The following is a 72,089-nucleotide window of genomic DNA, read 5'->3' as shown; positions in this document are numbered from 1 at the left end:
CTGGAACAACATATGTGAATTTGCTCCCTACCAGTTCAGAAGTGAAACAATACAGAAACAGAAATAAGAGCAAAAAAGATTATACAAATATTTTAGCAGTATAATTCACTTGAGTTTATAATGAGCACTTGCATCATGGCTATCATTCTAAGTATCAGCAGCCTAAACACTTAATTTTCTAATGTGAAAGTAATTTGCTCTAATGTTAGAACAGAATTTCAAGATGGAGTATCTTAGTTTCACATCAGTTCTCAGACATATTTCTGAGACCTTTCTCTCTTTGAATAATATTTTAAGCTATTATTTATTGATTGCTAATTATATGCTCAATATACCTTCACAGGTATCTTCATGGAATTTCTACAATGTAGGTTTTATTATATGTATTTTATGATTGAGAAAAGAAGAAGAAAAGTTACATAAATTGCCTCAAAACCACATAATAAATGGTATAGTAGAGATGGGAAGCTGCATCTCCCAGCATTCAAAACACAGGTTTTTAATCATTATTTTATTCTGTCTTAAGTAAGTAAGTGAAGTCGCTCAGTCATGTCTGACTCTTTGCGACCCCATGGACTGTAGCCTACCAGGTTCCTCTGTCCATGGGATTTTCCAGGCAATAGTACTGGAGTGGATTGCCATTTCCTTCTCCAGCGGATCTTCCCAACCCAGGGATTGAACCCGGGTCTCCCACATTGTAGACAGATGCTTTACCGTCTGAGCCTTGAACCCATTGGAGGAGGTGAGCTCACAGTCTTTTTATTCTGCTATCTTGGACAGTCCTCTCCCCTGCCTTGTAAAAAGAACAGTATCACATATTTCTGCACAATATCCATACTGTGCAGAACTCAGATTTCCTACTTCATTTCTTTTCTGTTTTTTAAGACAGAAAGAAATGTTACTGCATTTAAAAGAGACAAAACTTGCCATCTTGTTTTCTAAATTATATATTTTTCATGAAATTATGAACCAACTTCATATCAAAGTTGAAGAAACTATAAGCTTAAGTGTTTTAGAATTTAGAAATGTCTTTAGACATTTATGTCTAATGTCTAAATGTCTTTAGAATTTCTATTTATTCTTAATTTGTTTTCATTTAAAATATTAATAAAATGATGTACTCTGTAAGAACTTTATTTTTTAATATAAATTTATTTATTTTGATTGGAGGCTAATTACTTTACAATATTGTAGTGGTTTTGCCATACATCAACATAAATCCGCCATGGGTGTACATGTGTTGCCCATCCTGAACCCCCTTCCCACCTCCCTCCCCATACCATCCCTCTGGGTCATCCCAGTGCACCAGCCCCAAGCATCCTGTATCATACATTGAACCTGGACTGGCGATTTGTTTCACATATGATATTATACATGTTTCAGTGACATTCTCCCAAATCATCCCACCCTTGCCCTCTCCCACAGAGTCCAAAAGACTGTTCTATGTAAGAACTTTAAATGGTAAATTTTTAATAAAAAGGAAAAGACTAAGATCACCAAGCATGTCTCCACCAGAGACAGCTACTGTCACTATTTGGTGACAATAATGTCTCCAGCATCTTTGTTGTGCATGTATGCAGAAATATTCATATACACACATTCATATAAACATATGTATTTTTGGATTTTGTGAAAGAAAATTTTATTTAATTTCTCTTTCATTTTTTGTTAAATTCATATAAGCCCACTGGCTAAAAGAGAAAAATTTAGAAACTAATCTGGAAACTAATCTTGAATCTATTTTCCCTCAAGGTTTTAATTTCCTCTTGATTAGTACCAGTCACTCTTCCAAAACTGTTTCTTTTTATATGAAGTAAAGTTAGCAAAGAGACTGATTAGACAGAGCAAAAATCTCCAACTTTGGCTTCTACTGAATGTAATCAATGCTTGACTGTAACTTGGTATTCTAGAAGTTCAATCAGGTCATAGATAACATATTACATAATTGCTAATATGGTGGTCAGTGTAGGGTCAAAATTTACAAAAAAATGTCTGATTTTTTAAGGCTGAGAAGAAGTTGAACATTTATGAATATCTCTAATCCGCATTCAGATATTATACCTTATCTTCCTTCTTATTTAGAGACATTCTCACTTGTAGGTTCAATTTAAGATAGATTCTGAAGTCAATTCTGCTCAGTCAGTAGAAACAAGGGTTTATAAGCCAGTAGATCAGGGATTCATCATAATTCTCTGTTCTCGTGTTTGAATTGCACTAGGACTTTTCCTACCCTGATTCAACCCCTATCATGCATCTCCATTCCAAAAGTAGTCCATCTTCTCCTCAAGTCTGAATCTTGTCCTGATTTTCTGTGTGGTACCTCAGGCCTGATTTTCTCTCCACCACTAAAGCTTCACTGCTATCAATAGTTTTATTATCAAATTTCTTTCTATCCATTTATTTCATTTATATCCGTTTGTTCAACACTGAGTTAGTATCTTCAGCAGCAGACACTCCACCAAACATTAATTATACAGTGGTGAGTAATATAAACCAGAATATGTTTACCTATCTCAGGTAAGGCACATTCCCTTTGCAACCAAGATTGGCTATATCAACAATTATTACTGGGAGTTAACTAGCAATTATAATAGCAGTTCCATAATATAACCACACACACACAGACACACACACATGCACACATGTACAGCAAGCACATATGCAATAATTAGAAAATCCCTACACAACTGTTTCCATTTTCAGTTAGATATTGACTTACAGTAACCTCAGTAACCTTTGAATTCAGCCTTCCATTTTATTCAGACCTTATACAGTAACAGAATCATTAGTTTGGTAGTCATTTGGCAATGCAGTTAGCAATGGAATGCATATTAGATATTTGTTACTGAATGTATTTGGTTACATTAAGAAAATAAATTACTTAAGCAAAAATTTAAAAACCTCTACTAGCCCATGTAAAGAAATTATATCTATTATAAATCTTCTGCAGGTGGTAAGATAGGATAGATTCCTGTACCAAGAATCAGTAGCAGACAGGTCAAATCCATAGGTCAAATATTACCGTTGGTGTGCTTTAGCATAGCCCATGAGCTGAAAATCATTTCTATATTTTTATAAGGTTATAAAATAATTCAAAAAAGGATATGTGATGGTGACCATACCTGGTCTGCAAAGCTTAAAATAGTTACTATCCGATCCTTTAGAGAAAAAGTGTGCCAACTCCAGATGAAGACTTTGAATCAAGAGTCTTAACAACTTAGGTATCTTGTGTATCCAAATGCTAATAGGATGCTGTCAAAATCTAAATTAAAAAGTTTAGTCTGCATTTAGAAGTTTATAAATGCAAATTTATTAGAAATAGCAAAATGGATAACAATTCCCTTGTCTGCCTTACTTTTACTTTCAGTATATAAAAATGCTCATCCTGACATCTATTCATTGCTTGTATCTAGCCAAGCTGACTGAATATGTATGGGCACTTAAAAAAAATAATACGTCTTCTAAGTGATTGAAGGATTTTATAACTGTTGGTTTTTCTTGGAAAATTTTAACATGATAACTCAGAGAATCTATTTATACTATGTCATTTCTTTTATTTTTGTTTATATAATATTGATAGTTTAAATGCTTTAATGAATATTTCATTTATTTATTCTTATGGCTCACAGAATGTGGCTAAGGGCCTAGAGAATCATTAACAATAAAAGGCACTCCTTTGCTTTTGTTGTTCCTACGTCAACTTGGCAAAAGCATAATGAAACATATGGGTTTCACCACAGGTATTTAATTTCAACCTACCCAGTTTTTTGACATAGCCAGAAGTAGTAGGGAATTCCAATATTGTAGAGACAGTGATGGAAAACAGATCCTCTTAAGATTACTAAAGCAGAAATATTCACATGTATTACAAACAGGCCTAAAAAATCAATTACTGTTCAGCTTCCCAAGACTTGTTAAACAAACAAACAAACAACAACAACAAAAAAAACAAAACCAAAAAACTGTGCAGTAAATCTTAAGTAATCTTTCTTTACTAAAGTTGATAGAATCTGTAGAATATCTCCAGTCCCCAATATTGGGGCCATGTGTCAATGTATATGGTTCTTGTATTTTTAATAGCCTAACAGTAATTGTCTGGGTTTATTGTGAAACAGGTCCTATCTGGGGTTATTGTGAAAAACATGTGTGATTAACTTCACAATTTTAATAATGCATGTGTACGTGCTCAGTCATGTCTGACTCTTTGTGACTATTTGGATGGTAGCCCACCAGACTCCTTTCTTCATGGGCATTCCCAGGTAAGAATACTGGATCCTGTTGCCACTTCCTGCTCCAGGGTATCTTCCTGATCCAGGGATCAAACCCACCTCTCCTGAGTCTCCTGCATGGCAGGTGGATTCTTTATCCTCCAGGCCACAGGCCACCTTTAATATCTGTGCATGAGTGCATGCTCAGTCATGTCTGAGCAGGTTGCCATTTCCTTCCCCAGAGGTCTTAAATAAAGTCTTTCCCTTTTAAGTTCATCAGTTCAATTTTTCTTTGACAACACAGACATACAAATTCCTACACAAAATGAAAAGGATGATTAAGCAAATATAATTACATTAATTTGGGGGGAAATTGAGCAAAGGGTAAACAAGAATTCTTTGTACTATTAATATTTTGCAATTTCTCTATACTTTTGAGGTTACTTAAAAATAAAATGTTAAATAATCAGGAAAAATGTACATGACATGTTCTATAATATCTAACAAACTATTTAAATAAAAATCTAAATACTCAATTCCAAAAGCACACTTAGGGTACATATTTTAATAGCCATATCTCAAATAATCCAATAGCCACACCAAGTGATTTGTATCCCACAACACTGTAAAATTGCTAAGAAAAGCACTAAGAAATAGTTATAGTATGGAATTACACATAATCATGCTCAAGAGGCTGGAAGCAAGTTTTGTTCTTTTGTACAAACGGAAAATTTCTCTCTACTTGAGGTCCAATTGGCAATGTAAACTATATAAAATATTTTTCATGGAATTCAAAAGTAAAGATCAAAGAACTGTGGTGACTGAAAATTAGAATTGTTCTAATCTTACCAGTTATGTACTCTATTCTCATATTCAAACAATAATTTGTTCTATGATATCTCTAGGGAGTGAACATCTTATTTGTGCATAATTACTCCTAGTAGCAGCATCATGTCCATTCCAAGTTTGGACTTCTGTATTAAAAAGAAATCTTGTTTTCTTACAATTTTTACTCATTAGTCTTTACCCCATCCTCTGAGATCATGAAAGTCACCCATATGTATATCTTTTAAATATTTAAAACAGCATTCATCCATCTTTTTAGGCTTAATATTCCAACCAGTCCTCCTTTATCCACCCTGGCCTCTATATGTTATTTTTTTTTATATTGAATACAATATTCAAATTAAACAGAACAGCTGAGAAATGATCAGACAAGCGCCTAATACTGAAGGTGGCCGAATGAGAGCAGTCACATCCAGCTTCTAGGGACAATGCTGACAGCAAAGCCAGAGGCAAAGTAAGGTGTCCAACATGGGTCATGATGTTGGTGCAAACTGTGGTATCTGCGGTTTGGAACAGTGATTGAGTTATTTTCACCAAACTCATTCTCTGGAGCAATTCTATGGTCCTCACTTCTACCTACTTTCCTTAGCTCCTACTAACTTTTATAAATCTCATGTCTTCACATCTTTAACAAATCTTTCAATCTATTCCTTTGCTGTGTGGATAAGCCAGAGACAGTTTCATTTGCTTAGTTCTAAGAACCCTGACTGATACAGATACTTCTTTTTAACTAATCCCAATTTCTGAACATTTTTTTCCTTCTATGAAAACTATGTGCTGTGTCAAATGCTTTTGTGAGACTTAAGGAAAGAACCTGAACCTCTCTGGACTTAAAGGTTTTACTTATTAATTGAAATTATTTATGCCACCTTAAGAGAAGGCAGTGGAAATCCACTCCAGTACTCTTGCCTGGAAAATCCCATGGATGGAGGAGCCTCATAGGCTGCAGTCCATGGTGTCGATAAAAGTTGGGCACGACTGAGTGACTTCACTTTCACTTTTCACTTTCATGCATTGGAGAAGGAAATGGCAACCCACTCCAATATTCTTGCCTGGAGAATCCCAGAGAGAGAGGAGCCTGGTGGGCTGCCATCTATGGGGTCGCACAGAGTTGGACACAACTGAAGTGACATAGCAGCAGCAGCAAGTCGAGTTGAAGATTTGTTGTTTTTGTTTAGTTGCTAAGTAATGTCCAACTCTTTGAAATCCCATGGACTGTAGCATGCCAGACTCCTCTGTCCTCCATTATCTTCTGGAGTTTGTTCAGATTCATGTACATTGAGTCTGTGATGCTATCTAACCATCTCATCCTCTGCTGTCCCCTTCTCCTTTTGCTTTCTATATTTCCCAGCATCAGGGTCTTTTCCAATGAGTCGGCTCTTCACATCAGGTGGCCAAATTGTGGAGCTGAACATAATAGATACAATAATGAAAGAATCAGCCCTAACACAGAAACTGGAACAGAGTAAAAAGGTAAGAAATAAAGTTATTTCCCTTTTGTACCACACTTCACCTGACTTTCTTGCTTGTCTTTGTCTCTTGCTCATTTCCATTCCTACCTCCTCTTTTCAGATATAATTAATACTTGTTAGGGAGGAGGAAATGAGTGCATAAATCATGATGTAGTTTAAACAATTTCAAGAGAACTGATGTATTTAATCATTTTTGTGAATTAGCAATGTATTTTGTGTTAGCAATGTATGCTAACAAAGCATTTGAGTAGATTTAAGCAAGTTCCTGCAGCCAAAACTAACACATATTAATGTAAGATTTTCTTATAATCAAATTTATGATATTTCTATTAATTTTTTTTTTGGCTTTTGTTATTTATTTTACACTTTGTTATGTGTGAAAGTATGAAAAATATAGAGCCTGAAAACTAAATATTGAAAAATTTTATTACTATTTGTTTTCATGTTTTATGTACTGTTGAACTGGGAAAACTTGATATTGTTTGACTTTTGCATAAGTGTGCTACTCAATGTTTCAGAGATACTTAAGATCCAATGGATTGATTATATAACAACTTGGATTTATCACAAACTTTTCCTACACCGAAATATTTTGAAATTTCTGAAATGTCTCTGAGTTCTAGATTCTACTTTTCAAGTTGCATTTCATTTAATGAGAAATATTTGCTAAATGTTTAAAATACTGTCTGGTTTACTGCTTGTTTGTTTGTTTTTTCCTTCTGTGGCATTTAATTTTCTCATTCCTGCGCAGAAAGCCCTGACAGTGTGTAAGCTTGGCTTGACCATAAACCTTATCACAAATGCAACTCCAAAGAGATCTACCATCTTTCTCATTTGCTATAGGATCTCAATACTAAAGTAGATCTTCATCTCAAGCGAGAAATATACACTTTCTCTTTGCTCTATGAACCTTTTTACAATCATTATCCTTACTTTCAACTGAAAATCAAAGTTTCTCAATTCTTTCTCAATAGGGACCCTTGAATCCAGCTATATGTTTGCATCACTATAACTTTAGTTTGAGCTTTATAAACTATCATATTGACTCTTTCAATATCTTCCTATCTCTTTTCCTCAAGTTTCCAAATCCACACTTCTGTCTTGAGTGGGCAGAGAAGGTAAAAAGTCAAGTTCATGGAAGACTTTGTATGGTTCTATAGATGTTATTTTTTAAATAATGGAGACCATTAAATAAGCTAGATTATCTATGTCATATTGCTGTTACCATCATAGATATTATATCTTTAATTATTATTGATGATATCAACTTTTCTACTATGAAAGTGAAGTGACTGGACTATTTCTAAAACACTCCATGACATTTCACTGTGACTATATCTCAGTTCAGTTCAGTTCAGTCACTCAATCATGTCTGACTCTTTGCGACCTCATGAACTGCAGAATGCCAGGCCTCCCTGTCCATCACCAACTCCTGGAGTTCACCCAAACCCATGTCCATTGATTCAATGATGCCATCCAGCCATCTCATCCTCTGTCATCCCCTTCTCTTCCTGCCCTCAATCTTTCCCAGCATCAGGGTCTTTTCCAATGAGTCAGCTCTTCGCATCAGGTGGCCAAAGTATTGGGGTTTCACCTTCAGCATCAGTCCTCCCAATGAACACCCAGGACTGATCTCCTTTAGGATGGATTGGTTGGATCTCCTTGCAGTCCAAGGGACTCTCAAGAGTCTTCTCCAACACCACACTTCAAAAGCATCAATTCTTCAGCACTCAGCTTTCTTTATAGTCCAACTCTCACACTCTTACATGACCACTGGAAAAACTATAACCTTGACTAGACGGATCTTTGTTGGCAAAGTAATATCTCTGCTTTTTAATATGCTGTCTAGGTTGGTCATAACTTTCCTTCCAAGGAGTAAGCTTCTTTTCATTTCATGGCTGCAATCACCATCTGCAGTGATTTTGAAGCCCCAAAAAATAAAGTCAGCCATTGTTTCCACTATTTCCCCATCTATCTGCCATGAAGTGATAGGACCGGATGCCATGATCTTTGTTTTCTGAATGTTGAGCTTTAAGCCATTTTTTTCACTCTCCCCTTTACTTTCATTAAGAGGCTCTTTAGTTCTTCTTCATTTTCTGCCATAAGGGTGGTGTCATCTGCATATCTGAGGTTATTGATATTTCTCCCGGCAATCTTGATTCCAGCTTGTGCTTCCTCCAGCTCAGCGTTTCTCATGATGTACTCTGCATATAAGTTAAATAAGCAGGGTGACGTATACAGCCTTGACGTACTCCTTTTCCTATTTAGAACCAGTCTTTGTTCCATGTCCAGTTCTAACTGTTGCTTCCTGACCTGCATACAGGTTTCTCAAGAGGCAGGTCAGGTGGTCTGGCATTCCCATCTCTTTCAGAATTCTCCACAGTTTATTGTGATCCACACAGTCAAAGGCTTTGGCATAGTCAATAAAGCAGAAATAGATGTTTTTCCGGAACTCTCTTGCATTTTTGATGGTCCAGCAGATGTTGGCAATTTTACCTCTGGTTCCTCTGCCTTTTCTAAATCCAGCTTGAACATCTGGAAGTTCACAGTTCACATATTGCTGAAGCCTGGCTTGGAGAATTTTGAGCATTATTTTACGAGCGTGTGAGATGAGTGCAATTGTGTGGTAGTTTGAGCATTCTTTGGCATTGCCTTTCTTTGGGATTGGAATGAAAACTGACCTTTTCCAGTCCTGTGGCCACTGCTGAGTTTTCCAAATTTGCTGGCATATTGAGTGCAGCACTTTCACAGCATCATTTTTCAGGATTTGAAATAGCCCAACTGGAATTCCATCACCTCCACTAGCTTTGTTTGTAGTGGTGCTTCCTAAGGCCCACTTGACTTCACATTCCAGGATGTCTGGCTCTAGGGGAGTGATCACACCATCGTGATTATCTGGGTCATGAAGATCTTCTTTGTACAGTTCTTCCTTGTATTCTTGCCACGTCTTCTTAATATCTTCTGCTTCTGTTAGGTCCCTACCATTTCTGTCCTTTATTGAGCCCATATTTGCATGAAAAGTTCCCTTGGTATCTCTAATTTTCTTGAGGAGATCTCTAGTTTTTCCCATTCTACTGTTTTCCTCTATTTTTTTGCATTGCTCACTAAGGAAGGCTTTCTTATCTCTCCTTGCTATTCTTTGGAATTCTGCATTCAAATGGGTATCTTACCTTTTCTCCTTTCTTTTAACTTCCTGTCTTTTCACAGCTATTTGTAAGGCCTCCTCAGACAGCCATTTTGCTTTTTTGCATTTCTTTTCCATGGGGATGGTCTTGATCCCTGTCTCCTGTACAAAGTCACGAACCTCCATCCATAGTTCATCAGGCACTCTGTCTATCAGATCTAGTCCCTTAAATCTATTTCTGACTTTCACTGTATAGTCATAAGGGATTTGATTTAGGTCATACCTGAATGGTCTAGTGGTTTTCTCCACTTTCTTCAATTTCAGTCTGATCTGCAAACATGCAAATATTAACAGGCTAAGGGAAAACTAAAAGAAATAAAATAATAATCTTTAAAGCTAATTTTAAAGCTACATCCTTATCTGTATCTATTTTGCATAACAAGTCTTTTCAAAGTTCCTTTACAGTTTCATTGTGAGAATTTTTATAGAACTGTATTTAGCATATATGGACTTCCCCAGTGGCTCAGTAGTAAGACTTCAGCTGCAGTGCAGGAGCAGCAGGAGATGCAGGTTAGATCCCTGGGTCAAGAAGATCCCCTGGAGAAGGGCAAGGCAACCCACTCCAGTATTCTTACCTGGAGAATCCCTAAGGACAGAGGAGCCTGGTGGGCTACCGTCTGTGGGTCACAATGAGTCAGACACTACTGAAGTGACTTATCAAGCAGGCAGTTAGCATATTAGTAATATGTGTATTGTTTTTTTTATTTAAAAAATGAAATATGCCTGAATCCTTGAATGCTTCAAAAATTTCAAACAACAAAAATTACTTAAAAGTTTACAGTAGCTTCCCATAAGTTATCTATTTCACACATGATAGTGTATATATGGGAGGAGAGCATGGAAACCTACTCCAGTATTCTTGTTTGGAGAATCCCATGGACAGAGGAGCCTGGAGGGCTACAATCTATGGAGTTGCAAAGAGTTAGACACAACTGAAGCAGTTTAATACAGTGTATTCTTAAAAAGATAGGAATACCAGACCAACTTACCTGCCTCCTGAGGAATCTGTATGCAGGTCAAAAAGCAACAGTTAGAACCAGACATGGAACAATGGACTGGTTCCAAATTGGGAAAGGAATATGTCAAGAGTACACATTGTCACCCTGCTTATTTAACTTATATGCAGAGTACATCATGCGAAATGCTGGGCTAGATGAAGCACAAGCTGAAATCAATACTGTGAGGAGAAATATCAATAACCTCAGATATGCAGATGACACCACCCTTATGGCAGAAAGTGAAGAGGAACTGAAGAACCTCTTGATGAAAATGAAAGAGGAGAGTGAAAATGCTTGCTACAACTCAACATTCAGAACACTAAGATCATAGCATCCGGTCGCATCACTTCTTGGCAAATAGATCGGGAAATGGTAGAAATAGTGACAGACTTTATTTTGGGGGGCTCCAAAATCACTGCAGATTGTGACAGCAGCTATAAAATTAAAAGACGCTTGCTCCTTAGAAGAAAAGCGATGACTAATCTAGACAGCATATTAAAAAGCAGAGACATTACTTTGCCAACAAAGGTCCATTCAGTCAAAGCTGTGGTTTTTCTAGTAGTCATGTATGGATGTGAGAGTTGGACCATAGGGAAAGCTGAGTGCTGAAGAATTGATTCTTTTGAACTGCAGTTTTGGAGAAGACTATTGAGAGTCCCTTGGACTGCAAGGAGGTCAAACCAGTCAACCCTAAAGGAAATCAGTCCTGAATGTTCATTGGAAGGACTGATGCTGAAGCTAAAGCTCCAATACTTTGACCACCTGATGCAAAGAACTGACTCACTGTAAAAGACCCTGATGCTAGGAAAGACTGAAGGTGGGAGGAGAAGGGGACAACAGAGGATGAGATGGTTGGATCGCATCACTGACTCAATGAACATGAGTTTGAGAAGCTCTGGGAGTTGGTGATGGACAGGGAGGCCTGACATGCTGCAGTCCATAGGTTTGCAAAGAATCATACATGACAGAGCGACTGAACTGCCTGCCTTACTGACTTACTTATGTATGTCAATGCTACTTTCTCAATTTGTCCTTCACTCTCCTTTCCCCACTGTGTCTACTGCAACACTGTAAAGAAATTATCCTCTAATAAAAAATAAACACTAATTAAATAACAAATTTGTACTTAAAGTATTAGAAAAATATTTGAACAAGAATGTACTTAAGTCATTTTAGTATCTTGTTTTAGTTGATACTAAACAAGTTTATTTAATATCTTTTTTATTTATATCTTCTTCTTGCCAAAAATATTTATAAAATTGAAGTGACTAAAAAAATATTAGCAAAGAAGAATGTCATAAATTCTGAAGAAATGGTTGTAAAAATCAAAGTTATTCTTAAAAGACTAAATGACATAAACTTACATAAAATATTGTAAGAATATATGAGATAGATAATAGACTGAGCTAACTTTTAAAGGTGTCTGAATCAAGGGGATAAGGATAGAGAGATATACAAAATTTAAAAATTATACTGTGTTTTGATACACAGTGAGAAAAAGACAACAGTTAGCATCTAAGAATACAAATTCAGTTGTTAATACACTAGCAATAAACCTGGAAATAAATGGACAAAGTCACCAGATGCACAGCTATAGATTAGGACAGTGTTCAGGCCAGGAAGAAATAGAAGGATGAAAAAGAAAAGTTTGATTAATGACAACCTCGGCTTCTTGACTATAAATTAGCTGTCTTGACCTTTAACAGATAATTTAGCAAAAGTTTACCTCATTCAGCAAATCTTGCACAAATGATAACAATCAACAAATAATTAGAATTGTTTTCTATGAAAAAATTCTGATGGAGAAGTTAAAATTATCCTTCAAAGCATATTAATTTTAAATAAATATTTTTAAAATATATGAAATGATGTGCAAATTATACACCATATATAGCTGCTCAGTTCAGTTCAGTCACTCAGTCATGTCCGACTCTTTGCGATCCCATGAATCGCAGCACGCCAGGCCTCCCTGTCCATCACCAACTCCCGGAGTTCACTCAGACTTACGTCCATCAAGTCAGTGATGCCGTCCAGCCATCTCATCCTCTGTCGTCCCCTTCTCCTCCTGCCCCCAATCCCTCCCAGCATCAGAGTCTTTTCCAATGAGTCAACTCTTCGCATGAGGTGGCCAAAGTACTGGAGTTTCAGCTTTAGCATCATTCCTTCCAAATAAATCCCAGGGCTGATCTCCTTCAGAATGGACTGGTTGGATCTCCTTGCAGTCCAAGGGACTCTCAAGAGTCTTCTCCAACACCACAGTTCAAAAGCATCAATTCTTCGGCACTCAGCCTTCTTCACAGTCCAACTCTCACATCCATACATGACCACAGGAAAAACCATAGCCTTGACTAGACGGATCTTTGTTGGCAAAGTAATGTCTCTGCTTTTGAATATGCTATCTAGGTTGGTCATAACTTTCCTTCCAAGGAGTAAGTGTCTTTTAATTTCATGTCTGCAGTCACCATCTGCAGTGATTTTGGAGCCCCAAAAAATAAAGTCTGACACTCTTTCCATTGTTTACCCATCTATTTCCCATGAAGTGATGGGACCGGATGCCATGATCTTCGTTTTCTGAATGTTGAGCTCTAAGCCAACTTTTTCACTCTCCACTTTCACTTTCACCAAGAGGCTTTTGAGTTCCTCTTCACTTTCTGCCATAAGGGTGGTGTCATCTGCATATCTGAGGTTATTGATATTTCTCCCGGCAATCTTGATTCCAGCTTGTGTTTCTTCCAGTCCAGCATTTCTCATGATGTACTCTGCATATAAGTTAAATAAGCGGGTGACAATATACAGCCTTGACATACTCCTTTTCCTATTTGGAACCAGTCTGTTGTCCCATGTTCAGTTCTAACTGTTGCTTCCTGACCTGCATACAGATTTCTCAAGAGGCAGGTCAGGTGGTCTGGTACTCCCATCTCTTGAAGAATTTGCCACAGTTTATTGTGATCCCCACAGTCAAAGGCTTTGGCATAGTCAATAAAGCAGAAATAGATGTTTTTCTGGAACTCTCTTGCTTTTTCCATGATCCAGCGTATGTTGGCAATTTGATCTCTGGTTCCTCTGCCTTTTCTAAAACCAGCTTGAACATCAGGAAGTTCATGGTTCACAGATTGCTGAAGCCTGGCTTGGAGAATTTTGAGCATTATTTTACTAGCATGTGAGATGAGTACAATTGTGCAGTAGTTTGAGCATTCTTTGGCATTGTCTTTCTTTGGGATTGGAATGAAAACTGACCTTTTCCAGTCCTGTGGCCTCTGCTGAGCTTTCCAAATTTGCTGGCATATTGAGTTTCACAGCATCATCTTAGAGGTCATGATAAAGTATTATTTTTTAAATAATAAATTAGAAGGGTACATATGAAATATTTAAATCAATTGTGGCATAAAACCAATAATTTCATTTCTGTATATCCATCCTAAGGAAATGAAATCATAGTCTCAAAGAGATATCTGCCCCCCCTCCTCCCCCGTGTTGATTGCAGTATTATTCACAGTGGACAAGACCAAGACATAGAAACAATTTAAGTGTCCATGATGGATGAATGGATAAAGAAAATGTTGTATTATATACAAAGGGCTATTATACAATGATAATAGAGAAGGAAATCTTGCCATTTGTGACAACATGAATGAGGCTTAAGAGCATTATGCTAAGTGAAATAAACAGAGAAAGGTAAATTATATTGTAGTTATATGTGGAATTAAAAAAACAAACAGGGAATAAGTCAGTGGTTATCAGAGACTGGAGATGGAGGGTGGGGAAAATGAATGAAGGTGGTCAAAAGGTACAATTTTCAGCTCTAAGTAAATTCTGTAGACATCATATGCACATGGTGACTATGGTGGCAGTGGCGGTTTAGTGGCTAAGTCGTGTCCAGCTCTTGCAACCCCATGGACTTTAGCCTGGCCAGGCTCCTCTGCCCATGGAATTCTCCAGGGAAGAATACTGAAATGGGTTTCCATTTCCTTCTCTACTAAACAGGGCTTAATGGCATCAACCTCACTGGGCCATGAAAGAGCTCAAGAGAGACAAAGCCTCCTAAAGTTCTCGACACAAGGCTTGGTACCCAGGAAGGTTCCACACACAGTAAGTTCACTGTAAGCAATGATCAAGAACACTCCTGGGGCCCTGCAGGGTTCCCTAAGGGAAAGGAGCAGAGTGCCCACCTCCCCAGTCTGACAGAGGGCCAGAAAACACTGGCGCATGAGTTAACAATATGTATTTGTATTTGAAAGTTGCTAAGGGAAGATCTCGATGGACATGAGTTTGAGTAAACTCTGGGAGTTGGTGATGGACAGGGAGGCCTGCTGTGCTGCAATTCATGGGGTCACGAAGATTCAGACACGACCAAGAGACTGAACTGAACTGAACTGAACTGAAGGGAAGATCTTAAAAGTTTTCATCACAAGAAAAAAATGTGACTATGTGAAATCATGGATGTTAACTAAAGTTATTTGTGGTAATCAGTTCACAATACATATACAAATAATGAGGGGAGTCGGGGCACCAACCCACCATGAAGTCAAAAATCTGCTGACTGCTCTGCCTCAAAAACAAAAGAATTAATTAATGACTCACCCAAGAGCAGGAAGCTGAAGCAGTTTGGTTAGAATTGGGACTCAAATCCTAGTCATTTTAATTTCACATATCGTGATCTCAAGTCAAACATAAACTGTTCCCCCACAGTTAATTCATTTAAAGATCTGCAAAATGAAAATACAGGTACCCAAATTTATTGAAAAAAATTTGCATATAAGTGGATCCATGCAGTTTAAATCCATGTTGTTCAAGATTCAACTGTATATCAAATCACTATGTTGTGTACTTTAAACATATATAATATTACATGTAAATAATATATCAATAAAACTGAACAAAATAAAGAATAATACTCTCTCCCATAATCAAGATTTAGTCTTTTTTTATACACAAGCTTTTGAGTTAGTTCATAGCACCTGTAAATGATATATTGGAAGATGTTCTGCTTTACCTAATTGAGTTGCTCAGTTTTGTCTGAGTTTTTGCGACTCCATGACTGTAGCCTACCAGGTTCCTCCATCCATGGGATTTTCCAGGCAAGAGTACTGGAGTAGGTTGCCATTTCCTTCTCCAGGGGATCTTCCCAACCCAGGGATCAAACCTGGGTCTCCCGCACTGCAGGCAGACACTTAACTGTCTGAGCTACCAAGGAAGCCCTCAATATATCAATAAAACTGAACAAAACAAAGAATAATACTCTCTTCCATAGTCAAGATTTAGTTTTTGTTTATACACAAGTTTTTGAGTTAGTTCATAGCACCTGTAAACGATATATTGGAAGATGTTCTGTTTTACCTAATTGAAGCTTGAAGCCAAAACCTAAAACATATTCTAATTTTTTTCAAAGCTAGCAACCAAGATGTGCGTGACAAAATACATTTTCACCTACTATACTTTCTGTACAGTTATTTTTATTTTTTTAATAGTCACTGTTAACAGCTATCTCCTCCTATTTTCTAGCTTAAAATATTTTAGATAGCTTAAAAAATGTGTATTTGTCTAGGTTGCTTTTTTTCCTAAGCAAGAATCTCTCTGCTTTTGCTGGTCTGAAAGTTTATTAGGAGTCATTTTAAGTGACAGTGGGAAACTGTTAAGTTATTGAAAAAAAAGTTGGCAACATTTTTAATGCATTGTGCTTGTAAGCCAAGATATATTAGAGCTTTTTATGGACAAAATGTGTTAAGACATAGAGTGAAATCTACTTACAGGGAAAACAGAAAGATCTTGATCTCTTTCCCGTTTTTAGTATCTAATGTTGACATGCCTATATTTACAGTTGACTGAAATTGCCCCTGGTTGGCAATTACCATGCCTGTCTCTGAAAGTATGAAAAGATCAAATTAACAATAAAATGGATTTCTGACCCTCAAAAGTTACAGTAATAGCTAAAGTGCTGTGTAAGTTTTTGCTAATTTAAATGAGAGTTGCTGTTTTACATTTAAATGTACAAAAAAAAATTTACTTGTGTTGGATGATTTTTCCATATTAAAAAAATGGGTTACTATGTTTTTCTCTATTTAAATAATAAGAAAGATCATCCTCTGGTATCATGCCTAAAGTAGACATTGCATATTTTGCTGATCTTTTTATGCCAGTGATCTTTTCATAGCTGCCTAAAATTCCATCTCAATTATAATTTATTAACTATTTCCTTTTAGACAAACTATTTTTTGCTATCACATACTCTGCTGTTAACTATATTTTCAACTTACATATTTTTCACATTGAAATTTTGATAAGGCAGAAATCCAGAAGAGGAAATTTACAGGGGCAAAAGCTATGTACATTTCAAAAGAATCATGGTAGACACTGCTTTTGCACTCCAAAAATCTACACAAATTTATATTTTCACTAAAAAGTTAGTGGGAGTGTATACCTTTACATTTTCTTGCAGAATATTTTAGTAGCTTATTTATTAGTACCTATAAGACATATATATTTGCTATTGTTACAAACTTTATGTCATTATTTAGGATGAAGATTCTTCTATACACTTATTAAACTTCTCTATGATTTTTTCAGAGATTTTCATGACATGTTTTGTCTTTGACCTCTAGTAATATATTTACTTTAAAAACATTTTAGAAGTGAATTCTGGCATTAATAGCAAATTTTAAAGGATAGAAAACATGTATGTTTAAACAGAAATTTAGAAACAATTCTAATTGTTTATGCTTTCTAAATATTGAAGTTTTTTGTTAGGTTGCCTAAACTACAAATAATATTGACCTGCTTGATGGAATGTAGCTTTACATTTGTTGTTGTCTAGTCGCTAAGTCATGCCCAACTCTCTTCAACACCATGGACTGTAGCCCACCAGGTTCCTCTGTTCATGGGATTTCCTAGACAAAAGTACTGAAGTGGGTTGCCATTTCCTTCACTTCACTTCCTTCTGACCCATGGTGCAAACCTATGTCTCCTGCATTGGCAGGCAAATTCTTTACCACTGAGCCACCATGGAAACCCCAACTTTTATATTCATTGTAACTAAATTTTAGAAGGGAATAATTACCTCTCACCACCCCTTTTCATTTCATACTGCAAGTACTAGATAGTACAATAAGAAAAGGCAAGACACAGTATAGAGATTAGAAAGGAAGAATTAAAAATGTCTTTGTTTGTAGATGATATGATTATCTATGTAGAAAATCCCAAAGAACTGACAAATAAACTCCTGAAACTAGCAAATCATATAGCAAATTTGCAAGATTTTTGTTGTTTTTCAGTCACTAAGTCATGTCCAACTCTTTGTGACCCTATGAATGGCAGCACATCAGGCTTCCCTGTTCTTCACTATCTCCCAGAGTTTACTCATGTCCGTTGAGTCAGTGATGTCAGCCAATTATCTTATCCTCTGTTGCCCCTTTCTCCTCTTGCCCTAAATCTTTTCCAACATCAGGGTCTTTTCCAATGAATCAGCTCTTGGTATCAGATGGCCAAAGTATTGGAGCTTCAACTTCAGCATCAGTTCTTCCAAAGAGTATTCAGGGTTGATTTCCTTGAGGATTGACTGGCTTGATCTCCATGCCATCCAAGGGACTCTCAAGAGTCTTTTCCGGGACAGTAGTTCAAAAGCATCAATTCTTCAGCCTTCTTTACGGTCCAACTTGCACATTCATACATGACTACTGGAAAAACCATAGCTTTGACTTGACAGACCCTTTGTTGGCAAAGTGATGTCTCTGCTTTTTAATATGCTGTCTAGGCTTGTCATAACCTCTCTTCCAAGGAGCAAGTGTCTTTTACTTTTGTGGCTGCAGTCACCATCCACAGTGATTTTGGAGCCCAAGAAAATAAATTAATTACTGTTTCTACTTTTCCCCCATCTGTCACTATTTCCACTTTTCCCCCATTTATTTGCCATGAAGTGCAAATCTGTCAGTTTCCACTTTTTCCCTGTCTGCTTGCCATGAAGTGATGGGGCCAGATGCCATGATCTTTGTTTTTTGAATGTTGAATTTTAAGTCAGCTTTTTCACTCTCCTCTTTCACCTTCATCAAGAGACTCTTTAGTTCCTCTTCACTTTCTGCCATTAAAGTGGTATCATACAAAATCAATATATAAAAGCCAATAACTTTTTATATACCAATAAACAATAGGTAAAATTTTAAACTGAAAGCACAACACCAATTATACAACACCCAAAACCAATATACATAGATATAAATCTAACAAAACCTTTATAAGATCTAAATGAAGAAAGAAAGAAAGAAAAAACCTCTGATGAATGAAATAAAAGTAAATGAATAGAGGGACAGTGTATGTTCATGGATAGGATTATATTGTCAAGATGTCAATTCTGTCCAACTATATTGATAGATTTGAAGATTTGAAGGAATCACAGTTGAAATCCCAGAAAGTTATTTTGTGGACTCGACAAAACTGATTCTAAAATGTATCTGAAGAAGATCCAGAGTATTCAACACTGTATTGAGAAAGAAGAACTATATTTAAGAATTGAACTACCTAATAATTTTACTATATTGAGCAGTAGTTTAGTTTACGGAGAAGGCAATGGCACCCCACTCCAGTACTCTTGCCTGGAAACTCCCATGGATGGAGGAGCCTGGTGGGCTGCAGCCCATGGGATCGCGAAGAGTCGGACACCACTGAGCGACTTCACTTTCACTTTTCACTTTCATGCATTGGAGAAGGTAATGGCAACCCACTCCAGTGTTCTTGCCTAGAGAATCCCAGGGATGGGGGAGCCTTGTGGGCTGCCGTCTCTGGGGTCGCACAGTCAGACATGACTGAAGCGACTTAGCAGCAGCAGCAACAGTTTAGCTTGAGGAAACCTTAGATATATTCATAGAGCATCTACTATGCATGTAACTAGCACTTCTTAGACATCATAATGGTTATAAGAAACTAACAAATAAAATAGTCAATGTATTGCTGCTAAGTCGGTTCAGTCGTGTCCGACTCTATGTGACCCCATAGATGGCAGCCCACCAGGCTCCTCCGTCCATGGGAGTTTCCAGGCAAGAATACTGCAATGGGGTGCCATTGCCTTCTCCAGTCAATGTATTATGTGTATTTAAGTCATGCCTGGAATAGCTCTCAGGATTTTATCTGTAGTATATAAATTATACCTCTTGACACCACCACTAAAGGGTAAATATTATTATTATGCATATTTTAGACATGAGAAAATTAAGACTCAGAAAGTTAAGTAACTTGCCTAAATTAATGATGTGAAAATGGAACTATATTCAGTAGGCTCTTATGGTCTAGATAAAGATCACAGGAATTATAAATGTGAAATATTTGTTAAAAGACTATATTTTAAATACCTATGAAAACTATAAATCCTATAACAGTTCAGTGGGCACAAAGTCAGTATGACTGGGGTGATTAAGGGTGTTTTTATAAATGTTTTAAATTTAGGCCAGGAGACATAAGTTGATTTAGCAGGTTTTAGGAAAAGATGAGGATTTTCTAGTAGAGAGGTTTATGGATGGAAATGGGAATAATAATAAAGGACTTTTGCAACTTATGAGGATTGTCCTGGAAAGGTAAATTTTAAGTACTGTCAGAGAGTAGCCATTTGTTGGATTTACTTGTCCAGCACCCAATTTCCTCTTCTACAGACAAAACATTTCAATTTTCATCCAAGTATCCACATTTGATCAGTTCATACATTTCATAATTTGATTCCACTAGCGGAGTTAGTCATTCCATCGTGTCTGACTCTTTGCAAACCCAAGGACTTGTAGCCTACCAGGCTCCTCTGTCCATGAAAGTCTCCAGGCAAGAATACTGTAGTGAGTTGCCATTCCCTTCCTCAAGGGGATCTTCCCAACCAAGAGATCAAACCCATGTCTCCTGCATTGAAGGCAGATTCTTTACCTTCTGAATGACCAGGGAAACCCATTGTGACTCACCCTAAATCGGTATTGTCTGCATTGCTATATTAGAAGCATCTAATATGAGTTCATCTGAACTCTTTTGGTCCATAATAACCTTTTTAAACACAGTCATTCATATGAATGTGTGAAAAATAAACCCAGAAGCCATTATAGGTCCCCAAGTAGAGTATCCTTCTAAGAATGGAGGCAAAAATGAAGAATGGAAGCTGTGTAACAGAGAATAAGAAATGAGAGCCTGGACATCCTGAGTCTCTTACAGGTACAGCTTAGAGACTATGCTTTTGTTACAAAAATTACATTTCTTTATTTTTTTTAATTTAGTTTAATTATAGGTTTTCATTATAATTGAAAGCATACTGTTGAAAACAGATAGTAACATGTGAAGCAGGTAACAGAAAAAGCATAAATGTAAAACAAACACTATGCATGATTCCCCCATTCTCTAAATGAGTAATATTTTCAAGATATTTAACTTCTCTCTGAGCTTCAGTTGACTCATTGGAAAAGAGAAATAACTAAATTATAGATCATTTAGCACAGGCAAAATTGACAGAGTGGAATTAGATGCTGGTAAGAATGAATGTATACTTGAGGAACTCAGATTTGATAGTTTTTTACAACGGCCTTAAAAATGCTGGCTCAAGGGAACGACCTCACTGGAGGCTGACATGACTGTACTGTGAGCACATTTATTTGAACACTGTTTTGCTTAAAGATCTTCAGGGTAATCGCTAGAAAATACCTAACAGTAATTAAGTGTGGAGATTTGGTCTGCATTAGAGTGTTGAGCACAGGAACAGGAATGAATAAAAACTGGTGAGAAAAATATTTCAAAAACCAGAAAAAGAAATTGATCCTCTACTTCAATAGAATGACAAAATACATTGGCTTAGTTCTACTTAAAACTGATATTCTAAATTTTATAGGAAAATAACAACAATTCAGTTGATGGTTCAGCAAAAATTAATGTTATACTCGGTTTTGGAGTTTTATAAATCTGTGCTTTTCCACCTGGTTTGTAGTTCATAGTTCAATAAAGACCCTACTTAAAGATATGATGCTATGCTGTACACCCAAGAGAGCTACAGAATAGAATAATACATTAAAGGAAAATATTAGACTTGTATTTGGTAGAACTGTACAATAGAAATGTAAAGAAGTTGAGATCAAGCTGAAATAAATTAGCATGAGTTTGAAAGAAACACTAACCTAAAAATAGTTGTAGCCTTTGTCAGGTGTATTTGCTGGAAAAAAAAAAAAATAGCAGCTCAGAGTGTATAAATTTTCCCCAATCAGGAACTATATATACAAATATAAAGAAAACTGAAGAGCTGGAAACGATTAATATGTATTATAGAGTAAGACCATGAGTTTCTTCAAAAAAAAATGAGTAAAGAAAATGACTGAATTATCTAGAATGATAATTTTTCTATAATATTGAGTTGGTTATTTTCAGTGGGTTCTTGTTCAAGTTTCCATTCTTCTAAAAATAGCTCAAATTTGTGATAGAATGTCGATGGAACACTAGGGCAATCTTGTTTCAGTGAAATACGAATTTCTCGCCCTGACATTCCTGTCATGATTGCAAACTGTTTTCGCTTTTTTTTTCTCCATGTTGCTTTATTCCCTCTACAAACAAGGGAAAAAAAGATAGTATTCTTAACATGATTTACAGGTTTGTTTTTCAGCAGAAACTAATAAAACCTAGGTTGTAAAGCATTTGGAAGATATAAAATTTGAGGTTAATGCATAATCATATGTGCCGAAGATACCATGCGACAAAGGACAACTCCAATGTTCCAGGTGTTCAAAACTAACAAAGCTAATGACACCAGAGCAGCTATAATTCATGAAAAAGACAAAGATCTATTATAAGTTTTGCAAAAGCCAGAGAAGGATGAAGTAAATACTGTGGGACTTTATTCATTATTAAAATATGCAAAATTGAATAGCTGGGGCCTCAAGGTAAGAACACTATGGCACTATAAAATGAATTGCAAATTAGTTGTTTAGCTTATGCTAGGCTATCAGAAGAATATAACTATAACTTATGCTAAAGGATTTTTCATTTTAATTTTTCAGGAGGATCTGTGAGACCCAAATTCTCAAACCAAGAAATAAGATCACTGTCAGTCTGAGTGTGTTCTACTATCTCTGGTCCTTCTGTTTCAGCATTCTACATTTGCTGCATTGATGTAACCCCCTCAGAGCCTTGCACTGACCCAATTCCTGAGCCAATTCTGATTAAGCCAAGAAATATAGCAGTGCAACCATCAGGGAGCATATAAAATCAAGTCAGCTTTCTCACTTTACAGTTTTATGCAGTTGCCTTGTTTAATATCTTATACAGTCCCTTCCTTGATGCAGACTCTACTTTAGAAAATTTACCTTTACTGAGCACTTATTTTATGTTAAACTCTGTCCTATAAGCTTTTTAAGCTTCAAATATATATATATATATATATATATATATAATATATATATATATATATTTTTTTTTAAGTAGAGTTAATCCTGTGACTCAGTTCATGGTACTTAGTCATCACTGGTCACTATAAGACTCCTTGTTAATTTTTTTTATCCCCTTTATCAATCACCATCTCCTTTCTCTACATCATCCCAAACTATTAAATGAAAAATGGCTGCTCCTACTCAGAGCAAGTAGGGAGGAGTATATAAAGCACACAAGTCTTGTGGAGGCACCTCTTTGTACCACTCTATACTGTGATGACAATTAATGGAAAACTACAATTCAAATAGGCAGGGTTGTTAATGGTACAGATCCTAAAGGAATAAAGTTTGTTGTTACCATGCTAGTCAAGAGACCACAGTCAGCTGAGGTGCTTTCTGAGACCAAAGGAAATATGAAATTGGTAGTAGAAAATGGAATTTATTAATATAAGCTACAACAACATGATCATTTGCAGCAAGGAGGATTAGTAGTTCTAGCTATTTCTTTCTTGTCTGTGTCTTTCTGTGTGTAGGTATGAATGAAAGCATTTGTGTATATGTGTATATGCCAAACGGAGAAGGCAATGGCAACCCACTCCAGTACTCTTGCCTGGAAAGCCCCATGGATGGAGGAGCCTGGTAGGCTGCAGTCCGTGGGGTTGCTAAGAGTTGGACATGGCTGAGCAACTTCACTTTCACTTTTCACTTTCATGCATTGGAGAAGGAAATGGTGACCCACTCCAGTGTTCTTGCCTGGAGAATCCCAGGGACAGGGGAGCCTGGTGGGCTGCCATCTATGGGGTCGTACAGAGTCGGACATGACTGAAGCGACTTAGCAGCAGCAGCAGTATATACCAAATGTTATTTTAATTTTTCTGCTCCTATTTCTTTATCATTAAGAAGAAGTTGTATTAATAGTGGCAAAATAAAGCAAAAGCTGGAATCAAGATTGCCGGGAGAAATATCAATAACCTCAGATATGCAGATGACACCACCCTTATGGCAGAAAGTGAAGAAGAACTAAAGAGCCTCTTGAGGAAAGTGAAAGAGGAGAGTGAAAAAGTTGGCTGGAAACACAACATTCAGAAAACTAAGATAATGGCATCCGGTCCCATCACCTCGTGGAAAATAGACGGGGAAACAATGAAAACAGTAAGAGACTTTATTTGGGGGGAGGGTCCAAAATCACTGCAGATGGGGACAGCATCCATGAAATTAAAAGACGCTTGCTCCTTGGAAGAAAAGCTATGATCAACTTAGATAGCATATTAAAAAGCAGAGACTTGACTTTGCCAACAAAGGTCCATTCACTCAAAAGTATGGTTTTTCCAGATATTCATGTATGGATGTGAGAATTAGTCTATAAAGAAAGCTGAGTGCCAAAGAACTGATGCTTTTGAAACTGTGGTGTTGGAGATATCTCTTGGAGTCCCTTGGACTGCAAGGAAATCCAACCAGTCAATCCTAAAAGAAATCAAATCCTGATATTCATTGGAAGGTCTGATGCTGAAGCTGAAGCTTCAATACTTTGGCCACCTGGTGTGAAAAACTGACTCATTGGAAAAGACCCTGATGCTGGGAAAGATTGAAGGTAGGAGGAGAAGGGGAAGACAGAGGATAAGATGGTTGGATGGCATCATCGACTTGATGGACATGAGTTTGAGCCAGCTTCGGGAGTTGGTGATGGACAGGGTAGCCTGGCGTGCTGTAGTCCACGGGGTTGCAACGAGTTGGACACAACTGAGCAACTGAACTGAACTGAACTTGATATTTCAATATATAACTTAGAAGATATCAAGGGGAAAGTGTGACTCAGAAAAATGAACATCACCTCAAGATGAATAAAGTAAGACTTTGCATATTCTCCTTGGGGGAATGGGATAGCATATATGGGGTTTTATGAGGGACCATTGCATCTTCTTAGATTGAAACTTATCATGTTTAGATGGAAGCTTAATATGGCCAAAAGAAAGTGCTTGGGTATAAATCTGTCTAAGTGTAGATGGCAGTAGACTCTTTTCTGTGACTTGGTTATTCTGGAAACCAAATTTTTAAAAATCCACTTTTCTGTATGATTGCAAAGTCAAAATGGCAAAAAGCGAAATTCATGGTAGGTTTCAAATGCGTAGAAGCAGTAGCAGCCATAAGCCTTTGAAGATATTTGTCAGATTCAGTTGTGATGACTAACAGGTTCAGAAATGTGTGATGGATCCTCATGTATTGTCACTATGTTCTCTCCTTTATGCCTGCCCTTCTTCCTAAATGTTGACCCTGCTGAACACCAGTGACCTTGGGCTCCCCACCACATACTTGGCTGTGAGATCACAGAGTCAAAGATTTCTATATAATTCCCCGTGAACTCCCCAATTACGGTCTTGCTTCAGCAGCTAGGTGGGTTGGACTTCTCACATGAACTGGTTGGTGACATTCTGCCAAGACTCCTCTTCATAAGCTCCAGATTCTTATACCTAACTGTAAGCTAGAGGTTTCTGCTTGATGTCTACTATATATCACAAGTTCAAACTGGACAATGTTCAATGACTGCTCAAAGATCAACTCTATCACATAATGCTTGTCCTCCTCAAATCTTCACTATCTCACTAAATGGTAACTTCAGTCCATCTAATGCACTGATGTGATTCTTGGTTCCCTCCTTTCAGTCTTAATTCACTACCATATTTTATTGGTTATCCCCTTAAAATACCTATGGAATTAGACCATATCCACTTAACTCCTTGGTTTAAACTAACATTATCTTCACCTGAATTATTTTCAACAACTTCTTCATTAGTCCTCTTACTTCTTCCCCTAATACCTAGTGTCTATTTTAAACCTCTGTAAATGTTATCAGCTTGTAAGATTCCTTTGCTCAAAATCCTCTAGTAGCTCCCTGTTTCAGCATAAAAAATAATATACTTAGAATTTTCTGCAATGCCGTACATTAATGGCTTCCAGTGAAAATGATTCCATACTCTAGACAGCATTAAGAAATATTTAAGAATATTTTGTATTTAATAATATTTGATGGGCAATTATTGGGAAGGATCCAGTGATACTTGATATCTTGAAATTCAAGATACTTGATATCTTGAAATTCTTGGAGTATCCTGTACCATAAAGTATTACCCCTTATTTATAAAACTTGAATCCCTATTCTACGTTACTCTGGGTTTAAAAATCTCATTATAATTATCTAAAACTAGAATCCATTTCAATGTGATTGCAAAGAATTTTGTGTGACTTTAATATTCCAGTGTTACAGGAATGAAACCACCATGTTAGCCAACAGAAAATTACACTATGTTATATTCAGGTTTTGCAAAAATAAATTACTTATTCTGAAAGTCACAACAACTATAGAAACAGGACTGCTGCTGCTGCTGCTGCTAAGTCGCTTCAGTCATGTCTGACCCTATGCGACCCCATAGATGGAAGCCCACCAGGCTCCCCCATCCTTGGGATTCTCCAGGCAAGAGTACTGAAGTGGGTTGCCATTTCCTTCTCCAGTGTGTGAAAGTGAAAAGTGAAAGGGAAGTCGCTCAGTCATGCCCAACTCTTAGCGACCCCATGGACTGCAGCCCACCAGGCTCCTCTGTCCATGGGATTTTTCCAGGCAAGAGTACTGGGGTGGGGTGCCATTACCTTCTCCAATACTTAAATCACGTATGCAGGGCAGTTGCATAATAAGCTATTATAGCACACCGTGATGATCCATGTGATTCTATTTAATCCAAGCATTTAACTCCATCATTATATCTTCACGCATAATTGTGTCTAAGCTATTTAATATCAAAATACACATTGTTTTATTATAAATAAATTATATTTTGATTCCTTTTATATTAAAATTGGTTATTTTATTGATTTTTTTAAAATTGTGAGTATTGTTATATTCAGTTCATTACCATTTAATAAGAGTAGTAGTATAAAATTCTCATTACAAGGGGATATTGAGCCTAACACAGTTTCCTGATTTACATTACCTGGATTCTATGAAATATCCTTGTGTCTATCTAGTTAATTCTGACTTCTTAGTCTGTCTCAGCTATGATTTCCTTTTTCCCCAAAGTGCTTGAATTGGCTTTTGTTACCTGTAACCAGAAACCACTAACAAAGGATATCCATTACATTTAAAATACTATTCAATTCAGGAATATCTCAACCAAATCAAGGAAATCTCTAATGAACAAAATGATGCCAGTATTGCTTTCATTTTTCCCTTTTTGAGTCTTCATTTCCACATTCTTATTTTCCCTACTGTCCTGTGATTCTGGAACCTTTAATAGACCTTCTCCCTCCTTTCCCCATCTTCCTAGCTAATAAGAAGATGAGAAGAGAAATAAAATCTGAAACTCAAACCATGTGGTTTTAGACTTGCTGAAGTGTGAAAGTGAAAGTGTTAGTCGCTCAGTTGTGTCTGACTCTTTGCCACCCTATTCACTGTAGCTGCCAGGCTCCCCTGTCCATGGAATTTTCCAGGTAGGAATACTGGAGTGGGTTGCCATTCCCTTCTCCAGGGGGTCTTCCCAACCCAGGGATGGAATCTGGGTCTCCTGAATTGTTGGCAGATTCTTTACCATCTGAGCCACCAGGGAAGCTCAAATGCCAGTAAATTAAAAACAATTATATTTAATGACAAAAATGAAGTACTAACAAAGCTTCAAGGTAGCCTGTTCCTAAGCCTGGGGGCAAATAAAGCACAATTTTATTTCTCAGCAAGATGATCCAAGCTACACTCCAGAGAGAAAACATTGGATTTCACATCAAGTGACAGATTACCGACTTCTCTTCAGCAAGGTAATTGGCTCTTTGCTATTCAAACAGTTTTATTCTGCAATGATTTCTGAGAACCTGCTTTGTGCAGGGTTTCTCATCACTCGAGACAGAAAAGTGAACAAAATAGACAAAGTCCTTGTATTAACAGAGCTGATTTCTCATGAATGAAGACAAACAGAAAGTAAACAAACAAGTATCTAAGAAGGTAACAACAAATTAAGAAGTTAAAAAAGCAAGGAAGGGGTACAGAGTATGATAGGATGTCTTTTTAGATAAATGTCAGAAAATACCTCATTTAATTGGGTCTTATTCACTGATGCAAGAGTGATAAAGAGATTACTTGTCCGCATATATTGGTAAAGACTTTTCTAGGATGAGGGAAAAGCATGTGTGAAGGTTATGAGGGAAAACAAAAGGATGACAAGGTTAAGAAACAGGGAGATTATTGCTTTAGAATAGAGATAGTAAGAGGAAAGGAAAATTAATAAGAGATGAGATAACAGAGCTGGAATCAAGATTGCTGGGAGAAATATCAATAACCTCAGATATGCAGATGACACCACCCTTATGGCAGAAAGTAAAGAGGAACTAAAAAGCCTCTTGATGAAGGTGAAAGAGGAGAGTGAAAAAGTTGGCTTAAAACTCAACATTCAGAAAACGAAGATCATGGCATCTGGTCCCATCACTTCATGGGAAATAGATGGGGAAACAGTGGAAACAGTGTCAGACTTTATTTTCTTGGGCTCCAAAATCACTGCAGATGGTGACTGCAGCCATGAAATTAAAAGACGCTTACTCCTTGGAAAGAAAGTTATGACCAACCTAGATAGCATATTCAAAAGCAGAGACATTACTTTGCCAACAAAGGTCTGTATAGTCAAGGTTATGATTTTTCCAGTGGTCATGTATGGATGTGAGAGTTGGACTGTGAAGAAGGCTGAGTGCCAAAGAATTGATGCTTTTGAAGTGTGGTGTTGGAGAAGACTCTTGAGAGTCCCTTGGACTGCAAGGAGATCCAACCAGTCCATTCTGAAGGAGATCAGCCCTGGGATTTCTTTGGAAAGAATGATGCTAAAGCTGAAACTCCAGTACTTTGGCCACCTCATGCGAAGAGTTGACTCATTGGAAAAGACTCTGATGCTGGGAGGGATTGGGGGCAGGAGGAGAAGGGGACGACAGAGGATGAGATGGTTGGATGGCACCACTGACTCGATGGACGTGAGTCTGGGTGAACTCCGGGAGTTGGTGATGGGCAGGGAGGCCTGGCGTGCTGCAATTCATGGGATCACAAAGAGTCGGACATGACTGAGCGACTGAACTGAACTGAACTGAGGTAACAGAGGAGGCAGGAGAAAGGAAACTGATTAAACACAAAAATTTTAAATGAAGGTAAATCATCCCAACAGAGTATCACAAAATTAAGGAGAAAAAAAAAGATCACTATATACCACAATGTGTTATCTTCTTTTGGAGAAGGTGGTGGCACCCCACTCCAGTACTCTTGCCTGGAAAATCCCATGGATGGAGGAGTCTGGTGGGCTGCAGTCCATGGGGTCACTAAGAGTTGAACACGACTAAGCGACTTCACTTTTCACTTTCATGCATTGGAAAAGGAAATGGCAGCCCACTCCAGTGTTCTTGCCTGGAAAATCCCAGGGACAGGGGAGCCTGGTGGGCTGCTGTCTATGGGATCGCACAGTGTCGGACACTACTGAAGTGACTTAGCAGCAGTGATCTTCTTTATAATATAACTTGTAAATTAATCAGGTTATCAAAAAGTATCTATAGAATTATGCTTTTAATTATTTTTAAAAAGTACATATGTGTGTGTGCATACAATTATATTTTAGAAAATTAAAAAACTGTTATATAAATTTTAAAATTATGAAAGAAGTTTCCTGTTGTGAGAGGAAAACACAGAGAGAAGACAGAGGTGGAAGTTAGTCTCCTCTACAAGTACCTTGTTTTGTCAATGTCATCTGAAAGTTATGTAAATATTTTATGAAATTATGAAAGATAATTAAATCAAAATATTAAAAGTAATCCCTACAAATCAAAAGCAATGTGAATGTAATTATCTTTTTTCAAATACTCAGTGATAAAATTATTTAAAATGTTTCTTTTATTTCAGTGTTATAAATCTTGGGGGATTAGATGGAACAGAAGACAGAAGAGTATTAGTTTCTTTTTTAAAAAAAAAATAATACCTACATAACCTATGCATGGCAGTCATTATCTGGGGATACTGAGACAAAAGGCCATGTCCTCTTGTTAAAAAACTTGCATTTCAATGGCAAAAATGGACACAAACACTACAACGTGACATCCAGATTAAAACTGCATGAAATGATAAATAGCATTTGACACCTCTCTGTCCCAAAATAGATGTTGCATTTCTTCTCCTTCTACTACTTTTCTGTGTCTAGTTTATTTCTTTTTTATCACAGTTCCAATTATTACCTATGTCTTTTCCCATGATCTGTATTCTCTACTATATTTTCCAATATCTCCTCTGAGGAGGCTCAGGTGAGTAGGGTAGGAAAGAATACCTACTTTTATACAGTTTTTTTTTTTTTTTGCAAAAGAATACTTAACATATGATACCATCAGAATGCACTTCAAATATATTCATCCAAGAAAAGAATGACTCCAATAAAAGATATTTCTATTTATGTAGGAAAAAGTTCTCTTTCAGTTATCTGTTACCATGTAATAAATCTAAAACATTGGAACAGCTTCTCTATACTGCACAGAATGCCAGTTTTCACGCAAACCAGACAAGAGGATCCATTTCCAAAATGGTTTACCCAGTGGCTGGCAAACTGCTAGAAGTCTCCATGGGACTGCTTAAGCTTCTTCATAGGATAGTGGCTGAATTCCAAGACTGAGTGTTCTGAGAGTCCTTAAGGACTTGGCCTGGAAGCTGGTACATCACTTTCACCATATCCTATTGGTCAAGAAGACATAGATCTGACCAAACTCAAAGAGAAGGAACATAAACTCCACCTCTCTATGGAATAAATATCAAAGCATTTGCAGTTATTTTTAATCACCACAAAATTACCCAGACACATAGGAAGATCATTTACTTATAAAAATACGTGAATAAATTTTTTAAAAGGTCTGCACACACACACACACACACACACACACATACACCAAAAAGAAAACAAAAACAAATCTGTATGAGCCCACTAAATTGTATTTCATGCACTGTCTCAGTGCAATGCCATTAGTGAGAGTGAGGGGAGGGAGCTTTCCTCCAAAATATAAACATAGGTTCCTTCTAAGATGTAACTATGACATATTCCTGGGCTTTGTCCTCTTCTACCATCAGACAGTATACAGGGAAAGTGAGAGACTAAGCATGTAGGATGGTGAGAGAAGTTTTTTAAAAATGCCAGTATAGGGTGGAAGGTGGGAGGGCAGTTCAAGAGGGAGGGGGCATATGCATATCTGTTGTAAAGCAATTACCCTCCAATTAAAAATAAATCAATTAAAAAAAGAAAAGACAAAAAAAATGCCAGTCTAAAAGTTGACGTAAATCACATCTCATTGACTAAAACTCACTGGCTAAGTGAAAGGGAGGATAGGTGTTTGAACTACCTGTATGCTCAAGAGAAATAAAAACAGGTTCGGTGAGCATCTAGTCAATCCCTGATGCACCTATCAAATTACAGATGTACAGATGCCTGTATACAGCTGCAAATTTCATGAACCACGAACTTTTTCTACTAAATAAACAAAACAGGAGATGAATTTTAAATACTGCTACTCCAATTGTCTGATTTCTGATTAAGATGCTTCATGAAAGAGCCTGTGGTTCTAGCCTAATGAATGTGTAATTCAGTTTCTAAGTTGGGCTGAGACTCTCTGAGAGTTTTAAACCCTCGAATTGTTCAATAGTGAAGTGAAGTTAATAGGTAATAGTGAAGTTAATAGTTAATAGGTAATTTTCCCAAGTCCTGGAAAATTTTTTCTTCCCTCATATTTAGCCCTATTCCATTGGATGTTCCTTATCTCCTGGCTTCTGACCTTGTTTTCTCTCTCTCACCACACACTATATATAGCACCAATGACCCTGAGCAACTATTAGCTCATATTGAGCTGAACTTCATGCGAAGAGTTGATGCATTGGAAAAGACTCTGATGCTGGGAGGGATTGGGGGCAGGAGGAGAAGGGGACTACAGAGGATGAGATAGATGGCTGGATGGCATCACTGACTCGATGGACGCGAGTCTGAGTGAACTCCGGGAGTTGGTGATGAACAGGGAGGCCTGGCGTGCTGCGATTCATGGGGTCACAAAGAGTCAGACATGACTGAGTGACTGAACTGAGTTGAACTTCTCTTTTTTTAAATTAATTTTTATTGGAGTACAGTGAATTTACAGTGTTGCATTCGTTTCTGCCATACATAAAAGTAAATCAGTTATACATATAGCCACTCTGTTTTAGATTCTATTCCCATATAGGTCATATAGAATATTTAGTAGAGTTCCCTGTACTATACGGCTCAGATGGCAAAGTGTCTGCCTACAATGCAGGAGACTCAGGTTCAATCCCTGGGTTGGGAAGATCTAGAGAAGGAAATGGCAACTCACTCCAGTATTTTGCCTGGAAAATCCTATGGATGGAGGAAGAACCTGGTAGGCTACAGTCCATGGGGTTGCAAAGAGTCGGACACGACTGAGCAACTTCACTATTACCTATTTTATATATAGCATAGTGTATAAGTCAATTCCAACCTCTCCACCCCACACTGCCCTTGTGTGTTTGTTTTATACATTTGCGACTCTATTTTTGTTTTGTAAATAAGTTTATTTGTACCATTTTAAAAATTCTACATGTAAGCAATATCTTATATTTGTCTTTATCTGTCTGACTTACTTCACTCACTATGATAATCTCTAGGTCCATTCATGTTATTGCAAATGGCATTATTTCATTCTTTTTATGGCTGAATATTATTCCATTTATATACGTACCTCATCTTCTTTATCCATTCTTGTTTTGATGGATATTTAGTTTACTTCCATGTCCTGGCTATTGTAAGTCATACTGCAATCAACACCAGGGTACACATATATTTTGAATGATGGTTTTCTCTAGATACATGGAGTATGATCATTGGATCATATGGTAGCTCTATTTTTAGCTTTTTATGAAACCTCCATATTGTTCTCCATAGTGGCTGTATCAGTTTACATTCCCATCAATAGTGTAGGAGGGTTTCCTTTTCTCCACACCCTCTGTAGTATTTGTTGTTTGTAGATTTTTTTGATGGTGGCTCTTCTTACAGATGAGAAGTGATACCTCATTGTAATTTTGATCTGCATTTCTCCAATGGTGATACTGAGCATCTTTTCACGTGCCTCTTGACCATGTCTTCTTTGGAGAAATGTCTATTTAGATTTTTTGCCCATTTTTTCATTGCATTGTTAATTTTTTTGATATTGAGCCTGCATGAGCTGTGTCTAAAGTTTTTATTTTAATATTTTGTCAGCAACTTTGTTTGCAATATTCTTTTCCCATTAAATGAATATACTATCCAGAGTAATCTAGAGACTTAATGCAATCCCTATCAAATTATCAATAGCATTTTTCACAGAAGTAGAATGAAGATTTTTTAAATTTGTGAGGAAACACAAAAGACCCAGTATAGCCAAAGCAATCTTCAGAAAAAAGAAAGAGTTGGGAGAAATCAGGCTCCCTGACTTCAAACTATACTACAAAGCTAGTCATCAAAACGGTATGGTACTGGCACAAAAATAGAAATATAGATCAATAGAACAGGGTAGTAAGTCTAGAGATAAACCCATATTCCTATGGTCACCTAATCCATGACAAAGGAGACAAGAATATACAATGGAGAAAAGACAGCCTCTTCAATACTCAGTGCTGGGAAAACTGGACAGCTCCATACAAAAGAATGAAATTAGAACACAGTCTAACACCATACACAAAAATAAACTCAAAATGGACTAAAGACCTAATCCTAAAACTGAATGCTATAAAAATCTTAGAGGAAACATAGGCAGAACATTCTGACATATATCGCAGAAGGCTCTTTTCCGATCCATCTCCTAGAGTAATAAAAATTAAAAAATAAAAATAAATAAATGGGACCTAATGAAACTTAAACATTTTTCACAGCAAAGGAAACCATAAGTAAAAATGACCTTCTCTCTTTTAACTGTAGAAAAGAACATTCAGATCTCCAAGCGTGTTTCCCAGATTGGCAGGAACAGCATTGCCTGGGGATTTGTTAGAAAGGCAAATACAAGTATCCAGCCCCAGACCTACTAAATGAGAAACTCTCTGGATGGAGCCCAGCAATCTGAACTTTAACAACCCCTTCAGGTGACTGATATCATTAGGTTTTAGAACAACTGAAAGAGAGTATGCCATTTCCCCCCCTTCCATGTTCATAACCAGCCCATCGACCTAATTCCTAACCTCCTGTTTCTTATTAGTCTATGTTCCTGTGGTTTGCCCAGAAAGAAGTCATTGTATAAGTATTAATCTACTTGCTTAATTAGCACTAGTTTTATTAAGAAATAAATAAGGACTTTGTTGCTGCTTACTTAATACCTAGAATACCTAGAATAAATTCTGAGATTAGCTATTGTTTATGCCCTTATATTGTCACAATGACAAAAGCTGTCTACTTTGTCTCTGACATTTTGCCCTGTGAGCTTAATATCTTGTTCTTTATTACTCAGCTAAATAAATAATTTCTTGTCATCTTAGAAACTTTACTTGGATGGTTATATAGAGTTTTCATATACTGTTGATTTGTATGTTTCTTTAATTATATGTTGATGAACATAATATGATAATCATTTGTTTATAAAGATATTTAATGCTGTTTAAGTCTAAAATCACACTTAGTAGAGGTAAAAGTACAAATAAAAATGTTTAGCACTATTAAATTCTCAAATTACTCTTGTAATATGAGTATTTTTCACTTAAAATATATTTATTAAAGTAAGTAAATACTGGGATACCAGCACAATATTTGGCATGATTAAACACATTGCTCTAACATTTCCCTCACATTTCTTAGAGAGGAATTTAGCAGTGTTATAGAAGACATATAATGTGCTTTTGTGGTTGCACAATGGGGGATCCATTTTAAGCTTGAAACCAAGCAGAAAATGGCTCATTTCATCAAAGAGATTTAAAATGTCTTTCCTATCACCCAGCAGCAGGGCTGCTGCTTACAGGAGAAAACGCACACACACACAAACACACACACACGCACACACACTTTTCTGGTTAGAGAAAACAAGAACTTCAGTAACACACAGCCTCTTTGTTTCAACTGTAAAACAAGTAGCTAGTTCTAAGCAGTGTATTTTAAAAATATATGAGTTTTTCTGTAACAATTTATAAAAGTTTAGAAATTACAGGACTCAGACATTGATAAAGGACTTGATTAGTTAACAATGAATTCCTTGAAGCAAGAGGCATATGTCGCTGCATACATGTCTTTGGCAAATAGAACAATGGCAAATGATTTAGAAGAGGATCCTGGCTCCACTTGAAAAGCTCCGGTCCAGTTGTTTAGGGGTTCTCATTAGCACTTTAGAAAAAGTATATCTGTTCAGTTTTATTACAGAAAACGTAGCACACTATTTAATTTGTTATGTATTATATAAGAACTCAAAATCTACATGTTTTATTATCAGAAAATGTGAGTCACTTCTTAGCACGTTGTTTTGTGGTTTCCTTAAAGATCCAGAGTATAAAATCTCACCAAATGTTATTATAGCTATGTGAATAGGGTGGACTCTACTGGACAGATTATTTTTTTTATACTTCTTAGGGGCCCCTTTTGGAGAAGGAAATGGCAATCCACTCCAGTAATCTTCCCCTGGAGAATCCTGTGGGCAAAGGAGCCTGGTGGGCTGCTGTCCATGGGGTCGAACAGAGTCGGACATGACTGAGGCGACTTAGCATGCATGCATACATTGGAGAAGGAAATGGCAACCCATTCCAGTATTCTTGCCTGGAGAATCCCAGGGACAGAGGAGTCTGGTGGGCTGCTGTCTATGGGGTTGCACATAGCTGGACACGACTGAAGCGACTTAGCAGCAGCAGCAGCAACAGAGGCACCTTTTGGGCTTCCCTGGAAGCTCAGCTGGTAAAGACTCCTGGGCCAGGAAGATCCCCTGGAGAAGGGATAGGTTACCCACCCCAGTATTCTTGGGTTCCCTAGTGGCTCAGTTGGTAAAGAATCTGCTTGTAATACAGGAGACCTGGGTTCCATCCCTGAGTTGGGAAGATCCCCAGGAGGAGGACATGGCAACCCACTCCAGTATTCTTGCACAGAGAATCCCCATAGACAGAGGAGCCTGGGAGGCTACAGTCCATGGGGTCCCAAAGAGTTGGACATGACTGAGTGACTAAGCGTGCGTGCGCGCACACACACACACACACACACACACATAATAGATTAAGGATTCAGTTATGTAAAGGTAGAAGAAATCATTTTTTAAAGAAAACTAAGATTCTTTTTACAGTCATATATTAAGAAATATGTTTGAAATGTGAGATAATTGGAGTGATCTTATAGGAAGACCAGTGTGCCTGATATGTAAGTGAAGATAAAGTAGAAGGTGTGACTTTGAGTAGAGAGGTGACCTTGAACAGAGAGGACCTATATCTTACAGACCCTTTAGGGTGGAGTAAGAGTTTGGATTTCAAGTGGAATAAGGCACAGTGAGAAGTTTTAGCCAGAGAAGTTACATGGCTCTATTTATATTTCAGCAGATACTTTGGATGATACATTTTTTTAAAAAAAGATGAAACTGGATTATGAACACTAGTTACAAAGGACTGAGGCAATAATCCAGACAAGAATAGTTTAAACATCAAGTTGTACTCTTCAAATATACAAAACTTTTATGTATCAAAATTCCTCAATTTAAAAAACAAACAAAAAACAATGCAAAGCCCAAGCATGAACAGTGACAGTGGAAATGAAACCAAGTGGAGATATTAGAGATTAAATCAACAAGTCTGTTGATGAGTTCTGTCTGAAGGATGTTTGAAAATGAGAAAACAAAGATGATTCAAAGATGGGTAACAGCGTTACTGACTGTAATAGGGTGAGAGGATGGCTCTAAAATAAGATTGGGTAATAATGAAGACATGTTTTATTTATTCAGTTCAGTTCAGTTCAGTTCAGTCACTCAGTTGTGTCTGACTCTTTGTGACCCCATGAATCGCATCACGCCAGGCCTCCCTGTCCATCACCAACTCCCAGAGTTCACTCAGACTCACGTCCATCAGGTCAGTGATGGCATCCAGCCATCTCATCTTCTGTCGTCCCCTTTTCCTCCTGCCCCCAATCCCTCCCAGCATCAGAGTCTTTTCCAATGAGTCAACTCTTCGCATGACGTGGCCAAAGTACTGGAGCTTCAGCTTTAGCATCTTTCCCTCCAAAGAACACCCAGGGCTGATCTCCTTCAGAATGGACTGGTTGGATCTCCTTCTCCAACACCACAGTTCAAAAGCATCAATTCTTCAGTGCTCAGCTTTCTTCACAGTCCAACTCTCACATCCATACATGACCACAGGAAAAACCATAGCCTTGACTAGACGGACCTTTGTTGGCAAAGTAATGTCTCTGCTTTTCAATATGCTATCTAGGTTGGTCATAACTTTCCTTCCAAGGAGTAAGTGTCTTTTAATTTCATGGCTGCAGTCACCATCTGCAGTGATCTTGGAGCCCAAAATAATAAAGTCTGACACTGTTTCTACTGTTTCCCCATCTACTTGCCATGAAGTGATGGGACCAGATGCCATGATCTTCGTTTTCTGAATGTTGAGCTTTAAGCCAACTTTTTCACTCTCCTCTTTCACTTTCATCAAGAGGCTCTTTAGTTCCTCTTCACTTTCTGCCATAAGGGTGGTGTCATCTGCATATCTGAGGTTATTGATATTTCTCCCGGCAATCTTGATTCCAGCTTGTGCTTCTTCCAGTGCAGCATTTCTCATGACGTACTCTGCATATAAGTTAAATAAGCAGGGTGACAATATACAGCCTTGACGCACTCCTTTTCCTATTTGGAACCAGTTGTTGTTCCATGTCCAGTTCTAATTGTTGCTTCCTGACCTGCACATAAGTTTCTCAAGAGGCATGTCAGGTGGTCTGGTATTCCCATATCTTTCAGAATTTTCCAGTTTATTGTAATCCACACAGTCAAAGACTTTGGCATAGTCAATAAAGCAGTTAAGTTGTGACATCTGTGAGACATCTGGTTGAAACTATCTGTTGTGAGGCTGAAATTTTAAATCTGGTGCAGAGGTGAAAGTCTGGGCAAAAAGTCCACATAAGGAAGTCATTGTTGTATATTACTGAAAGACATGCAGTAGGTAAATTTGTCTAGTAAGAGAAATGAAGTGGACACAAAATGGAATGATATATACCTTCAGTGAGATATTGAATATGGGAGAATTTGGAATAAAGAGGATTACAAAGGAGTAGTTACTAGGGTAGATTAAAAATCAGAAGAGAATGGCATCATGAAAACTAACAAAAGAGAAAATGTCAAGAAGAGGGAATATTCAACAATACACCTTCTACAAAGAATTTTCATTAAGATGAGTATATTGGTAGCATGCACAGAACTATTTATTATGATAAAACAGATGTAGTGGGTGAACGAAGAAGTCAGAGAAAGGATTGAGTATGGAATAGGAGGGAGAAAGTGGAGGCACATATTCAGACTTCTTGAGAAATGGGAAAGAGAAACATAATAGACTTGCCTGATAACATTAAGTACCAGTTTGTGGTCTACTTTCATAAGTAGTATTAATATTATTTATTTAATTATAAATTATTTAATTTGACTCTATGATTTTTTTCAGTAATGTCTTGCTATTTTTTGTCTAGACATTGACAATGCAGCTATTAGACTCTATTTGTTCTGGAATTTTGAAAGCAAGTTCAATAATACAGAGTCTAAGGAAAGGATGATATTTGATGTAAAGGAAATTACTATATTGATAATAATACATCATTAAATTTAGTAAAATGAATGAACAGATCATTAAATCTAGTAAAGGGAACGTAGGTGAGAAAGGGTGGGATTAAATGTTTGAGGGTTTGGGTAAAATCTAAGACGTGTAGTAATAGTAGTAATTCAAGAATCAAGCTAGAAATAAAAAGTCAGGATTTGAAAAGTGGAATTTTACAGTGGCTGGTTTTTGGGAGTGGTAATGTCACTGGTAATGACAAGGTCCTTTATTGTCATGGATCAGAATGAGGTAAGGTTAAAAAAAAAAACACTGGAGATGAGGAAGTCGGTGAACTCAGGATCAAGATGTAACATGGATCATCACTTCAGATGATGCTAACAAGAGTGCTGCCTGAGTCTGGAACTGTGGGGAGGAGAGTAAGACAAAAGGAATGACCAGATAGTTCTGAGAGTAAAATAATAGGATGAATTCTTTTTTTTTTTTTTGTCTGTTAAGATGTTATTTTTTAGAGAAGTTTTAGGTTCACAAAAAAATTGACAGGATGGTAAAAAGATTTCTCGTACATTCCTTGCCCTCACCCGTTCCTAGTCTTCTCACTAGTAAAGACTCCCACCTGAGTTGTACATTTGCTACAACTAATTAACCTTCATTATCTCTTCACAATCACCCCAAATACATAGTATAAAATAGGGTTCTCTCATGACATTGTGAATTCTGTGGGCCTGGACAACAATATAATGACATATATCCATCATTATGGTATCATACAGAGTATTTTCACTGTCCTGAAACTCTGCATTCTGCCTATTCATCTTTCTTCCTAGGTCAACCTCTGGCAACCATTGATCTTTTCACTGTCTCTATAGTTTTGTCTTTCCCAGAATGTCATGCAGGTGGAATCACACAGTATGTGGGCTTCTCAGGTTGGCGTCTTTCATTCAGTAATATGCACTTAAGGTTCTTTTGTGTCTTTTCACTGCTTGATAGTTCACTTCTTTTTAGCACTGAATAATTTCCTTTCTAATTGTGGTGCTGGAGGTGAATCTTGAGGGTCCCTTGGGCTGCAAAAAGATCAAACCAGTCAATCCTAAAGGAATTCAATCCTGTATAGTCTTTAGAAGGACTGAGCCTGAAGCTGAAGCTCCAATACTTTGAATGAACCATTGGAAAAGTCATTGATGCTGGGGAAATTGAAGGCAGGAGGAGAAGGGGGTGGTAGAGGATGAGATGATTGGACAGCAGCACTGACTCAATGGACATGAATTTGAGCAAACTCTGGGTGTTAATGAAGGACAGGGAAGCCTGGTGTGCCATAGTCCATGGGGTCCCAAAGTGTTAGACATGACTTAGCAATTGAACAACAACAATTCCATCATCTATAAATACCACAGCTTATCCATTCATGGACTAAAGGACATCTTGGTTGCTTCTACATTTTGGTAATTATGAATAAGGCTGCTCTACATCTATCTATATGCAGGTTTTTGTGTGCATATGTTTTCAAATCCTTTGGTTAAATACCAAAAAAAGTCTAGATCAAATGATGAGTCTGTTTAGATATGTGATAAACTGTCTTCTAAAGTGGCTGATTTACATTTTACACCAGCGATGAATGAGACTTTCTGTTGCTCAACATCTTAGCAATGTTTGTTATTAGCAGTGTTCCAAATTTTAGCTAATCTAATTGGTATTTAGTGGTTCGGTTTTTGATTCCAGCTTTCAGATGGTAAAGAACGTGCCTGCAATGAAGTATATCTGGGTTCGATCCCTGGGTCAGAAAGATACCCTGAAGAAAGAAATGGCAACAGACTCCAGTATTCTCACCTGGAGAATTCCATGAACAGAAGAGTCTGGCAGGCTACAATCCATGGTGTCACAAAGAATCAGATATGACTAAATAACTATCACTTTCACTTTCTTTCTAAAAGTGTGAGAAGATACATTAGAAGGTTTGTGGGAAGAAGAAAAGCAAAATTTAAAGAAAAATTAGGGGATGTCCACCTATCCTACACAGTAGTGTACACACTTTTCTACCATATCTCATGGCTCACTTTTATCCATAAATAGAACCTATTTGCTGATAAGTTACCTTGAGTAGATGAATCAAGGTAAATTGGAAGTGGTCAAACAGGAGATGACAAGAGTGAACATTGACATTTTAAGAATCAGTGAACTAAAATGGACTGGAATGGGAGAATTTAATTCAGATGATCATTGTATCTATTACTGTGGGTCAGAGATCAAATTGCCAACATCCTCTGGAACATCGAAAAAGCAGGAGAGTTCCAGAAAAACATCTATTTCTGCTCTATTGACTATGCCAAAGCTTTTGACTGTGTGGATCACAATAAACTGTGGAAAATTCTGAAAAAGATGAGAATACCAGACCACCTGACCTGCCTCTTGAGAAACCTATATACAGGCCAGGAAGCAAAGTTAGAACTGGACATGGAACAACAACTGGTTCCAAATAGGAAAAGGAGTGCGTCAAGGCTGTATATTGTCACCCTGCTTACTTAACTTATATGCAGAGTACGTCATGAGAAATGCTGGGCTGGAAGAAGTACAAGCTGGAATCAAGATTGCCAGGAGAAATATCAATAACCTCAGATATGCAGATGACACCACCCTTATGGCAGAAAGTGAAGAGGAACTAAAGAGTCTCTTGATGAAAGTGAAAGAGGAGAGTGAAAAAGTTGGCTTAAAGCTCAACATTCAGAAAACGAAGATCATGGCATCTGGTCCCATCACTTCATGGCAAGTAGATGGGGAAACAGTAGAAACAGTGTCAGACTTTATTATTTTGGGCTCCAAGATCACTGCAGATGGTGACTGCAGCCATGAAATTAAAAGACACTTACTCCTTGGAAGGAAAGTTATGACCAACCTAGATAGCATATTGAAAAGCAGAGACATTACTTTGCCAACAAAGGTCCGTCTAGTCAAGGCTATGGTTTTTCCTGTGGTCATGTATGGATGTGAGAGTTGGACTGTGAAGAAAGCTGAGCACTGAAGAATTGATGCTTTTGAACTGTGGTGTTGGAGAAGACTCCTGAGAGTCCTTGGACTGCAAGGAGATCCAACCAGTCCGTTCTGAAGGAGATCAGCCCTGGGATTTCTTTGGAAGGAATGATGCTAAAGCTGAAACTCCAGTACTTTGGCCATCTCATGTGAAGAGTTGACTCATTGGAAAAGATTCTGATGCTGGGAGGGATTGGGGCAAGAGGAGAAGGGGACGCCAGACGATGAGATGGCTGGATGGCATCACTGACTCGATGGACGTGAGTCTGAGTGAACTCTGGGAGTTGGTGATGGACAGGGAGGCCTGGCGTGCTGCAATTCGTGGGGCCTCAAAGAGCCGGACACGACTGATTGACTGAACTGCACTGAACTGAACTGTGGGTCAGAATCCCTTAGAAGAAATGTAGTAGCCCTCATGGTCAACATAGAATCCAAAATGCAGTACTTGGGTGCAATCTAAAAAGTGACAAATGATCTGTGTTCGTTTCCAATGTAAACTATGCAATATCACAGTAACCCAGCACTATACTCAATCACTAGTGCTGAAGAAATGAAGTTGAACAGTTCTATGAAGATCTATAAGGCCTTCTAGAACTAACACCAAAAAAAGATGTCCCTTTCATCATAGGGGACTGGAATGCAAAAGTAGGAACTCAAGAGATACTTGGAGTAACAGGCAAATTTGGCCTTGAAGTACAAAATAAAGCAGGGCAAAGGCTAACAGACTTTTGCCAAGACAATGCACTGGTCATAGCAAATACCCTCTTCCAACAACACAAGAGAATATTCTACACATGGACATCAGGAGACGGTCAATATTGAAATCAGATTAACTATATTCTTTGCAGCCAAAGATGGAGAAGCTCTATAGTCAGCAAAAACAAGACCAGGAGCTGACTGTGGCTCAGATCATGAACTCCTTATTGCCAAATTCAGACTTAAATTGAAGAAAGTTGGATAATCCACTAGATCATTCACATATAACCTAAATCAAATCCCTTATGACTATACAGTAGAAGTGAGAAATAGATTCAAGAGATTAGATCTGATAGGCAGAATGCCTGATGAACTATGGATGGAGGTTTGTGACATTGTACAGGAGATAAGGATCAAGACCATCCCCAAGAAAAAGAAACACAAAAAAGCAAAATGGCTGTCTGAGGAAGACTTACAAATAGCTGTGAAAAGAAGAGAAGTGAAAGACAAAGGAGAAAAGGAAAGATATACCCATCTGAATACAGAGTTCCAAAGAATAGCAAGGAGAGATAAGAAAGCCTTCCTCAGTGATAAGTGCAAAGAAACAGAGGAAAACAATAGAATGGGAAAGACTAGAGATCTCTTAAAGAAAGTTATAGACACTAAGGGAATATTTCATGCAAAGCTATGCACAATAAAGGACAGAAATGGTATGGATCTAACAGAAGCAGAAGCTATTAAGAAATCATCTTAGTCGCTCATCGTGGCTGACTCTTTGCTACCCCATGGACTCTAGCCTGCCAGGCTCCTCTGTCCAAGGAATTTTCCAGGCAAGAATACTGGAGTGGATTGCCATTTCCTTCTCCAGGGGTTCTTCCTGACCCAGGGGTCAAACCCAGGTCTCCTGCATTGCAGGCAGACTCTTTACTGTCTGAGCCACCAGGACCTGATATTAAGAAGAGGTGGCAAGAATACACAGGTGAACTATACAAAAAAGATCTTCATGGCCCAAATAACCATGATGGTGTGATCACTCACCTAGAGATAGACATCTTGGAGTGTGAAGTCAAGTGGGCCTTAGGAAGCATTACTATGAACAAAGCTAATGGAGGTAATGGACTTCCAGTTGAGCTATTTCAAATCCTAAAAAAATGATGCTGTTAAGTGTGGCACTCAATATGCCAGCAAATTTGGAAAACTCAGCAGTGGCCACAGGACTGGAAAAGGTCAGTTTTCATTCCAATCGTAAAGAAACGCAATGCCAAACAATGTTCAAACTACCACACAATTGCACTCATCTCACATGATAGCAAAGTAATGCTCAAAATTCTCCAAGCAAGGCTTCAACAGTATGTGAACTGAGAAATTCCAAATGTTCAAGCTGGATTTAGAAAAGGCAAAGGAACCAGAGATCAAATTGCCAACATTCATTGAATCACAGAAAAAGCAAGAGAGTTCCAGAAAAACATCTACTTCTCCTTTACTGACTACACCAAAGCCTTTGACTATGTGGATCACAACAAATGGTGGAACATTCTTAAAGAGATGGGAACACCAGACCACCTGACCTGCCTCCTGAGAAATCTGTATGCAGATCAAGAAGCAACAGTTAGAACCAGATATGGAAAACAAATTGGTTCCAGATTGGGAAAGGAGTACATCAAGGCTGTATATTGTCACCCTGCTTATTTAACTTATGTGCAGAGTACATCATGAGAAATGCTGGACTGGAAGAAGCACAAGTTGGAATCAAGATTACCAGGAGAAATATCAATAACCTCAGATATGCAGATATCACCCTTATGACAGAAATTGTGGAGGAACTAAAAAGCCTCTTGATGAAAGTGAAAGAAGAGTGAAAAAGCCAGCTTAACACTCAACATTCATAAAATGAAGATCATAGTGTCTGGTCTATAACTTCATGGAAAATAAATGAGGAAACAGTGACAGACTTTATCTTGGGGGGCTCCAAAATCAATGCAGATGGACAGCAGCCATGAAATTAAAAGACGCTTGCTCCTTGGAAGAAAAGTTATGACGAACCTAGACAACATATTAAAAAGCAGAGACATTACTTTACAAACAGAGATCCATCTAGTCAAAGCTATGGTTTTTCCAGTAGTCCTGTATGGATGTGAGAGTTGGACCGTAAAGAAAGCTGGTTGCTGAAGAGTTGATGCTTTTGAACTGTGATGTTGTAGAAGACTCTTGAGAGTCCCTTGAACTGCAAGGAGATCAAAAGAGTCAGTCCTAAGGGAAATCAGTCCTGAATATTCATTGGGAGGACTTATGCTGAAGCTGAAGCTCCAGTACTTTGGCTACCTGATGCAGAGAACTGACTCATTGGAAAATACCCTCATGCTTGGAAAGATTGAAGGCAGAAGAAGGGGACGACAGAGGATGAGATGTTTGGATTGTTTCATGAGATGTATGCCCAACTGTATGAACATGAGTTTGGTCAAGCTCTGGGAGTTTGTGATAGACAGGGAAGCCTGGTATTGTTGCATACCACAGGCTGGCAAAGAATTAGACCCAATGGAGCAACTTCACTGAACTGATGATAAGTTTAGAAAATTTTTATGTTATAATCAATATACTAGTTAAAATATACAACTGAAATATGAGGTTCTTACATAAGGAGACAGGAATAATGAATTTTTGGGGGGTGGGTGGGAGTAGTGGTAGTGTTTGGTAATCCTTGCCTTAAAGAATATTTACCTTCAAAATCTAGGAAATCAAAATAAAGTCAGCATGTTCAGTTTAAAGGAGTTTTTGTTTGTTTTTAGCTATGACCATTCTATGAAAGTGCATGACCATTCTATCATAGGGACAAGAAATAATATTCTCCATACATTCTCATGTAAGACATGCCTATAACAGGTTATAAAATTGTTTTTAACCATTACTGCATTGATTTTACACCACAATCTTTTTGTCCTTCAATAAAAACTATTGATTGGATTGAATAATCCAGTAAAAATTACTCTGTGGAAAGATTGAAGGCAGGAGGAGAAGGGGAAAACAGAGGATGAGATGGTTGGATGGCATCATCGACTCAGTGGACATGAACTTGAGTAAACTCTGGGAGTTGGTGATGGACAGGAAGGCCTCGCGTGTTGCAGTCCATGGGGTTGCAAAGAGTTGGATACAACTGAGCGAATGAACTGAACTGAACTGAAAAGAATAAAGCAGATAACAGATAAGCCTGGTTTTTAAGTACTTTGAATGGATGAGTAAATACAGTATCTGCCCTAATAGAAATGTAGAATTCTTCCTGAGCACACACAGTGGTTCTGTTCTTCAGTAATAGCTATGAAAGCTTGTAAACAATAATCTACATTCTATTAAACCACCTTGAAGTTTAATGGGACATATGTGGCTTCTCCTTACTGAAAATTATTTGATCACCTTAAGTTTGTAAGACATGTACACATGTATTTTTATTATAGTTTTATTATGCTATATAATTAATACATATGATTTTAGCATATTTTCAGTTAATAAGAATTATTAAATAAATATGTAACATAAATGGCAGTCTATTTGACAATCATTTTTTATTAATTTATTATTTATTTTTTAAATTATTTTTATTTTATTTTTTTTTTTACTTTACAGTATTGTACTGGTTTTGCCATACAACATGAATTCGCCTTGACAATCACTTTAATGCATGTGCTTCTGCTCATCCTTTGATAAACCCTCTCAAGTTTAATTTAGGATATATATTTTCTTACTTATATTTCAATAACTAACATATTACCTGTGCTTAATTGCTATTTGTTAATTTTGCAAGCAATTATACAGCACTGTGGTAAAAAATTTAAGTTATCTGTGTTAATTATATAATGCTAGTTGATATAAAAAATACACACCAACTTTCCAATTGCTTACCAAACTGGAAAATTATTTTTTTGTGTAAGCATCCAACAAAGATGTCCTGGATTGGCTGTGAGTGTCTTTCATCTATGTGGTGATTCAAGGGCCCACATCATTTCCAGCAGTATTCACCCTCTTCAGGCTTTCACAGTGGGAGAGAGGATTCTTGGACAATTAAGCCCTAATGTCCTAAAGCATCCATTTGATATAATAAATTGACTTCTTGGCTACTCATCTAACATGGAAATAGTTATGCAAATCCTTGGGAGATCTTTGATCAGTCAATCAAATGAGGAAGCATGTGCCTGCATGTATGTGTGTGTTTTGTGTGTCTGAGTATGCAATTACAAAAAATGGAATGCACCCATTTATATTATTATGGAATTTTCTATTCAAAAAATAGCAAAACAGAATATCTTAAGCTTTACCATGTTATGACACATACAATTCTATATGTACATAAAAATAAGTGCAATAGTTTTATTATTAATGGGCATTTAAGTAGTTTCTTCAGTGTTCTTGCCTGGAGAATCTCAGGGACAGGGGAGCCTGGTGGGCTGCCATCTCTGGGGTCACACAGAGTTGGACACGACTGAAGCGACTTAGCAGCAGCAGCAGCAGCAAGCAGTTTCTATTTTTCTGTTATGGCAATGTATGAATTTGTATACAATAATATATTGTTAAGTGTTTCCATACTCTGCTCTGCATATAGTTCTTTATTATGTATATATGAAAGTTTAAGAAATAATTCCCCTACTGATCAATAATGAGGTTGTTTCTATTTTTCTATAAAGACAATGCTATAATGAGTACACTTGTAAATACATTTATTAAATGCACACACATTTGTGTTTGACTGGATTTTACAAGTGGATTTTCTGAGTCAAGGCATATGCACAATTTGAACCTACAAATTTGATTCCATTTCCCTCCAAAAAGTACTATATCCATTCTTTGCAAAATCATTTATTCCATCTATATGTTGCCTCTACTCGATATTTTTGATCTTCTTAATCAAAATCTTATTGATTTAGTTGGGGAAAATGATATTTTTTTGTTTTAATTTGCATTCATTTCATTACTTGTGGGCTTTCTTGGTGGCTCAGATAGTAAAGAATCTGCCTGCAATGCTGGAGGCCTTGGTTCAATTCCTGGGTCTGGAAGATCCCCTGGAGAAGGGAATGGCAATCCATTCTAGCATTCTTGCCTGGAGCATTCCATAGACAGAGGAGTCTGGCAGGCAGTCCATGGGATCACAAAGAGTCAGACATGACTGAGCAACTAACACTTCTACTTCATTAATTATGAGGCTGAATATATATGCATTTGTTATTTAAAATCTATTTTGAAAATTGACCATACATTTTGACATTTTTCCATTGGATCGCATTGTACTTGTTTTCAATTTTGTTTAAAGGAATAACTAAATAGCTGCCATTTTGAATATGTTGTTAATATTTTTCTGTTCTCCACACTTTCACTTGTGTAGTTTATTTTGTAAAAGTTTAATTTTTCTGGATGCATATCTGTCAGTATTTTCTTCTCATGTTTCTGGATTCTGTTAAGCTTAAGAAAGCTTTCCAAACTTCAAGATTGTAAAAGGTGGTGTTCCAATGTCTTCTAATACATTTTTCTTTTTTTTGCTTAAATTATTGTAGGTAGTCCCTTTGATCAATCTAAACATTAATTTCTATATAAGATATAACTTCTTCATAGATATATAAAAGATATCTTTATTTTTACTCAAATGGGCTTTGCTTATAATAAGACTCTCCTTCCTCATTTGAAAAGCATATTCTTAACTGTATTTTGTTCATATATCTACTTGTCTATATCTCTTAGAACCACACTGATCTAAAAGGTCTTAAATTATGTTGTCATTAGACAAGATGTATGCAAAACACAGCATTATTGGCATTCTTTTTAACAAATGACTTAGACATATTCATGCATACATTCCTCATACATATTGTATAAATAATTTCTGAAATTGTAAAATGGTGTTGTGCTTGTTATTGAAAAGAATTTTTAGACTATCTTGATGAGAAGTATCATATGACTAGCATAATATACATCTTTTATTCAAGTTTTATTTTGTAGTCTATGTAAAAGTTACACAGTTTTATTCATGTATGTTTCAAACTCTTGTTTAGTAAATATGTTAAAATTTTCTACTACACTTTTTCATAAAATAATTATGGTATATAAGAAAATAATAACATTTGGACCATTGATATCTACTTGTGAATATATGAATTTGTATTTACTGACCTCCTATTATCTGCCCTAACCATGTCATGCACTTTGCTTGCATTCTCTTACTTAATCTTTAAAAAGAAACCTGCAATATTATCATTCCTATTTTAGAGAATGGCAAATTGAAGCTGAAGTGATTATCCTCTGACAACAAATAGTGGAGGAAAACACAAATCAGATCCAAGTTTCCATAATCTTAACTCTTAACATCAGACTGTTGTCTAAGTTCTAGTATTTTTCCATTTGGGGCTTGTAATTTGTAAGTAAACATTTATTTTAAAAACATTTGTGATATTTATTTACCTTTATAACTCTTCCATTGTTTTTTTTTTTTCTTTTCTTTCTACATACGTTGACATTTATGTGGTTATTTTCAACTGAAGTTTCAATCAACTTTTCCCAATATTCTAATAATTCAGAAAGGGGGTATTTATTTGTGAGCATGCTCAGACTTGTTTATAAATAGAGAATTACTTAGAAATGATCTCAAAATTGCAATTGTTATGAGAAAAAAATAAAATTTATTAACAGCATCATCTTTCAAAGTTTGCAATTTGATTGTGAAGATTTATCTCAAAGAACAAATCCACCACCCCCATTAGAATCATATATTTTTTGATTGACTCCACAAACTTTGGGATAATCCACAAAGGAAAATTGTCCCCTTAGGACTAATTATGGTAATAGAAAAAGATTTACCTATCCTTTAAACTCTTCATTTTTTTGTTTTGTTTTGCTTAAGTCTAATTTGGTATGTTTTAGGCTACTCTTGGGAGAAGGCAATGGCACCCCACTCCAGTACTCTTGCCTGGAAAATCCCATGGATGGAGAAGCCTGGTGTGCTGCAGTCCATAAGGGTTGCTAGGAGTCGGACACGACTGAGCGACTTCACTTTCACTTTTCACTTTCCTGCATTGGAGAAGAAAATGGCAACCCACTCCAGTGTTCTTGTCTGGAGAATCCCAGGGATGGGGGAGCCTGGTGGGCTGCCGTCTATGGGGTCTCACAGAGTCAGACATGACTGAAGCGACTTAACAGCAGCAGCAGGCTACTCTTACAGGTCTGTCCTTTTGAGCTTTGCTTACACTGAGAAGGCTTTTCTAGGAAGAAACTGATATTTTGGGTGGGTATTCTGCATCAGGAATATTGATATGCATTTGGTTTCATCTGTTACTGTCATTTAATCCTTACAAAAACTTTATGGGTTGGCATGAAGTGTTAGTCAATTATTAATATCTTACATTCCTTGGTGATTTAAATAGTCCCCTTAAAATATCAGGGATGCTACCTGTTTATTTCCCTCTTTGTTTTCAAGTAGCAAATGTGATTTCATGTATAGAAACACAGATTTATTTGTTTGCAAGTATACTTAGATAACATTGCTGAGTGACTTAGGTGGCAGATTGGACAAATCTAGTTTCACGTATTGATGCTGATGCTTACCCAGTAAGTTAGGGTAAATGCCTAACTTCTCTGTGCCAGAGTCTCTTCAATGGTTAAATGGAAATAATATTTATATCAGAGTGGTTTTGGAATGAAAACATAAAAGAAGCTGTGAGCAGGGCCAGGTTACAATATCTGGAACAGTATATTTATCAATAAGATAATGTGTTTTTAACATATCCACTCAAAAAACAAATAGAAATATTTACTGATGTTTTAGATCTTTTTTTGAAATATGTCTCTATTTAACAATATTTTGCTGTGACTTATTTTACTTAATACAATAGCCAAAATTATAAAAGGAGAAGAGAATTAAAAATCAAGAGTACTTCAAAATCAGAGTTGTGGGAATAAAACAATGGCAAATTCTGGAATTTATTGGGATTTCTCATTAACAACATATTGAAGTTTTATTTTATACTGCCTAGACTTCTAATACATTTAGTATTGCTTAGAAATATCCCAAACTACAAAACTCTAGCAAATAGAAAAAACAAGCCATTTTTTCTCCTTCAGTGCTTAATGGCTCAGTTTCATGTGTGTGTGTGTGTGTGTGTTTTATTTTTATTTTATTTATTTTTTTTCCAACTACTATTTTATTTTATTTTTAAACTTTACAAAATTGTATTAGTTTTGCCAAATATCAAAATGAATCCGCCACAGGTATACATGTGTTCCCCATCCTGAACTCTCCTCCTTCCTCCCTCCCCATACCATCCCTCTGGGTCGTCCCAGTGCACTAGCCCCACGCATCCAGTATTGTGCGTTGAACCTGGACTGGCAACTCGTTTCATACATGATATTTTACATGTTTCAATGCCATTCTCCCAAATCTTCCCACCCTCTCCCTCTCCCACAGAGTCCATAAGACTGTTCCATACATCAGTGTTTCTTTTGCTGTCTCGTACACAGGGTTATTGTTACCATCTCTCTAAATTCCAGTTTTTTAATATACATATAGTCCAAATTTCATTTAGTTTTAAGTATCTTTCTCAAAAAAAACCTTTCTAACACAGCTATTCCCTTATGCATTCTATCTACACATATTTCATGTCATTTAACTAGAAAATTAAGAGACACATTTTAATAAATTATTCAGATATAAATTGCTGTTGCATTGAAGCATAAAAATATGATTGATCAGATACTGATAGAATGTTACATAGGGTATAAAATTAAATAAATAGAATTTATAGTTGGTGAATCTCATAAAAAATAATTATCTAGGTAAATTAAATATATTTAATTCTAAAAATTACCATCTGAAATCAGTCATTAAATAAATTATTGTCTTATGTTTGTCAAACTCACAAAGTTTTCTAGTCAGTATTTTATAAGTGAATGGTTTTAAAAAATTCCTTGATGTTTTATTTTTAAGTTTCAAGATTCATGTTTATTAAACTTTCTCTTATGTGTACTGTGTTCTGACATTTGTATTGGAATAAAGTATTCATGGGAACACAAATCAGAAAAAATAAGTAGAAATGTGAAAGACACAGATATAAGTCACTTGATTCCTTTCAAAAGCAAAGACATGCTGTCCAGTTGCAAAGAATGTGAGTCAGCTAGAAACTTGCTGCTGCCAGTTCTACTAAGTCCATTTTAGCTTTCAAGGTCACGCTGTTCTTGGGTCAATCCCCAGACAAAGCTTGTACTTGGCAGTGGTTTAAGAAAAGCTTGTACATGGCAGTGGTTTAAGAGCTTCGTAGCGTCCACAAAAGGTGGGGCTCTTCTACTGAGCAGTCTTTGCTGTAGAATTTTGTTGTGCTGAAATACACTTGTTAGGTTGCATCTCTGTCAGTTGGCTCCCTCTGCCTAACCATATTTTTTCTCCTTTTCCATCACAGACAGCACTCCTCTGTACATCTTCTGTATTGCTATTAATATTTCTTACTTCTGTATCCAAAAGAATTCAATCAGCTCAAGAACTGAACCACAATGATTTGCCAACCACACTATCATACCTGATAAGTGAAATAATAGTTCCCTAAAACAATGCTCTTACCATCTAACCCAGAAACTTAAATACATTTGATTCTAAAAAATACCATCTGAAATGTAAGTCCTAGTTCTTACTATCTGAACCTAGTAATTACCATCTGAAATATATGCCCTACTATTCTAGTTGTACTACTTGAGTACAACTTTTGACTTTGTCCCCCCAACACCAGTAGAACACCAGCTTTGGTCATTTGCGTGCTTATTATTGATCACCAATCATTTCCCACTACTGAGCTTGTATTAGTTACAAACTTAACATGGTAAAACACGGGCCTCCAGAACACATATCTAGTCCAACTCAAACAATCAGAGTGACCTGCCAAATGTTCCCATTAACATTCTCCTGCAGTGAAAGTCAGGGCTTGCCTGGTGGTTCAGTGGTAAAGAATCTGCCTGCAATGCAGGAGATATGGGTTCGATCCCGTGTCAGGAAGATCCCCTGGAGAAGGAAATGGTAATCCACTCCAGTATTCTTAACTGAAAAATCCCATGGATAGAAAAGCCTGGTGGGCCATAGACCGTGGTGCTGCAAAAAGTGCAACATGACTGAGCAACTGAGCATACAAATGCACACAGTGAAAGTCACAGCTTGCTCCTCAGTTGTTCATCTCTCTTCTCATCATTCTTTGTGTTTTTTGTTTCTCCAGTTCCCTCAGTAGAGTGTATATTAGGGGAAAGAAAGCCAATTATTTTTATCTGATAGGTTTGGTACTCCCAGTTTCAAGTTCATCCTCATTCTAAGGTAGCCACCTCCTTCCCTTCTTTGTAAGAGAAGCTTGGTATTTGCATAGTGCCGGGGTCCAGCCCCGGCTGATCCAGGGTATTCGAAGGGGAGACGGCTTCGGCAACTATTTAAATATTCATCAAAGATATAAAGAGTAATAGAATGAGGATAGCTCAGTAGGAAAATTCAGTGGAGAAAAGAGGCTGAGTAGCTTGGTTTACTCTGGAGACCAATAAAACTTCAAGACAAGAAGCTTGCACCACTTACGTAGGCCACAGGCGTCCTTCCGTTCTCCAGAAGGAGAGGAGACACTGAGGCCTCCCTGGTCGGATCTTAGAAGCCCAGGCAAAATTAGTAAGCATGGTGGGTTCCGCACTCCAGATGCAGACTCAGCCAGAGTGAGAGAGAGAGAGACATGGGGAGACCAGTATTTCGAGGAACTGATCCCAATTCTTTATTTTCCATGGTCTACTTTTATACACTGAGATGTTATGCAAAAGCTACGCGGGGTCAGCAGTCCTGACTTTTTATCAAAGTCAGGTGCTTCACACAAATGTATACAGAGGTCTTAGGGGTGTTACATCATCTTCTGGCCAGGGGGCCTGCTGACAATTTATAACCCTCTCCTAGTGACAGCGGTCAGTCAACCAGGACACTTATTTCTCCAGGGGTGATTATTCTTAAAACAGACGCCACCCAAATAAAGTTACATTCCTACAGGGTGAGGGTATAGTGGGTTTTAGTTAAGGAAAGAATTTACTTAGCCTAAGGTCTAACGTGATTAATATCAAAGGTTAATACTTATTTCTTCTATATATTCATTAATGTGTGTAGGGGCAGGGGATATGGAGACTTAGCAACAAACATTGGCTCAACAAATGAAAAACCCTTCACCAACACAATTTCTAATCATCCCATTATACTTATACTAATAGTTTTCTGACTTTTCTAAGGAACCTGTTTTTAGAAGGTTTAAAGTATCTCGTGCCTCTCACGGTTGGGAGGCTGTGAGCAATCACAAGCCTGTCAGGCAGGCCAGAGAACCTTCAGAGGAGTTTGTAGGTTAAAACACTCTTGTCACGCCCAGGAGTTTTGATTAACTGGCGCTCTAGGTTGACTGCTTCTCCGAAAGAGGTGGTGGGGGACAGGTCCCCATAAAGTCAGAGGTGTAGATGAGAGCACAAAGTAGTAAAGCAGGCAGGCTCTGGTTATGGGGGTAGATGCTCGAGGATTTCCAGGGGGACTCCTGAGGCTCGATCCCGCCTTTGTGTATGTCCAGCCTCCTTCCTCATGACCTTTGTCATGGGCAGAGTGCCTCACGCCGGCCCCCAACAGCATAGGAAAAGTTTGAAATTTACATCCAGAATAGTTGGAATACAAGTCCTAGTGATAGCCACAACGCCAGAAAGGTTTCAGGAACAGAATGTGGTGGTCACAAGGACATGCATTTCATTGCATATCCCTTGAGTTGGAGGGAACCTATGGTTACTATTTGAGTTACAATAAAACTAAATACTCCAGACTAGGTCTGGTTCAATAACAGTTCCATAATAGTGAGATGGTCCTGACTAAGAACTAGGTTGCCCTGAAAATGAAATTGATATAAATAACCTGGAAACATGTCTTCTTTTAATATTCCAACATATAGGCATGCACTTATCTATTTACAAAGTGTTTCTGGATGCTTATTATATGGAGTAGTTAATGTTGACCCCAAACCGCTCTAAAAGTTTTTTAAAATGCTCCTCATTGTAGTGCAAGTTGGAGTTAAGCATATGGTTGTCCAATAATAAAATAAACACAGTTTCTTCCTTCATGATATGGTGGAGATTTTAAGCAAAAAAAGGATAAGTGCATGTAGTGAAGTCAGTGCTAATGAACAGGAGGTACTGGATGCTGGGGGAACACATATACCATTTCCTAACGCAGGTTAGGGGAATCCCAGCCAAGGACGGTTGGTTATAGGAAATAAAAACCAAAGTAAGAACTGAAGGATGTGAATGCAGGAGCAGGGCAGGTGTATTGTGCAGGAAAAGGAATAAACCATTTCAAGCAGAAGGACTGTATATTAAGGCCCACAGGTCAGAAAGAATTCGTTTGTCTCCTCTCTTTTCCTGTATTGGAGATTTCCCTAAAAGTCTTGTGGGATAAAAGGGAAGAAACATTATTCACATTTGGATCAAAAACAGTAAATTTCTTTGTTGAACTGGCCCTTATTCTGCATTGCTCTATAGAATTATCATATAGTCTTCCATATCTCCTTTGCTGGAAGATGCCTCCCCAGCTTTGAAGCTTTAACTCCTTTAACTTCCTCTATGATGACTTTTCTGAAGTCCCCACTCAAATTTAATCATTTCATCCACTGTATTTGGAAAGATGATACTGTAGCATGAAAAGACTGAATAGTTGTATCCATAAACTCTTGCTAGAGTGGAGTTTTTAATGCTGATATAAAGGAAGAAGCATCGGTTATACAAAGGATGGAACCAGTGTCATCTGAGGTTCTCAGCAAAACGTGATTCCTTCATCAAAGAAAGTGATTCTTTCATCATTTTAAAGCAAGTGAAAGGCCACTGGTCCCTCAGAACCAGACTTAGCATGCTCACCTGAGAGAGGAAGAAGCAACAGCAGCAGCTAATCATTTATATGAGCCAAATAAAGCAGCTAGCCAACATCAAGCAGCACTTACTGGAGAGAAATATATCCATTCTTAAACGTTATTATATGAAGATTATTATTTGCATAAACAAGTACAGGTTATTCTGTGATCTGTTAAATGGGTTCCAGAAACAGAAGTAGTATCAATGCAAAAGCATGTGGGTACTACAGATGAAAATATATTTTGGATGAAGGCATTTTTTTATCCATTTGTTAAGGATTCACAACTGCTTCAATAAGTGGGGAACTGGTGATTTCATGGTATGTAATTTACTATTTGTTCTATGTAAAATTGTAAAATAATTTATATATATATATATATATATTTTCTAATTAGTTTGTATCTGCTACTGCTGCTAAGTAGCTTCAGTCGTGTCTGACTCTGTGCGACCCCATAGAAGGCAGTCTACCAGGCTCCCCCGTCCCTAGGATTCTCCAGGCAAGAATACTGGAGTGGGTTGCCATTTCCTTCTCCAAAGTATAAAAGAGAAAAGTGAAAGTGAAGTAGTTCAGTCGTGTCCAACTCTTAGCGACCCCATGGACTGCAGCCTACCAGGCTCCTCCGTCCATGGGGTTTTCCAGGCAAGAGTACTGGAGTGGGGTGCCATTCTAGCACAAGTGTATTCAGAGCAGATGTCCTTTTTTTTTTTCCTCAAAAGTTCCTATCCAGAGAACAGCATTGTTCATGTCATTCCATAGTATCCTTCCAGATCCAAAATTCTGTTCCTTATATTGGGTAAAATCTTATAAATTTCCAGTATATAAAATTCTAAGTTAGATAGGCCTACTTCTTTCTTCAGTATATATACATAATTTTTTTGTCCGTATCTTTATCTCAGCATATTCTCCTATGTCTGTCTCCATATACATACATTTATATACACATAAATGCTGGACTGGAAGAAACGCAAGCTGGAATCAAGATTGCCAGGAGAAATATTAATAACCTCAGATATGCAGATGACACCACCCTTATGGCAGAAAGTGAAGAGGAACTCAAAAGCCTCTTGGTGAAAGTGAAAGTGGAGAGTGGAAAAAGTTGGCTTAAAGCTCAACATTCAGAAAACGAAGATCATGGCATCTGGTCCCATCACTTCTTGGGAAATAGATGGGGAAACAGTGGAAACAGTGTCAGACTTTATTTTTGGGGGCTCTAAAATCACTGCAGACGGTGACTGCAGCCATGAAATTAAAAGATGCTTACTCCTTGGAAGGAAAGTTATGACTAACCTAGATAGCATATTCAAAAGCAGAGATATTACTTTGCCAACAAAGGTCCGTCTAGTCAAGGCTATGGTTTTTCCTGTGGTCATGTATGGATGTGAGAGTTGGACTGTGAAGAAAGCTGAGTGCCGAAGAATTGATGCTTTTGAAGTGTGGTGTTGGAGAAGACTCTTGAGAGTCCCTTGGACTGCAAGGAGATCCAACCAGTCCGTTCTGAATGAGATCAGCCCTGGGATTTCTTTGGAGGGAATAATGCTGAAGCTGAAACTCCAGTACTTTGGCCACCTCATGTGAAGAGTTGATTTTTGGAAAAGACTCTGATCCTGGGAGGGATTGGGGGCAGGAGGAGAAGGGGATGCCAGAGGATGAGATGGCTGGATGGCATCACTGACTCGATGGACATGAGTCTGAGTGAACTCCGGGAGTTTGTGGTGGACAGGGAGGCCTGGCGTGCTGTGATTCATGGGGTTGCAAAGAGTCAGACACGACTGAGAGACTGAACTGAACTGAAACATTCACATATACACAGGTATGTGCATATATATGTGTATATATTGTGTACATACACAATCCCTCATAGGACTGTAAGATTGTGAGATTCTCAGTACAGGGATCTCATTTTGTATAATTACATAGATCTAGTATATTTCTCTCATACTGTACTAGATGAATGAACAACTGAGTGGATGGATTCATGACCAAAAATTATATAGCACGGTAATGCAGTTTGGTTTTAATGTGTAATCTTAAAATAGTACCATGGAACTGTATTTGGAGATATTTAACTTAAATTAAAGGAAGCTATATCAGTTCAGTTCAGTCATGCCTGACTCTTTGTGACCCCATGAACTGCAGCATGCGAGGCCAAAGCTATATGTTCATAGGTAGTAAGTAAGAAATCAAGCTTTGCAGATGAACCCAGGGGAATCTCTGATGGTTATGCAGAATGACAGCTGACAGAGCCTATCATGTTAGTAACCCTCTCACATGATAGAGTATAAAAGACTGCTTTATCTTGCCATATTTCTATCCCTGAGGTGTGTTATATGACTTTTTAGCAGTAAAATAGAAAGCAGAGACTAAAGCAATCCTATAAAAAAGACTTTAGTAAAGATCCCAGAGTAATTCAAAAATATTAACACATTATTTATCTAATAAATAAATCTCTGAGATATCTATAAGTGTGTTTTTCAATGGGATATTTTTATAATTGGATAATTTTATGAAGCTATTAAAGAGTTGACAAGATGATTAACTTTGTGAATTCCTTGGAAAGTGAATAATCAACTCAATTTACTACCTATGCATTGACTTTTCTAAACAGAAGAAAATCATGTACATTCAAATGTCTTCCGCATCACATATTATGCCTATTTTACAAAGAGACAATATGCACCAAAATTAAAACACTGAGGTGAAAGTCAGCCTCAGATTGCTTGAACAAAAGGAAATAACTCTGCTTGTAGTAAAAGAAAAAATACACACACAAAAAAAACAACTTATAAACGTTTTTATATACATAAACAACACAAAATGTAGAACAATAAAATGTAATAATTTGCATAACTTTCCTCTAAAGAGATCAAACTGCTCTCTAGTGCATTATCTCATTTAACCTTAACGTCCTCCCTACTCAGACAGCAACAGAAGGTATTACCTGTAAATATTATGAATTCCCACTTCCCTCTGAATAGACATTGCTTAGTGAGTAAAGAATCTGCCTGCAATACAAGATACCCAGGTTTTATTCCCGTGTGGAAAAGATCCCCTGGAGAAGGAAATGGCAACCCACTCCAGTATTCTTGCCTGGAGAATCCCATGGTCAGAGGAGACTGGAGGGCTACAGTTCATGGGGTCACAAGAATCAGACATGCCTTTCTATACATCCTGGATAGAAAAAGCTCAAATTATACAAAAACTTTACAAGCAAGATTAAAAGCTAAATCTAGGCTATGATGTTATTATCATCACAAGGTGTGAAAGCACTTATTTTGAGACAAGAACTCCTACAATCTAAATGTAGTCCAGTTAGGATTACAAACAATTGAAGGAAACCATGAATTTCTTAATTAAGACAACACACCATTTAATCAGGCTACAAGACAGAGGTTAAAACCATTGGTGGTAATTCAGTGGGCCGTACATTAGTACAGGTTTACAAGATAATGACTCTTTTGTCACTAATCCCTTAGTGTAAGAAATCAGTCTTATTCTCCTGAATTATTGCCCTTTCCCCATTCTTGGTCTTCCAATTGTTGTTTTGATTTTCACAGCCTCCATCCAGCAACCAGTCATCCAGGTACACCAGGGATTGTATTTTGATACCTGATTTTGCATACTGCTCCATAAATATTTTTTTTCAATCTTTGACTTTCTACCTATTCATATTCTACTAAGTCCCTTTAAAATTTGATCAATACAGAGTACCATCATATATTTCAAATAAATGTTTTCCAAAAACATTACATTTGCTTTGTTACACTTAAATGAGACATTTAACAAATACATGATACTACATTATTTTTCTCAGACTAATTTGTTGAAGTAAATTTATACACATGTATTCTAACTAAAAATTTTTTTATTTACATAAATTTTCCTTAATTTAAGATACTGCATTTTCATTTCTAAAATTTATTTGTGTATTTATTTATTTTGAATTTGCATCTATTATTCTTCACTAACCCCAAAGAAAAGGAGAATTTTCATGTTCATGTTTTTCTTTACAATATACTAGCAAAAGCCTTTCATATGCCCATTTGAATGAAGAGTTCCAAAGAACAGAAAGGAGAGATAAGAAAGCCTTCCTCAGTGAACAATGCAAAGAAATAGAGAAAAACAATAGAATGAAAAACACTAGAGATGTCTTCAAGAAAATTAGAGATACCAAGGGAACATTTCATGCAAAGATGGGCACAATAAATGACAGAAATAGTATGGACCTAACAGAAGCAGAAGATATTAAGAAGAGGTGGCAAGAATACACAGAAGAAGTATACAATAAAGCTCTTCATGATCCAGATAACTACGATGGTGTGATTACTCACCTAGAGCCAGACATCATGGAGTGTGAAGTTAAGTGGGCCTTAGATGGCATTACTATGAACAAAGCTAGTGGAGGTGATGGAATTCCAACTGAACTATTTCAAATCCTAAAAAATACATGCCAATAAAGTATTGCACTCAATATGCCAACAAATTTGGAAAACTCAACAGTGGCCACAGGGCTGGAAAAGATCAGTTTTCATTCCTATAATGAAAAAAGTGAGTGAAAGTCACTCAGTCATGTCAGACTCTTTGCAACCCCATGGACTATACAGTCCATGGAATTCTCCAAGCCAGAATACTAAAGTGGGTAGCAGTTCCTTTCTCCAGGGAATCTTCCCAACCCAGGGATCAAACCTAGGTCTCCCGCAATGCAGGCGGATTCTTTAACAGCTGAGCCAGCAGGGAAGCCCAATAACAAAAAAGGACAATACCAAAGAATGTTCAAACTACTGCACAGTTGTATTTATTTCACATGTTAGCAAGATAACATTCAAAATCCCTCAAGCTAGTCTTTAACTGTACATGAATCGAGAACTTCCAGGTGTACAAGCTGAATTTAGAAAGGCAGGGGAACCAGAGATCAAATTGCCAACACCCGTTGGATCATAGAAAAAGCAAGAGAATTCCAGAAAAACATCTGCTTCATTGACTATGCTAAATCCTTTGACTGTATGAATCACAACAAACCATGGAAAAATTTTAAAGACGTGGGAATACCAGATCACCTCACCTGCCTCCTTAGAAACCTGTATTCAGGTCAAGAAGCAACAGTTAGAACTGGATATGGAACAACAGACTGGTTCAAAATTGGGAAAGGAGTACATCAGGGCTGTATATTGCACCCTGCTTATTTAATATATATTCAGAGTACATCATGTGAAATGTAGGGCTGGATGAATCACAAGCAGAATCAAAATTGTTGGGAGAAGTATCAATAACCTCAGATATGCAGATGACACCACCCTTATGGCAGAAAGCAAAGAAGAACTAAAGAGTCTCTTGATAAAGGTGAAAGAGGAGAGTGAAAAATCTGGCTTAAAACTCAGCATTCAAAAAATGAAAATCATGGCATCTAATCTCATCACTTCATAGGAAATAAATGGGGAAACAAAGGAAATAGTGAAAGATTATTTTTTCTTGGACTCCAAAATCACTGTAGACAGTGACTAAAGTCATGAAATTAAAAGACACTTGCCTCTTGGGAGAAAAGCTATGACAAACTTAGACAGCATATTAAAAAGCAGAGACATTACTTTGCAAACAAAAGTCCATATAGTCAAGGCTATGGTTTTTCCAATAGTTCTGTATGGGTATGAGAGTTGGACCTAAAGAAGGTTGAGTAACAAAGAATTGATGCTTTCAAACTGTGATGTTGCAGAAGACTCTTGAGAGTCCTTTGGACTGCAAAGAGATCAAACAAGCCAATTCTAAAGGAAATCAACCATGAATATTCATTGGAAGGACTGATGCTGAAGCTGAAGCTCCAATACTTTGGCCATCTGATGCGAAGGGCTGACTCATTGGAAGACTCTGATGCTGGCAAAGGTGGAAGGCAGGAGAAGAAGGGAATGACAGAGGATTAGATGGTTGGATGGCATCACTTACTCAATAGACATGAGTTTGAACAAGCTCTTGGAGAAGGTGAAGGACAGGGAAGCCTGGCATGCTGCAGTCCATGGGGTCACAAAGAGTCAGACATGACTGAGGAACAAAACAGCAATAAATACTTCTGTATCTTAGCTAGACGGTTGATGTACAACTAATTATGCCTGAGAAATCAGACTGAAGGCTAACTGCTTTGAGAGGATCTCAAGTAAATAAATTAGCTAAGTAAATAACAATAATTTCCTGAATGATACAATAAGTATTAAAATAATTGAACTTGAACAAAATCTATATTTCGAAGTACTTTTTCTGAATTTTAGACTGCTACTGCTACTGCTAAGTTGCTTGAGTCGTGTCCGACTCTGTGCGACCCCATAGACAACAGCCCACTAGGCTCCTCTGTCCCTGGGATTCTCCAGGCAAGAATACTGAAGTGGGTTGCCATTCCCTTCTCCAATGCATGAAAGTGAAAAATGAAAGTGAAGTCACTCAGTCATGTCCGACTCTGTGCGACCTCATGGACTGCAGCCTACCAGGCTCCTCCATCCATGGGATTTTCCAGGCAAGAGTACTAAGTATATAAATCTTTCTGACTATATTTTTAAAACATCATGATCAACTTTTTAAATGATTATACATACAATTACATTTGATAGGGTTTCCTGGGTGGTGCTAGTGGTAAAGAACCCACTTGCCAATACAGGAGATGTAAGAGACACAGGTTTGATCCCTGGGTTGAGAAGATCCCCTGGAGGTCATGGCAACCCATTCCAGTATGTTTGCCTGGAGAATCCCATGGACAGAGGAGCCTGGCAGGCTACAGTTCATAGGGTAGCAAGGAGTCAGACACAACTGAAGCAACAAGGCATGCACATATATTTGGTAAATTCTTATTTCACCTACCTTCTAATGTCAGTTCTATTATTATTCAGAAATATTTTCTCAATGCTTGCCATCATTAAGATGAAACTAATTTCCATAAAGTTTTAAATATATATTAAGCAAATTTGGGGGTGGGGGGGCTCCAAAACCACTGCAGATGGTGACTGCAGCCATGAAATTAAAAGACACTCCTTGGAAGAAAAGTTATGACCAACCTAGACAACATATTAAAAAGTAGAGACATTATTTTGCCAACAAAGGTTCATCTAGTCAAGGCTATGGTTTTTCCAGTGGTCATGTATGGATGTGCGAGTTGGACTGTGAAGAAAGCTGAGCACTGAAGAATTGATGCTTTTGAACTGTGATGTTGGAGAAGACTCTTGAGAGTCCCTTGGACAGTAAGGAGATCCAACCAGTCCATTCTAAAAGAAATCAGCCCTGAATATTCATTGGAAGGAATGATGTTGAAGCTGAAATTCCAATATTTTGGCCACCTGATGTGAAGAACTGACTCGTTGGAAAAGACCCTGATGCTGGGAAAGATTGAAGGCAGGAGGAGAAGGGGACGACAGAGGATAAAATGGTTGGATGGCATCACCGACTCAATGGACGTGAGTTTGAGTAAACTCTGGGAGTTGGTGATGGACAGGGAGGCCTGGCGTGCTGTAGTCCATGGGGTTGCAAAGAGTTGGACACAACTGAGGGACTGAAGTGAACGGAACTGAACTGATTAAGCAAATTATTTTAAAGTAATGATAAAACAAATAATGCACTTCAAATGATCCACATCATTCACAGTATATTCAGTGCTTTCAACAGGGAAACATCATGTAGTCTCTAACTTGTATCCTCTAGAAAGGAAACCTCTGAACTGTGGTGTTGGAGAAGACTCTTGAGAGTCCCTTGGACTGCAAGGAGATCCAACCAGTCCATTCTGAAGGAGATCAGCCCTGGGATTTCTTTGGAAGGAATGATGCTAAAGCTGAAACTCCAGTACTTTGGCCACCTCATGCGAAGAGTTGACTCATTGGAAAAGACTCTGATGCTGGGAGGGATTGGGGGCAGGAGGAGACTGGGACGGCAGAGGATGAGATGGCCGGATGGCATCACTGATTGGATGGACGTGACTCTGAGTAAACTCTGGGAGTTGGTGATGGACAGGGGGGCCTGGCGTGCTGCAATTCATGGGGTCGCAAATAGTCGGACACAACTGAGTGACTGAACTGAACTGAACTGAATATCTTGGATAACAGCTCACAGATCTGTGCTAACCTTCCTTCTGATAAAAAGTCCTACTTCCCTACTCACACAAGTGGGAAATGTTCCAAACTAGGCCAATCGTCTTCCCTTTGATCTCTGATTAATGGGTTGGAAGTATCTGAGCAGAAGGCATTGATACTGCCCATTTGTATTAGTAGAAAATTAAACCAACAGAGAGAGAAGTAGAAACACAGGCAATCCTAATAATATTTCATTTCTCTATTTCTTAGTCTTCCCTAACACCATCAGCTATATATCTGTCCTGACCAAAGTTTGTAAATGCAATCAATAAATATCTCATTTGATTATACCAGGATAGAGAAGTTAAGATTCTCTGGTTGATATAAGAATGAAGTCCTATAGTGCCTCCTATTATGACTCCCCTCCCCTTCCTAAGATGGCTCCTCAACTCCCTGACCCCACATGTTAGCTCCTTTCTCCGAGTGGACAGAATAACAATTTCAAAATCTCTATTGAGTCTAAATCAGGTCTCTTCCAGTGATTATTTAGAACCTCTCATCCATTTTTCTCCTTCAATGACAAATTCATTTATCAAATTATTACTAAAAGGGAGAGGTGCAAGAGATACATTCAGGTGTAAGAATTTGGTGTTAAAAAAAAAAAAAAAAACCAACTTTTTCTTACATTCATAAAAGAAACCCTGCATGGTAAATTTTTGGGTACGTGTGCCAGTGTTCAGAGAAGGCAATGGCACCCCACTCCAGTACTTTCGCCTAGAAAACCCCATGGACGGAGGAGCCTGGTAGGCTGCAGTCCATGGGGTTGTGAAGAGTCAGACACGACTGAGCAACTTCACTTTCACTTTTTACTTTCATGCATTGGAGAAGGAAATGGCAACCCACTCCAGTGTTCTTGCCTGGAGAATCCCAGGGACAGGGAAGCCTTGTGGGCTGCCGTCTATGGGGTCGCACAGAGTCGGACACGACTGAAGCGACTTAGCCCCAGCAGCCAGTGTTAGTCTTCAGTCATTAATAAATAGAACAAGAATCTCCAGTTGTTCATTTCTTCCTGGGAAAGTAAAAGTGTAAGTTGCTCAGTAGTATCCAGCTCTTTGTGACTCCATGGACTACAGCCAGCCAGGCTCCTCTTTCCATGGAATTTTCCAGGCAAGAATACTGGAATGAATAGCCATTCCTTTCTCTAGAGGATCTTCCCAACCAAGGAATCAAACCCAGATCTCCTGCATTGCAAGCAAATTCTTTAATGTCTGAGCCATTAGGGAAGCCCCTGATCCACTAGGTTCCTACCTAAAACTTGTGAAAAAAAGTGAAAATGAAGTCGCTCAGTCGTGTCCGATTCTTCGTGACCCCATGGACTGTAGCCTACAAGGTTCCTCAATCCATGGGATTTTCCAGGCAAGAATAATGGAATGGGTTGCCATTTCCTTCTCCAGGAGATCTTCCCGACCCAGGGATTGAACCTGGGTCTCCTGCATTGTAGGCAGATGCTTTACCATCTGAGCCACCCTAAAACTTGTCAGACAACAATTTGTATCATTTATGTTAAGCAAACTATAAATAACCACTATCATATCTCTTTTCTAGAGGAAAATGTCAAAAATTATCCCCCTAATTTTTGTTAACTGAAAAAGAAAGAACCAAAGGAACAAAAATGAAAGAGGTCCCTCATAAGAAAGAGTAGAAAGAATTTTCTGCACTTTGAAAATGGTTCACTATGCATTAACTTTTTAAGTAAATGGGGTTTTACAAATAATTTATATTTTCATTCATTATCTTAACTTTTGCTTTTTCTGAAAGATAATGCTTTTAATAATATATAGGCATAGTTGCCTATCCTATACAGATAGGGATAGATGCCTTTAAAATTATCAAAATCTTCTAAACAGCTCATGTGCACCTCTCTCCCATGGCAGGATTAAAGCCATGAAGTTTTCTCCATAGTATCATCACAACCTGCATGTTTATCAGTATTAGTTCAAACTAGTTTGCTATACATCAAAATAAAAACATTTAACCATAATTAATTTATTTTTGATGAGCTAGAGCCATGATGATATGATCCCCATAATGACTGACTGTCATTTGCATCGCTGCTTCTTTATTCCTGTGTGGGTAAAAAGATGTGGAACAATGGACAGAGTCCTTAAAAGTGAACACACTCTGCATCTGTTCAGCCTCAGTCCCCCCAGAGGAACTTTTTTGGGGACTTAAATGGTTGTGCTGAATATGAATTATGAAGTAGCTTTACTTCCTTAAAAAAATAATTTTGGTTTCATCAAAATATGAATGCTTCCAAAGTACTGTCGTGCATATAAATGTCATCCATTATGAGTGACTTTTCATTAAGGAAAAAAGGAGGCTGAGAACCAGCTGATTAGAATGTCACTTTTATTTACTCACTAAATCTTTACTGGGTTCCTGATGGGTGAAACTGACTAAAAAAAACCTGTTAGCTCTATTTGTGACTTCTAATTAGTAACAAAAATATCAATCATAAATGATACATTTATCACTAATATCAGAGTAAGAATTACCATTGAGTTCATTTCCTAGTACTTAGATCTATCTCATTACTAGACAAATAGTTTTAAAAGACTTCCAGATCTCTTGTCTCTATAGATTTGTCTTCATAAGCTTGCATTAACAAAGAAAATCTGATCTTAACAAAAATAGTAATACAATGATATTTTGAAAGGCAACACATAATTCAAGAGTATACCATCAATTTGAGCCTGTTAGCTTAAACAAGGTTTATTTTAGCTTCATTATTTAGGCTCCTTAAGCCAATCAGTTATGAAATTCAATCTGATTAATGATAAGCCCACAAATAAAAGCAAAGAGAAGTGACTGTGGAGCTTCTATCAGGGATTTTTAAAGCACAGTGGCTTGGAAATAATTATATCCCTAATACCAAAGTCTATATTATTTTGTTTCTATTTACTATACATATATTCACATATGTACATATATAATACATAGGTATATATTATTTAATATACATATTTGCTATATAAATATTATATATGCATGTTCTTTAAGATAAATTTTCATTTCCTTTATCTCTTCATATGAATTCATTTTAAATACAATCTTAAAAAAATTTTGTATAAAAATATAATTGGGTTAAAATGATCCTCAGTTCAGGCAAAATCTTTTTACAGTACATCTCTGGTTTTTCATGGTAAAATTTCTCATCTGAGGATGTAGATGCAGGTGATAGAAGCAAGGTCTGATGCTGTAAAGAGCAATATTGCATAGAAACCTGGAATGTCAGGTCCATGAATCAAGGCAAATTGGAAGTGGTCAAACAGGAGATGGCAAGAGTGAACGTCAACATTCTAGGAATCAGCTAACTAAAATGGACTGGAATGGGTGAATTTAACTCAGATGACCATTATACCTATTACTGTGGGCAGGAATACCTTAGAAGAAATGGAGTAGCCATCATGGTCAACAAAAGAGTCCGAAATGCAGTACTTGGATGCAGTCTCAAAAATGGCAGAATGATCTCTGTTCATTTCCAAGGCAAACCATATAATATCACAGTAATCCAAGTCTATGCCCCAACCAGTAACGCTGAGAAGCTAAAGTTGAAAGGTTCTATGAAGACCTACAAGATCTTTTAGAACTAACACCCAAAAAAGATGGCCTTTTCATTATAGGGGACTGGAATGCAAAATTAGGAAGTCAAGAAACACCTGGAGTAACAGGCAAATTTGGCCTTGGAGTATGGAATGAAACAGGGCAAAGACTAATAGAGTTTTGCCAAGAAAATGCATTGGTCATAGCAAACACCCTCTTCCAACAACAAAAGAGAAGACTCTACACATGGACATCACCAAATGGTCAACACCGAAATCAGATTGATTATATTCTTTGCAGCCAAAGATGGAGAAGCTCTATACGGTCAGCAAAAACAAGACCAGAAGCTGACTGTGGCTCAGATCATGAACTCCTTATTGCCAAATTCAGACTTATATTGAAGAAAGTAGGGAAAACCACTAGACGATTCAGGTATGACCTAAATCAAATCCCTTATGATTATACAGCAGAAGTGAGAAATAGATTTAAGGGACTAGATCTGATAGATAGAGTGCCTGATGAACTATGGACAGAGGTTCCTGACACTGTACAGGAGACAGGGATCAAGACCATCCACATGGTAAAGAAATGAAAAAAAAGCAGAATGGCTGTCTGGGGAGGCCTTACAAATAGCTGTGAAAAGAAGAGAAGTGAAAAGCAAAGGAGAAAAGGAAAGATATAAGCATCTGAATGCAGAGTTCCAAAGAATAGCAGGAAGAGATAAGAAAGCCTTCCTCAGCAATCAATGCAAAGAAATAGAGGAAAACAACAGAATGAGAAAGACTAGAGATCTCTTCAAGAAAATTAGAGATACCAAGGGAACATTTCATGCAAAGATGGGCTCAATAAAGGACAGAAATGGTATGGACCTAACAGAAGCAGAAGATATTAAGAAGAGGTGACAGGAATACACAGAAGAATTGTACAAAAAAGATCTTCACAACCCAAATGATCACGATGGTGTGATCACTGACCCAGAGCCATACATCCTGGAGTGTGAAGTCAAGTGGGCCTTAGAAAGCATCACTACGAACAAAGCTAGTGGAGGTGATGGACTTCCAGGCGAACTATTTCAAATACTGAAAGATGATGCTGTGAAAGTGCTGCACTCAATATGCCAGCAAATTTGGAAAACTCAGCCCTGGCCACAGGTCTGGAAAAGGTCAAATTTCATTCCAATCCCAAAGAAAGGCAATGCCAAAGAATGCTCAAACTACTGCACAATTGTACTCATCTCACACACTTGTAAAATAATGCTCAAAATTCTCCAAGCTAGGCCTCAGCAGTACATGAACCGTGAACTTCCAGATGTTCAAGCTGGTTTTAGAAAAGGCAGAGGAACCAGAGATCAAATTGCCAACATCCACTGGATCATGGAAAAAGCAAGAGAGTTCCAGAAAAACATCTATTTCTGCTTTATTGACTATGCCAAAGCCTTTGACTGTGTGGATCGCAATAAACTGTGGAAAATTCTGAAAGAAATGGGAATACCAGACCACCTGACCTGCCTCTTGAGAAACCTGTATGCAGGTCAGGAAGCAACAGTTAGAACTGGACATGGAACAACAGACTGGTTCCAAATAGGAAAAGGAGTACATCAAGGCTGTATATTGTCATCCTGCTTATTTAACTTATATGCAGAGTACATCATGAGAAACGCTGGGCTGGAAGAAGCACAAGCTGGAATCAAGATTGCCAGGAAAAATATCAATAACCTCAGATATACATATGACACCACCCTTATGGCAGAAAATGAAGAGGAACTAAAAGGCCTCTTGATGAGAGTGAAAGAGGAGAGTGAAAAAGTTGGCTTAGAGCTCAACATTCAGAAAACAAAGATCATGGCATCTGGTCCCATCACTTCATGGGAAATAGATGGGGAAATAGCGTCAAACTTTATTTTTTAGGGCTCCAAAATCACTGTAGATGGTAACTGCAGCCATGAAATTAAAAGATGCTTACTCCTTGGAAGGAAAGTTATGACCATCCTAGATAGCATATTCAAAAGCAGAGAAAACAAAGGTCCATCTAGTCAAGGCTATAGTTTTTCCTGTGGTCATGTATGGATGTGAGAGTTGGAATGTGAAGGAGGCTGAGCGCCAAAGAATTGATGCTTTTGAACTGTGGTGTTGGAGAAGACTCTTGAGAGTCCCTTGGATTGCAAGGAGATCCAACCAGTCCATTCTGAAGGAGATCAGTCCTGGGATTTCTTTGGAAGGAAAGATGCTAAAGCTGAAACTCCAGTACTTTGGCCACCTCATGCGAAGAGTTGACTCATTGGAAAAGACTCTGATGCTGGGAGGGATTGGGGGCAGGAGGAGAAGGGGATGACAGAGGATGAGATGGCTGGATGGCATCACTGACTTGATGGACGTGAGTCTGGGTGAACTCCGGGAGTTGGTGATGGACAGGGAGGCCTGGCGTGCTGTGATTCATGGGGTCGCAAAGAGTCGGACACAATTGAGCGACTGAACTGAACTGAACTGGGGATGTAGAACAATCTCAAATATCCTTCTTTAAATGGGTTTTTGATATTTAAATGAAGTCTATCCTAATTATTAAAGACACCTTCTCAACTATCAAAATTGATTATAGATATCCTTATATAGTAGAAAAACAATAACAAATATTCTTAGCATATGAAACTATACAGTAGTTTAAAAAGAGACTCTTTTTTGAGAAAGAAATTTAAACGTTTGTTTTCCTAAGAACAGAACTACTACAGGAAAGAAAAAAATGTCAAACAGCTACAATTTGTATAATCAACGAAATTCAAAAAGTCATTATATTCTAACACAGGAACAATTTAAAATATCAAATATTGTTTTCAAATGGAAAACTTAGTTTCCAAAATGTATACTTCAATTAGTGGGCTTCCCAGGTGGTGAAGAACCTACCTGCCAATGCAAGAGACATGGGTTCAAACCCTGAGTTAGGAAGATCCCCTGGAGGAGGACATGGCAACTCATTCCAATATTCTTGTCTGGAGAAACCCATAGATGGAGAAGCCTTGGCAGGCTATGGTCCAAAGGGTCGTAAAGAGTCAGACACTACTGAAGTGACTTAGAACACACATATACACTTCAATTATACAATAAAAAGTTTAGATATGACTAAAATTGGTCAATTATCTTTTAAAATACCTTAAGACACTTTCCCTGCTCTAGAGCAAAAACTACCATTAAACAAGGAGGTAGTAAAAAAAAATCTACAAGTTGGAAAATTTTCTGGATTTTATGGATAAGTTAAAGCTTTAGTGTGTGTTTATGGGGATGTGTGTTTATATGAAGACTATTGAGTCTTTTATATAGAAAAATAAAATTAAATTTTCACTGAACGTTTCTGAACCACAAAAATATAAGAAAATAAAGAGACATGTGTCCTGAACTACAAGCACAAATACTACAAACCTCAGATTGTATGGCAAAATTTTCTGAATTAAAAAAAATTAAATTATCTGATATTCAATAACTCAGAAAATATATAGAATTCTCAAAAATGGGATGCTCAGAGAATTATTTCAGAATACAATGCAAGGTTACTAGTTTCATTATTTATTATTAGTTTCCAATAAAAGAAAAATTTATTTCCTCAATTTTTTCTTATCATGGTAAAATCTGTTCTCCCTGGAGAAATATCTCAAATGATGAAAAAGGGAGTGGAAGGGAATATAACTAAACACACATACACTCTATAGAAAGCTATTCCACCTAATAGTGCCTGTACAAACTGCCTGTGGCTTCTCTGAACCCTACAATAAGTGAATGGTTCTCTTATGTATGACTCTACCAATAAGAAGAGAAGCAGTCCTTCAAATCCCAGGTTACTAAGGAAAGCCCTCCCACCCACACACCCTAGACCTACCTCAGCACATCCCAAAGTAAAATTCACTCCCTAACATTTCAGTTTGAAGCTTTGGACATACTTAGTTATGCTACTCACCCCAGCCTTAGCTTTCTTTATACTGCTTTTTGCCACAGAGGTCCTGGTGGGACCATGACAGGAAATGTTGATGACCCCAAAATGTGCAGCAAGATTTTACCCTTGGTGTGGAAGAGCAAAACAATCTAAAACATATCCATCAGCACCAAAGAAACTGGAGAAATTAACCCTCTTCAGCCCCACTGCCAATGCACCATTTATGTAGCACTGTGGAGAGTGAAAAAGTTGGCTTAAAGCTCAACATTCAGAAAATGAAGATCATGGCATCCGGTCCCATCACTTCATGGGAAATAGATGGGGAAACAGTGGAAACAGTGTCAGACTTTATTTTTCTGGGCTCCAAAATCACTGCAGATGGTGACTGCAGCCATGAAATTAAAAGACGCTTACTCCTTGGAAGGAAAGTTATGACCAACCTAGATAGCATGTTCAAAAGCAGAGACATTACTTTGCCAACAAAGGTTCGTCTAGTCAAGGCTATGGTTTTTCCTGTGGTCATGTATGGATGTGAGAGTTGGACTGTGAAGAAGGCTGAGTGCCGAAGAATTGATGCTTTTGAACTGTGGTGTTGGAGAAGACTCTTGAGAGTCCCTTGGACTGCAAGGAGATCCAACCAGTCCATTCTGAAGGAGATCAGCCCTGGGATTTCTTTGGAAGGAATGATGCTAAAGCTGCAACTCCAGTACTTTGGCCACCTCATGCAAAGAGTTGAGTCATTGGAAAAAACTCTGATGCTGGGAGGGATTGGGGGCAGGAGGAGAAGGGGACGCCAGATGATGATATGGCTGGATGGCATCACTGACTCGATGGACATGAGTCTGAGTGAACTCCAGGAGTTGGTGATGGACAGGGAGCCTGGCGGGCTGCGACTCATAGGGTAGCAAAGAGTCGGACACGACTGAGTGACTGATCTGATCTGTGGACACTGAGCTGCCCAAGATACTCCTTTAAGAAAGGACTTATTGCCCCGGCTACTGGGTGTGCTATTGGCAGGTGCCTATTAGATCTCGGCCCCTTAGGAAGTTGCCTTAGTTGCAGAGAGCCACTCTCA

The sequence above is a fragment of the Bos taurus genome, chromosome 6 (assembly GCF_002263795.3).
Source record: "Bos taurus isolate L1 Dominette 01449 registration number 42190680 breed Hereford chromosome 6, ARS-UCD2.0, whole genome shotgun sequence".
In the NCBI taxonomy this organism is placed as follows: Eukaryota; Metazoa; Chordata; class Mammalia; order Artiodactyla; family Bovidae; genus Bos; species Bos taurus.
This window is presented reverse-complemented; position numbering follows the sequence as displayed.